We start from the raw sequence: 67,698 nt of genomic DNA, 5'->3' as shown, positions 1-67,698 counted from the left end.
ATTATTTTGGAATATTTTTTTTTATTTTTTTTACACATTTGGAAAATTTTTTTTTTACTTTTTTACTTTGTCCCAGGGGGGGACATCACAGATCAGTGATCTGACAGTTTGCACAGCACTCTGTCAGATCACTGATCTGACATGCAGCGCTGCAGGCTTCACAGTGCCTGCTCTGAGCAGGCTCTGTGAAGCCACCTCCCTCCCTGCAGGACCCGGATCCGCGGCCATCTTGGATCCGGGGCTGGAGGGAGCAGGGAGGGAGGTGAGACCCTCGCAGCAACGCGATCACATCGCGTTGCTACGGGGGTCTCAGGGAAGCCCGCAGGGAGCCCCCTCCCTGTGCGGGGCTTCCCTGCACCGCCGGCACATCGCGATCATCTTTGATCGCGGTGTGCCAGGGGTTAATGTGCCGGGGGCGGTCTGTGACCGCTCCTGGCACATAGTGCCGGATGTCAGCTGCGATAAGCAGCTGACACCCGGCCGCGATCGGCCGCGCTCCCCCCGTGAGCGCGGCCGATCGGCTATGACGTACTATCCCGTCCAGGGTCAGATAAGCCCAGGGCACCTCGACGGGATAGTACGTCTAAGGTCACAGAGGGGTTAATACAGCACAAAACGTCAGGGGTCAGCAACGCTCACCTGGCCATGTGTTAGCACTAGTGAACTCCGGATGCTGGGTTTTCTGCATCCTAGTGCACTAGTTCTGACACATGGGCAGGTGAGTAATGATATGAGGTGGATTAGCTCCACCATCTCTTCAGTCTGCATTAATATATAGAACTATAGAAATGCAGACTGAAGAGACGATGGAGCTAATCCAACGTCACCTACTGTAACAACTCTGCTGGCATCATGGCATAGCCTCTCATCTCTCACACTATCTTACCCACTGCTCCAGGTCATGATGTAGTTTCTGTTTCTTGCCAGCTCCATATTCTGTGCCTCTGCTCTCTGCATGCTTCCTGGCTGTGTGCATAAGGGGGCAGCGCCTGAACTCTCAGGTTTTTATACGAATCAGGTGCACCTGTTTAATCTGTTCTGACCAATTACCAAGAGGCCTCCAGTATTTAGTGCAGCTCCACCCAGTGGACTGGGTCTGTGCAATGTGCTCTGTTACTCCCTCTCTAGAGGCTTTTCTCAGTGTTCTTACCTGGATCTTGTTGTCCGCCCTCCAGGAGGCAGAATATCCTGGTCCCTGTCTTTATTCTTGTTCCATTACCTTGTCTGTACTTAGTCCTATCTGTCTCCTTGTCTGTGGCTTCCTTTCCTGCTGTGTCTTTCCTTGTGTTCTCAGTCTGCTTATGCTCCGCACTCTTGCGGCTCTGAACCCTTGTGACTTTGCCTGGGCTCCGCTCTCTTGCAGCTTTGCCTCTGCTCTGCACTCCTGCTCCGTTCTGCTCTGCTGCTGCAGAAACCTCTTGCTGCAGCTCCTCTCTGCATTCCTTGCGGTTCAGCTCTGCTTAACTTCTGTTGCTGCTCCATCTCCTGCTGCTCTATCATTCTTATCCACAGCCTTGCGGTTCTCTTCCTGTGTCAACAGGTCCCAACCTGTTCCTTCACACTCCATTCCTTCCTGCTTGTTTCCGTACCTGCATCTCCTGTATGAACAGGTCCCAACCTGTTCCTTCCCACTCCATTGCTTCCTGCTTGTTTCCATACCTGCATCTTCTGTGTGAACAGGCCCCTACGTGTTCCTTCATACACCACACCTTCATACACTGTACCTGCCAGCCCTGTGTCTCTGCCGTACCTGCCAGCCGTGTCTCTGCCCTACCTGCCAGTCCTGTGTCCCTGCTGTGCCAGCCTACTTGTCGGAGTTTCAGCCGTGCTCTTCTGTGTCATACCGGCCTCCTCTGATGCTGCGGCCGCTTCTCCTATCAGTCCCGCTCTCTCCATTTCTCCTCGCCGCTCTCAGTGTCGCGCCGGTTCCCCGCGTCCTCTTCCTGCTGCTCGGGGATTTCGTGGGGTACGCGCTCCTCTTCCCTCCCGTCCTGTACCTGCTCCACACATGCGCCTTAGGACGCGGGCGTGCACTTCTTCCTCCAGTTAACCATTTCGGACCCTCCCTGCTCCTGTCTCCTCCAATCAGGTACTTCTTTGGGCTATATCAGGCCTCGCCTCCATAATGGAGGTGCCTGATTGTTGTGTGCAGTTTGTACCTTCGTTTGGCCCTGTCTGGTTCAAATCCTTTTCTGCTCCGGTCTGGTCCATTTTCTCAGGCTCATTCTCCTCCTGTCTTCCCTCCATTTTCCCAGCCTGTCTCCCTTGGTTCGTCCCTTCTGTCCTTTCCAGAGCCGTCCCTCTTGGTGCCAGCTGTTGCGGTATTGTTCCCCTCGGGCCTGCTCCCCAACTATCCCTGTATAGGGGTTGTCATCGTGGGTTCGCTCGTCCCTGGGTGTATCAGTACCGTGACCCAGAGGGTCCACTCTCTGTCCGGTTCTTCCGTCCTCACGGTCTCTATTGGACTGCGCTCAGATTTCATCAGAGTGCAGTCAGATTGTCACAGTCTTCCGTTCTCACGGTCATTATAGGACTGCGCTCAGATTTCATCAGAGTGCAGTCAGATTGTCACAGTCTTCCGTTCTCATGGTCACTATAGGACTGCGCTCAGATTTCATCAGAGTGCAGTCAGATTGTCTCAGTCTTCCGTTCTCACGGTCACTATAGGACTGCACTCAGATTACATCAGAGTGCAGTCAGATCGTCACATTCTGCCAGTCTTGCCTGATGCCCGCACCTGTCCTCGTGTTCCTGTTCTCCAAGTGGGAACAGCAGCCACAGCCAGACACCTCCCTGGAGTAGCACCTGGCAGCTGCCTGCTGCACAAGCCTGACCTCACCATCAGAGACTCCAGCGAAAACCCAGGCAGCTGTCATAGTCACGCCCCTTCCAGGGTAGTCTGGTTTGTGGCACAATGGGGCCACAAACCCCCACGAGCTCACACCCACCAGTCAAGGCGTGAGCGTAACAGTTTGCACAGGCCCTGGCATCCGCTGTATCCCATGTCCTACCACTCGCAGAGCATGATGAACTTTCTCTCTACCTGTATGAGCAACCTGAAAAATTTGTTCCACCAAGGATGGTTCAGATTGAGGAGACTTCTGACCCAATTAAAGTGTCTAACGCTCTCTTCAAGCAACTTCAGGCCTTTAGGAGGAGCACGACCCAGCAGACCCGCCTAGGTTCTATGGGATCCAGAAGAATGCCCAAGCTTCCTGGAACAGTGCTTGCGCTACATCCTGCAGAATGCAGCTTGTTTCCCCTCTGACCGGTTTAAGGTGGGTTACATTATGTCCTACCTAGCAGGAGATGTTTTAGAATGGATTTGTCCCCTCTGGGAAGCAGGGGATCCTATCGTCATGAACATAGGGGCCTTCCTGGTGGCCTTCCGTAGAGTCTTTGACATACCTCGTCCTGCTGCTCCTGTAAAGTCTTCCCCGCCTAGATCCGAGAGGCGCTCCAGACGGGCGAAACCCGTGAAGAAACCTCTGTGCCAAACCTCGACCATCTGTGACCCTCCAGTTCCTCTACTCTTTAAAGCAGCTACCCAGGTAAAGCCTAAGAAGGTTGATGAGAGTGGGCGCTCAAAGCAGCAGCCCGAAATCAACTGTGAGAAGGGCATACGGTGTTGCTGCAGTCGTGAGGAACACCTGGACTGCCTCTGTCCAGGGGATCTAAAGCTCCAGAACCTTGGGCCAGTAGGAGAGACTGCCCTTGGTGAGAATAACTCCCTTCCACTAAAGTCTGTGTCCGTTCGGGTTCCTTGTGGGAGCTTCGGCCCTGCAGATGTATTCAAGCTGTTAACCAGATGGAGTCTAAGTGTGGTTCCTGTTCCACTACTCTAGAATCCTGTGAAGGTGTTTGGTGATAGCCGAGCCCTACTTATGAACAGTCCAGTGTTGAAGGGACATCTACAGCTGCAAATCGGAGCATTATATGTGAAGAAATTTGTTTTCCACTTATTGACCAGTCTGCCCGTCGGTCGTTCTGAACCTTATACTCTGCTGCCCGTTCCGGTCCGAAGACCCAGCGTGGTTCTGCGTTTGGAACTGTCAAGTCTCCAGAGTTTTCTTGTTCCTAAACTTCAAGGTCAATCTACAGTGTTAACATCCTCTCCACCTGATCTGCTGGCTATTGAATCATGGTGTGCTGACCTTACTGAAGTAAAGGAAGCAGTGGCACCCTCTCCGCACACCTCCAGTGACCAGTTCCCAGGTACATCCCTGTCGCTTAAATTTTTTTTCTGAACTATGGGCAGAAGATTCTTCCTCTAAAGATGCCTTTGGATTCCATGTGGCAGGTGGATGGAGAAGTTGAAGCTCTTGTATCTCTGTTCTTCACTAATCCAGAAGAGGAGGTCCGGTTTTTTCAGGGTACCAGGCTGAAGATGCTTCCTAAATGTTTGTCTTCTGCTTCCAAGTGGCTACTTAGTGATAATACCAAGACAAAGACTTACTCATCCTCTAATCCAGAAGAGGAGGTCCAGTTTTCTCAGGGTACTAGGCTGAAGATGTTTCCTGTACGTATGCCTCCAGCTTCCAAGTGGCCATTGGATGAAGATCCCAAGACAGAAGTGTTCCCATCTCTGCTTTCCACCAGTCTAAAGGAGGAGGTTCAATTTTCTTGTGATGATGGGCTTAAATTGGATCCAGAGAAGGTGTCTTCAGTTTCCAAAGAATCAGATTATGTTGAGGTCAAATCAGAAGCTTCCAAGTCCCTGCTTTCAGTCAACCAGGTGAAAGAAGTCCTGGCCCTTGTATCTTCAGTGTGGGAAGCTGATCTTGCTGGACTCAAAGAGACTGGGCAATCTGAGATCTCTAATGTCTCACCTACCTCATTCTACCAGTGGAATGTTGTGATGGCTCTGACTGTGTGTGCTCCTATCCTTCTTCTACAAGTTATTCTGGTGGGCTTGAAGAAGAGGGGCCGTAAAGGGGGAGTACTGTAACAACTCTGCTGGCATCATGGCATGGCCTCTCATCCCTCACACTATCTTACCCATTGCTCCAGGTCATGATGTGGTTTCTGTTTCTTGCCAGCTCCATATTCTTTTCCTCTGCTCTCTGCATGCTTCCTGGCTGTGTGCATAGGGGGGTGGCACCTGAACTCTCTGGTTTTTATACGAATCAGGTGCACCTGTCTAATCTGTTCCTGACCAATTACCAAGAGGCTTCCAGTATTTAGTGCAGCTCCACCCAGTGGACTGGGCCTGTGCAATGTGTTTTTCTCAGTCTTCTTGCCTTGATCTTATTGTCCGCCCTCCAGGAGGCAGAATATCCTCGTCCCTGTCTTTATTCTTGTTCCTTGCCTTGTTCCATTACCTTGTCTGTACTTAGTCCTATCTCGGTCTCATTGTCTGTGGCTTCCTTCCCTGCTGTGTCTTTCCTTGTGTTCTCAGTCTGCTTATGCTCCGCTCTCTTGCAGCTTTGCCTCTGCGCCGCACTCCTGCAGTTCTGCTCCGTTCTGCTCTGCTGCTGCAGAGACCTCTTACAGCAGCTCCTCTCCGCATTCCTTGCAGTTCCGCTCTGCTTAGCTTTTGCTGCTGCAGAAACCTCTTGCTGCAGCTCCTCTCCGCATTCCTTGTGGTTCTGCTCTGCTTAACTTCTGTTGCTGCTCCATCTCCTGCTGCTCTACCAGTCCTATCCGCAGCCTTGCAGTTCTCTTCCTGTGTGAACAGGTCCCAACCTGTTCCTTCCCACTCCATTCCTTCCTGCTTGCTTCCGTGCCTGCATCTCCTGTATGAACAGGTCGCAACCTGTTCCTTCCCACTCCATTCCTTCCTGCTTGTTTCCGTACCTGCATCTCCTGTATGAACAGGTCCCTACCTGTTCCTTTATACACCACACCTTCATACACCGTACCTGCCAGCCCCGTGTCTGCGCCGTACCTGCCAGCCCTGTGTCCCTGCCGTGCCAGCCTACTTGTCTGAGTTTCAGCCGTGCTCTTCTGACAGTCCTGCCTGAGGCCCGTCCCTGTCCTAGTGTTCCTTTTCTCCAAGTGGGATCAGCAGTCACAGCCAGACACCACCCTGGAGTAGCACCTGGCAGCTGCCTGCTGCACAAGCCTGACCTCACCATCAGAGGCTCCAGCAAAAACCCAGGCAGCTGTCATAGTCACGCCCCTTCCAGGGTAGTCTGGGTTGTGGCACAGTGGGGTCACAAACCCCCCCGAGCTCATGCCCACCAGTCAGTGCGTGAGCGTAACACCTACCATAGCACTGACCTAGAGAGTAGAGGTGTAGTGTAAAGCATGGGTTACATAACCCAATTTGGTTATAATCCAATCCCTGTCTAATGCAATCTGCATGATACAGTGAGTGGATTTTATAAAAACTGTAGTTGTGAACCAGTGATCACCTTATTAAATTAATTGTAATTTAAATTATTGTAATATAGAGGGCACTTGGAACAGGAGTTTAACTAGAGGTGTTTTCTTTTCAGCAAACATTAAAGGTAGATTTTAATAATTACAGGTACATGAGATTACAAGAACACTAAACCATTTCATCTTGCCAGGACACACGTCCACTCTCAGAAACAACAAATGTATCCCTCATTTGGGACATTTCAATTGTTGTCCTGAGAGGTTGATGCTGGTAATCTGGCAATGGGTTACAAACAGGTTCATCAAGTTCAATGTTGGGTTGCTCTTTAGCCGTTATGTAGTTGTGCAGAACCACACATGCCTTGACAACCTCATCGACTGTTTGAATTTTCAGATTAATGGCTGTCCCTAAAATGCGCCATTTCGAGACAAGGATACCAAAGGCACACTTCTTCGTGCCCTGGTCATTCGGTAATTAAAAATCCTTTTTGTGTGTGTCAAGTCCCGACAGGAGAATGGTTTAAGGAGGTTTCCAAATATCTGAAAGGCCTAATCCCCAACCACAACAAATGGCATTGGTGGGCCTTCAGGGTTGGGAAGAGGTCGTGGCAGGGGAAAATTAAAATGATTCCCATAAACTACAGTCTGCAGCTGCAATGAGCACTATGGAAAAATATTTTTTATAATTAAATTACTCGGATCCAGTTCCAGCTGGTTTGGTAATTCTAATATGTTTTCTGTTATGGCTGGCAATCAGGCAACACAGCGTGCAGTAATCAGCGCACATACAGAGATCTGGCAATAACCAAAAACAATAGGACGAGCTCTGAGACGTGGAATCTCTGTAGACTGCAGTACCTGATCTATCCTCACACAACTATAAGCAGCAGTGGATTGCGCCTATCACTACCTATGCAACTCGGCACTGCCTGAGGAGCTGACTAGCCTGAAGCTAGAAATACAAGCCTGACTTACCTCAGAGAAATACCCCAAAGGAATAGGCAGCCCCCACATATAATGACTGTTAACAAGATGAAAAGACAAACGTAGGAATGAAATAGATTCAGCAAAGTGAGGCCCGATATTCTAGACAGAGCGAGGATAGCAAAGAGAACTATGCAGTCTACAAAAAACCCTAAAACGAAAACCACGCAAAGGGGCAAAAAGACCCACCGTGCCGAACTAACAGCACGGCGGTGCACCCCTTTGCTTCTCAGAGCTTCCAGCAAAAGACAATAGCAAGCTGGACAGAAAAAAAACAGAAAACAAACTAGAAGCACTTATCTAGCAGAGCAGCAGGCCCAAGGAAAGATGCAGTAGCTCAGATCCAACACTGGAACATTGACAAGGAGCAAGGAAGACAGACTCAGGTGGAGCTAAATAGCAAGGCAGCCAACGAGCTCACCAAAACACCTGAGGGAGGAAGCCCAGAGACTGCAATACCACTTGTGACCACAGAAGTGAACTCAGCCACAGAATTCACAACAGTACCCCCCCCTTGAGGAGGGGTCACCGAACCCTCACCAGAACCCCCAGGCCGACCAGGATGAGCCACATGAAAGGCACGAACAAGATCTGGGGCATGGACATCAGAGGCAAAAACCCAGGAATTATCTTCCTGAGCATAACCCTTCCATTTGACCAGATACTGGAGTTTCCGTCTAGAGACACGAGAATCCAAAATCTTCTCCACAATATACTCCAATTCCCCCTCCACCAAAACAGGGGCAGGAGGCTCCACAGATGGAACCATAGGTGCCACGTATCTCCTCAACAACGACCTATGGAATACATTATGTATGGAAAAGGAGTCTGGGAGGGTCAGACGAAAAGACACCGGATTGAGAATCTCAGAAATCCTATACGGACCAATAAAACGAGGTTTAAATTTAGGAGAGGAAACCTTCATAGGAATATGACGAGAAGATAACCAAACCAAATCCCCAACACGAAGTCGGGGTCCCACACGGCGTCTGCGATTAGCGAAAAGCTGAGCTTTCTCCTGGGACAAGATCAAATTGTCCACTACCTGAGTCCAGATCTGCTGCAACCTATCCACCACAGAATCCACACCAGGACAGTCCGAAGACTCAACCTGTCCTGAAGAGAAACGAGGATGGAACCCAGAATTGCAGAAAAATGGAGAGACCAAGGTAGCCGAGCTGGCCCGATTATTAAGGGCGAACTCAGCCAACGGCAAAAATGACACCCAATCATCCTGGTCAGCGGAAACAAAACATCTCAGATATGTTTCCAAGGTCTGATTGGTTCGTTCGGTCTGGCCATTAGTCTGAGGATGGAAGGCCGAGGAGAAAGATAGGTCAATGCCCATCCTACCACAAAAGGCTCGCCAGAACCTCGAGACAAACTGGGAACCTCTGTCAGAAACAATATTCTCAGGAATGCCATGTAAACGAACCACATGCTGGAAGAACAAAGGCACCAAATCAGAGGAGGAAGGCAATTTAACCAAGGGCACCAGATGGACCATTTTAGAAAAGCGATCACAGACCACCCAAATAACCGACATTTTTTGAGAAACGGGAAGGTCAGAAATGAAATCCATCGAAATATGTGTCCAAGGCCTCTTCGGGACCGGCAAGGGCAAAAGCAACCCACTGGCACGTGAACAGCAGGGCTTAGCCCTAGCACAAATTCCACAGGACTGCACAAAAGCACGCACATCCCGTGACAGAGATGGCCACCAGAAGGATCTAGCAACCAACTCCCTGGTACCAAAGATTCCTGGATGACCGGCCAGCACCGAACAATGAAGTTCAGAGATAACTTTACTAGTCCACCTATCAGGGACGAACAGTTTCTCGGCCGGACAACGATCAGGTTTATTAGCCTGAAATTTCTGCAACACTCTCCGCAAATCAGGGGAGATGGCAGACACAATGACTCCTTCCTTGAGGATACTCGCCGGCTCAGATAACCCCGGAGAGTCGGGCACAAAACTCCTAGACAGAGCATCCGCCTTCACATTTTTAGAGCCCGGAAGGTATGAAATCACAAAATCAAAACGAGCAAAAAATAACGACCAACGGGCCTGTCTAGGATTCAAGCGCTTGGCAGACTCAAGATAAGTAAGGTTCTTATGATCAGTCAATACCACCACGCGATGCTTAGCACCCTCAAGCCAATGACGCCACTCCTCGAATGCCCACTTCATGGCCAGCAACTCTCGGTTGCCCACATCATAATTACGCTCAGCAGCAGAAAATTTCCTGGAAAAGAAAGCACATGGTTTGAACACTGAGCAACCAGAACCTCTCTGTGACAAAACCGCCTCTGCACCAATCTCAGAAGCATCAACCTCGACCTGGAACGGAAGAGAAACATCAGGTTGACACAACACAGGGGCACAGCAAAAACGACGCTTCAACTCCTGAAAAGCTTCCACGGCAGCAGAAGACCAATTAACCAAATCAGCACCCTTCTTGGTCAAATCGGTCAATGGTCTGGCAATGCTAGAAAAATTACAGATGAAGCGACGATAAAAATTAGCAAAGCCCAGGAATTTCTGCAGACTTTTTAGAGATGTCGGCTGAGTCCAATCCTGGATGGCCTGAACCTTAACCGGATCCATCTCGATAGTAGAAGGGGAAAAGATGAACCCCAAAAATGAAACTTTCTGCACACCGAAGAGACACTTTGATCCCTTCACGAACAAGGAATTAGCACGCAGTACCTGGAAAACCATTCTGACTTGCTTCACATGAGACTCCCAATCATCTGAGAAGATCAAAATGTCATCCAAGTAAACAATCAAGAATTTATCCAGATACTCACGGAAAATGTCATGCATAAAAGACTGAAAAACAGATGGAGCATTGGCAAGTCCGAACGGCATCACCAGATACTCAAAATGACCCTCGGGCGTATTAAATGCCGTTTTCCATTCATCTCCCTGCCTGATTCTCACCAGATTATACGCACCACGAAGATCAATCTTAGTAAACCAACTAGCCCCCTTAATCCGAGCAAACAAGTCAGAAATCAATGGCAAGGGATACTGAAACTTAACAGTGATCTTATTAAGAAGGCGGTAATCAATACACGGTCTTAGCGAACCATCCTTCTTGGCTACAAAAAAGAACCCTGCTCCCAATGGTGACGACGATGGGCGAATATGTCCCTTCTCCAGGGACTCCTTCACATAACTGCGCATAGCGGTGTGTTCAGGTACGGACAAATTAAATAAACGACCCTTAGGGAATTTACTACCAGGAATCAAATCGATAGCACAATCACAATTCCTATGCGGAGGTAGGGCATCAGACTTGGACTCTTCAAATACATCCTGAAAGTCCGACAAGAACTCTGGGATGTCAGAAGGAATGGATGACGAAATAGACAAAAATGGAACATCACCATGTACTCCCTGACAACCCCAGCTGGTTACCGACATAGAGTTCCAATCCAATACTGGATTATGGGTTTGTAGCCATGGCAACCCCAACACGACCACATCATGCAAATTATGCAGTACCAGAAAGCGAATAACTTCCTGATGTGCAGGAGCCATGCACATGGTCAGCTGGGCCCAGTACTGAGGCTTATTCTTGGCCAAAGGTGTAGCATCAATTCCTCTCAACGGAATAGGACACCGCAAAGGCTCCAAGAAAAATCCACAACGTTTAGCATAATCCAAATCCATCAGATTCAGGGCAGCGCCTGAATCCACAAACGCCATGACAGAATACGATGACAAAGAGCACATTAAGGTAATGGACAAAAGGAATTTGGACTGTACAGTACCAATAACGGCAGAGCTATCGAACCGCCTAGTGCGTTTAGGACAATTAGAAATAGCATGAGTAGAATCACCACAATAGAAACACAGTCTGTTCAGACGTCTGTGTTCTTGCCGTTCTACTTTAGTCATAGTCCTGTCGCACTGCATAGGCTCAGGTTTACTCTCAGACAATACTGCCAGATGGTGCACAGATTTACGCTCGCGCAAGCGACGACCGATCTGAATGGCCAAGGACATAGACTCATTCAAACCAGCAGGCATAGGAAATCCCACCATTACATCCTTAAGAGCTTCAGAGAGACCCTTTCTGAACAAAGCCGCTAGTGCAGATTCATTCCACAGAGTGAGTACTGACCACTTCCTAAATTTCTGACAATATACTTCTACATCATCCTGACCCTGGCATAAAGCCAGCAGATTTTTCTCAGCCTGATCCACTGAATTAGGCTCATCGTAAAGCAATCCCAGCGCCTGGAAAAATGCATCAACATTACTCAATGCAGAATCTCCTGGTGCAAGAGAAAACGCCCAGTCCTGTGGGTCGCCGCGCAAAAAAGAAATAATAATCAAAACCTGTTGAATAGGATTACCAGAAGAATGAGGTTTCAAGGCCAAAAATAGCTTACAATTATTTCTGAAGCTCAGGAACTTAGTTCTGTCACCAAAAAACAAATCAGGAATCGGAATTCTTGGTTCTAGCATCGATTTCTGATCAATAGTATCTTGAATCTTTTGTACATTTACAACGAGATTATCCATTGAGGAGCACAGAGCCTGAATATCCATGTCCACAGCTGTGTCCTGAAGCACTCTAATGTCTAGGGGAAAAAAAAGACTGAAGACAGAGCTAAGAAAAAAAAATGATGTCAGGATTTCTTTTTTCCCTCTATTGGGAATCATTGGTGTGGCTCCTTGTACTGTTATGGCTGGCAATCAGGCAACACAGCGTGCAGTAATCAGCGCACATACAGAGATCTGGCAATAACCAAAAACAATAGGACGAGCTCTGAGACGTGGAATCTCTGTAGACTGCAGTACCTGATCTATCCTCACACAACTATAAGCAGCAGTGGATTGCGCCTATCACTACCTATGCAACTCGGCACTGCCTGAGGAGCTGACTAGCCTGAAGATAGAAATACAAGCCTGACTTACCTCAGAGAAATACCCCAAAGGAATAGGCAGCCCCCACATATAATGACTGTTAACAAGATGAAAAGACAAACGTAGGAATGAAATAGATTCAGCAAAGTGAGGCCCGATATTCTAGACAGAGCGAGGATAGCAAAGAGAACTATGCAGTCTACAAAAAACCCTAAAACGAAAACCACGCAAAGGGGCAAAAAGACCCACCGTGCCGAACTAACAGCACGGCGGTGCACCCCTTTGCTTCTCAGAGCTTCCAGCAAAAGACAATAGCAAGCTGGACAGAAAAAAACAGAAAACAAACTAGAAGCACTTATCTAGCAGAGCAGCAGGCCCAAGGAAAGATGCAGTAGCTCAGATCCAACACTGGAACATTGACAAGGAGCAAGGAAGACAGACTCAGGTGGAGCTAAATAGCAAGGCAGCCAACGAGCTCACCAAAACACCTGAGGGAGGAAGCCCAGAGACTGCAATACCACTTGTGACCACAGAAGTGAACTCAGCCACAGAATTCACAACAGTTTTCCATCCACTGCTCCCGAACAGTTGGGGAAATTACAAATTTGTCAGTATTTATCGGCATTTTCCTGCCTGATTTCCGTGGTTGGTAGGGGGATAAATTCCTCACAGAGAACATCCCATAAAGCCCGGCAGGTGTCTGCGACAATCCCAGATAGTGTGGAAATTCCAATCCGGAACTGGAAATGGAGCGATGATAGTCTCTCTCCGGTAGCCAGGAATCTCTCTCCGGAAGCCAGGAATCTGCTGAACAGAGAAAGAAAAAAAATTCAGAACTATAATATTTATGACTGGGGTTTTGCAAAACAGAGAAAGTAAAAAAAAGAAAGAAAAAGACATGGGTTTTAGAACAATAATATATAGGACAGGTTTTTTGCAAAACAAAAAAAGGGAAAAATATTAAGTACATTGCAGAACAGTAAGATTGACAGGCGTTAATGTTTAAATATTACGTACCTTAGTGTCACCAGCAGACGTTCCTCAGCAAGAATCTCTACGGAACTGGGTGTCCTGCCTGCTGATGGCTCCTCGTACACGAACCAGCAAATCCATGAAGCTGTCATGAGACATCCTCGTGTACTCAAAATATGTAATAGTGTAATAGGCTCCATGGCTCTGTTGAAGTTCAAGAATCGGGTGCTGCCAAAAGTGCCAACGCCGTCTCCGTTTTTCTGTTCTTGCTCACAAGAAAATGCAAAGGCAAGAAACAAGTTGACATACAAATCCAGATTCCGACAGAAACTCTCCATGCGAAGATCCATCTTGACGCAGGACAGGAGAAAAATCTGAGAATTTCATCTGTACAAGGGTTTATATACAGAAATCACATGAGACACACCCATTTGGTGTGGCTTGTTTCAAGGAAATTCTCCTTGAAAAATGTTTTCCTATCAAACGCATGCGCCTAAAAAATGCTAACGCATGCAAAAACGCATGCAAAAATGCATGCAAACATGTTTTTTGTCATCATGCGTAAGCTGATGCGGATAAAAAACGCTGCGTTATCATGCGTTTTGCATGCGTTTGTGGACAATACGCTGCGGACTCAACGGCAAATGTGAACCTAGCCCAAGCATGGCTTAGTAAATAATACCTATCCATTACTAATCCTAAAGTTCGTAAAGGGTTAAATACACACACACAAGCAGAATAAAGTATTTTAATGAAATAAAAGAACTCACAGTTTTACCATCTTTATTTTTCTGCTAAATCCAAACGATACCCTCGATCTCATGTAAAAAATAAAAAAACAACAATATACCATACCTGTCCGCCGTTCAGTCAGTCCCACGGCGTAATCCATATCTGGGGGTAAATAGTTTCCAACCAGGTGCGGTGCTAATGCTACCGCCCCGGCTGTAAACCACTGAGGAATGAATGAGAAGCCGTGGCAAGAATAAATGTACAGTGGGTACGGAAACTGTTCAGACACCTTTAAATTTTTTACACTTTTTTTCATTGCAGCCATTTGGTAAATTCAAAAAAGTTCATTTTTTTTCTCATTAACATACACTCTGCACCCTATCTTGACTGAAAAAAAACCCAACAGAAATGTAGAAGTTAAGCAACACAGTCTTCAAGACAGAAAACATATTCCAAAATATCAAATCCCCTCTAATGTCATCATGAGGGCGCTAAATTTAGCCCAGAACACTCTCAGACAGCAATCAATACAAATGAACCAAAAAGGAGAGTACAATATTCTGAATAAAAATAAGTTTATTATATAGCTACAAATAAGTAATGACATATACCAATACAAACAGTCACATTTAAGACAAAGTGAAAAAAAGCCTGACTTCACAGGTGTAGCGCCCAGGATCAACATATATAAATGGATGGGAAAGGAATATAAGCATATAAGGCTCAGAGAGCAGATATTGCTATCCACACAATCATGTTACAACCAGTTTAAATAATTTGACTAGCAAGAAGAACCTACAAAAGTGCCAATGTGCAAAAGAGTAATAATAATACAAGAACATCTAGTCAGTCATAGACTGGGCAATTAAGGTAAAAGACCTAATCGTAGTAAAATATTAAGAATCTTATAAATGGCCACGCTATAATCCTCACCCATAAGTCTCCACTGTTAGAGCCTGAGCGATGTAGCCCCCGGGACTAAATGTTCTTGTATTATTAGTACTCTTTTGCACATTGGCACTTTTGTAGGTTCTTCTTGCTAGTCAAATTATTTAAACTGGTTGTAACTAGTGTTGAGCGACCTTGACCTTTTTAGAGTCGAGTCGTGTTTCGCGAAACCCGACTATCTTAGAAGTCGAGTCGAGTGGAATCGGCCGATTATGGCGAAAAGTCGGGTATCGCCCGAAACACGAAACCCAATGCAAGTCAATGGGGGAGCATAGTCGGCAGTGAGTGGAGGCCAGGAAAACACCTACACTGCCCATTTTAATGGCAAAAACATCCATTCTTGTTACAGAAGCTTGTCAATCGTAATTTAGCTTATAATAATTGGAAGGCATTTGAAATTGGGGGTCATTTGGCTAAACTTGTGGGGGGTAGGGCTGGTTCAAGTAATTAGTGGGCCCAGTAAATCTGGACCACGTCACGGCAGTGGAGCAGGGAGAGGTAAGTATTTCAACTTTGCAAGTGCTGTGATCCTGAGCAAGCAGGGGGGGCCCACTCGTTGGCATTGGCACTGGCACAGGGCCCCTCAAAGTACAGCGGTGTGTTTGCACGGCGTGGGCGCCTCCCACCGGCAGCAACACTTTTGCATACTATGAGAGGCCCTGTGCCAGTGACGTCGCCAACTAGTATTCCTCCCCCCACCTGATGAAGGAACCTGCACTTTCATCTGCACCTTCCTCTTTGTCCCCGTGTAAGGTGGTATGGTATGCGGGAAGAGGAACCTGACTTTCAGCAGGGTCACAATCTTGCTGTATAGCGTGCACGGGGAATTTTGCGTTATGGGTCAATGCACCAGCAGACTCATCTATCACTGGCTGGGCAATGGGCAGGATGAGGAGGAAACACAGATATAGGCCCAAAGAATAAAGTTGGCTAAATGCAGTTCAAAATTGGTAACACAGGACTAACCAGGGGGCATTGCAGTGGAGGACAACTGGAATGAGAGGCTGACACAGAGAGTAGGCCCAAATTAGTAAGTAGTCGAAATGCAGTTCAAAATTGGCAACCGTAGTAAACAGGCGGCACAGCTTTGTTCAGTGGAGGAGAACAGCAAGGAGTGGCAGACACCGATAGTAGGCCCCAACCCAACTAGTAGGCCAAATGCAGTCTAACATTAACAACTACTTAACGAGAGCCTGAAAATGGAATTTCAGGACAGGAAACCAGGAGAACAGCAAGGAGTGGCAGACACCGATAGTAGGCCCCAAACCAACTAGTACGCCAAATGCAGTTGTTCCATTTAACCACAATTTAATGAGAGCCTGAAGATAAAAGTTCAGGAAAGGCAACCTGGAGAACACCTTGGAGTGGAACACACCATCTCTCTACACCCCATACCCAATTTGTAGGCCTAATGCAGCGTAGTTTCCAACAACTACTAAACGAGAGCCGGAAGATCGAAGCAATGGAGAGGAAACCTGGGGAACACCTTGGAGTGGAACACACCATCTCTCTACACCCCATACCCAATATTAGGCCTAATGCAGCGTAGTTTCCAACAACTACTAAACGAGAGCCAGAAGATCGAAGCTCAGGAATGGCAACCTGGAGAACACCTTGGAGTGGAACACACCATCTCTCTACACCCCATACCCAATTTGTAGGCCTAATGCAGCGTTGTTTCCAACAACTACTAAACGAGAGCATGAAGATCGAAGCAATGGAGAGGAAACCTGGGGAACACCTTGGAGTGGAACACACCATCTCTCTACACCCCATACCCAATTTGTAGGCCTAATGCAGCGTAGTTTCCAACAACTACTAAACGAGAGCCAGAAGATCGAAGCTCAGGAAAGGCAACCTGGAGAACACCTTGGAGTGGAACACACCATCTCTCTACACCCCATACCCAATTTGTAGGCCTAATGCAGCGTAGTTTCCAACAACTACTAAACGAGAGCCAGAAGATCGAAGCAATGGAGAGGAAACCTGGGGAACACCTTGGAGTGGAACACACCATCTCTCTACACCCCATACCCAATTTGTAGGCCTAATGCAGTGTAGTTTCCAACAACTACTAAACGAGAGCATGAAGATCGAAGCAATGGACAGGAAACCTGGGGAACACCTTGGAGTGGAACACACCATCTCTCTACACCCCATACCCAATTTGTAGGCCTAATGCAGCGTAGTTTCCAACAACTACTAAACGAGAGCATTAAGATCGAAGCAATGGCGAGGAAACCTGGGGCACACCTTGGGGAGGCAGACACCGTTAGTAGGCCCTACCAAAGTTGACCCCCAATGCAGTTTTAAAATTCCTAGAGGCTGAAAACAAGACTATTGACGCTCAGCTTTTTTCAAAGGAACACAGCTGAATTGAGTGGTGCAGACAGACACAGGTAGTAGGACTTAAACCAAAAATGTGGCTCACTGCAGCTTAAAAAAGTTACAGGGGTACACAAGCAGCAGTGCTCTGGGCAGTGGAGGACAATTTCAATAGTGGACCGCAGACAGACTTTGTATGCCTACTATTAAAAAAAGGATGCTCTATGCAATTAAAAATAGGTTCCAGGGGTCCACGGGCATCAGTGGTGTGGTCAGTGGACGAGTATTGGAAGGAGGGACCGCAGACAGGCGTAGTAGGCCTAACATAACAAAATTAGGCTGTAGACATTGTAAAATTGGTTCCAGGGGTACACGGGCAGCAGTGGTGTGGTCAGCGGAGGAAAATTGGAATTAGGGACTTCAGACAGACCTTGTAGGCTGTCCCCTGTGGACCATGCATCCAACACATTAACCCAGTGCGCCGTAATGGACACGTAACTTTTTGTGGACATGCCTACCTGTCCATGCGTCTCTTGTCAGGTGCACCTTTCTACTGTTTGATTGCCTGAGTGCTATGACAATGCAGACTTTTTCATGCCGGTGGAGGGCTGGGATGGCTTTTCTCGCAAAAGAAATGTCGACTGGGTAGCTTGAACCGTTGCACAGCGTAGTTCATCTGGGCTTTCTAAATATAAAACAAAGAAAAAAAGGAGCCTACATGCACTTTCAGCTGGGTTCCAGGGGTACACGGCCAGCATTGGTCTGGTCAGTGGAGAACTATTGGAAGGAAGGACCGCAGACAGGCATCGAAGGCCTAACATAATAACAGATGTCTGTAGGCAATTTTAAATTGGTTCCAGGGGTACACGGGCAGCAGTGGTGTGGTCAGTGGAGGCCTAGTGGAAGGAGTGACCGCAGACAGGCATCGAAGGCCTAACATAATAACACATGGCTGTAGGCAATTTTAAATTGGTTCCGTGGGTACACGGGCAGCAGTGGTGTGGTCAGTGGAGGCCTAGTGGAAGGAGGGACCGCAGACAGGCTTCGAAGGCCTAACATAAAAAAATAGGGCTGTTGGCAATTTAAAATTGGTTCCAGTGGTACAAGGGCAGCAGTACAATGGTCAGTGGAGGCCTAGTGGAAGGAGGGACCGCAGACAGGCTTCGAAGGCCTAACATAAAAAAATAGGGCTGTTGGCAATTTAAAATTGGTTCCAGGGGTACACGGGCAGCAGTACAATGGTCAGTGGAGGCCTAGTGGAAGGAGGGACCGCAGACAGGCTTCGAAGGCCTAACATAACAAAAATGTCAATACAATGGTATTGTCAGTGCCAGGCATTGAAGGATGTCAGCGCATAGACTAAACATTGGTGGAGCTGTGAGAGATAATTTTGCAAGTGGTAGAGCACTGTTTGAGCTGGGGGGGGGGGGGGAACTGTCTTGTGGCCGGCGGTACAGGCCCAGGGCCCCTCATATTACAACGGTGTGTCTGACGTTGGGTGCGCACCACCACCGCCAGAGACACTTTATTGTACTATGAGGGACCCAGTGGCAGTGCCGTCGACCAAAAGCGGGCACACCCACCTCTTCAGACAAACAGCACTCTCACGGGTGCTGGCGCCAAGTGGCGATACCACGGCCCCGTGTGGGGAGTTTGGCCATTTAGTGAGGTGTAAACATGTCGTATGCTGGACAATCAGGTGCAGGAAATTACGATATTGGAAAAGTCATTCAGAATAGTCCACAGGCAAGACCTTTTCATAGGAAAGCTAGGTGTCAGCCGGGCAAGGTGGGCCAAAAGATTTCGAAATCCAGTTGTGGTTCATTTTAATGAAGGTTAGATCATCTACATTTTGGGTAGCCAGACGAGTCCTTTTTTCTGTTAGTATTGAACCTGCAGCACTGAATACTCTTTCTGATAGGACACTAGCTGCCGGGCAAGCAAGCTCCTGCAATGCATATTCTGCCAATTCTGGCCAGGTGTCTAATTTGGATGCCCAGTAATCAAATGGGAATGACGGTTGAGGGAGAACGTCGATAAGGGATGAAAAATAGTTTGTAACCATACTGGACAAATGTTGTCTCCTGTCACTTTGAATTGATGCTGCAGTACCTGTCCTGTCTGCGGTCATAGCAAAATCACTCCACAACCTGGTCAGAAAACCCCTCTGGCCAATGCCACTTCTGATTTCTGCCCCTCTAACACCTCTGGTCTGCTGGCCCCTGCAGCTCGTGTGAGAACGATCACGGGCGCTGTGTGCAGGGAATGCCAGAAGCAAACGGTCAACAAGAGTTGATTGTTTGGTTGCTAATATTAGTTCCAAGTTCTCATGTGGCATTATATTTTGCAATTTGCCTTTATAGCGAGGATCAAGGAGGCAGGCCAACCAGTAATCGTCATCGTTCATCATTTTAGTAATGCGTGTGTCCCTTTTGAGGATACGTAAGGCATAATCCGCCATGTGGGCCAAAGTTCCAGTTCTCAAATCTGCGGTTGTGCTTGGTTGAGGGGCAGTTTCGGGCAAATCCACTTCACTTGTGTCCCTCAAAAAACCAGAACCCGGCATTGCCGCGCCAACAATTTCCAGTGGCCCCGGAAAAGCTTCCTCATTAAAAATATAATCATCCCCATCATCCTCCTCGTCCTCCTCCTCCTCTTCGCCCGCTACCTCGTCCTGTACACTGCCCTGGCCAGACAATGGCTGACTGTCATCAAGGCTTTCCTCTTCCTCAGCTGCAGACGCCTGATCCTTTATGTGCGTCAAACTTTGCATCAGCAGACGCATTAGGGGGATGCTCATGCTTATTATGGCATTGTCTGCACTAACCAGCCGTGTGCATTCCTCAAAACACTGAAGGACTTGACACATGTCTTGAATCTTCGACCACTGCACACCTGACAACTCCATGTCTGCCATCCTACTGCCTGCCCGTGTATGTGTATCCTCCCACAAAAACATAACAGCCCGCCTCTGTTCGCACAGTCTCTGAAGCATGTGCAGTGTTGAGTTCCACCTTGTTGCAACGTCTATGATTAGGCGATGCTGGGGAAGGTTCAAAGAACGTTGATAGGTCTGCATACGGCTGGAGTGTACGGGCGAACGGCGGATATGTGAGCAAAGTCCACGCACTTTGAGGAGCAGGTCGGATAACCCCGGATAACTTTTCAGGAAGCACTGCACCACCAGGTTTAAGGTGTGAGCCAGGCAAGGAATGTGTTTCAGTTGGGAAAGGGAGATGGCAGCCATGAAATTCCTTCCGTTATCACTCACTACCTTGCCTGCCTCAAGATCTACAGTGCCCAGCCACGACTGCGTTTCTTTCTGCAAGAACTCGGACAGAACTTCCGTGGTGTGTCTGTTGTCGCCCAAACACTTCATAGCCAATACAGCCTGCTGACGTTTGCCAGTAGCTGCCCCATAATGGGAGACCTGGTGTGCAACAGTGGCAGCTGCGGATGGAGTAGTTGTGCGACTGCGGTCTGTGGACGAGCTCTCGCTTCTGCAGGAGGACGAGGAGGAGGAGGAGAGGGTGCGAACGGCTACAGCCAACTGGTTCCTACACCGTGGGCTAGGCAGAACTGTCCCAAACTTGCTGTCCCCTGTGGACCCTGCATCCACAACATTCACCCAGTGTGCCGTGATGGACACGTAACGTCCCTGGACGTGCCTACTGGTCCATGCATCTGTTGTCAGGTGCACCTTTGTGCTCACAGATTGCCTGAGTGCATGGACGATGCGCTCTTTAACATGCTGGTGGAGGGCTGGGATGGCTTTTCTGGAAAAAAAGTGTCGACTGGGTAGCTCGTAGCGTGGTACAGCGTAGTCCATCAGGGCTTTGAAAGCTTCGCTTTCAACTAACCGGTAGGGCATCATCTCTAACGAGATTAGTCTAGCTATGTGGGCGTTCAAACCCTGTGTACGCGGATGCGAGGCTAAGTACTTCCTTTTTCTAACCATAGTCTCATGTAGGGTGAGCTGGACTGGAGAGCTGGAGATCGTGGAACTAGCGGGGGTGCGGGTGGACATGGCAGACTGAGAGACGGTGGGAGATGCTATTGTTGCCGCCGGTGCCCTAGATGCAGTGTTTCCTACTACGAAACTGGTGATTCCCTGACCCTGACTGCTTTGGCCTGGCAAAGAAACCTGCACAGATACTGCAGGTGGTGCGGAAAATGGTGGCCCTACACTGCCGGAAGGGATGTTGCGTTGATGACTAGCTTCATTGGCCGAGGGTGCTACAACCTTAAGGGACGTTTGGTAGTTAGTCCAAGCTTGCAAATGCATGGTGGTTAAATGTCTATGCATGCAACTTGTATTGAGACTATGGTTACCGCTTCTTCAGGGGCCCCCTGAAGAAGCGGTAACCATAGGACGCGAAACGCGCGTTGGGGAACGTCACCCAGGACCCAGGCAGGACCCCTTAAGCACACATGGGTAATTTAACCATTTGATTCTTTTGTGTGACTGTTTGTACGCTTGAAGCATGTGGTGTTCCATGTAATGTGGCCACTGTGAATATACTCTTTTTCATTAGGATCACCACATGCTTTAGGCCATATAGCCCTTATGTGAGCAGTACCTTAATGTTGATATCCATTATTCAATATATTATTGTTCTATACTCGTGTGGGCCCTGTCCTGTATAATTGGGTGACTTGGATGTACCCTTAGATTAAGTTGCTATGCACTTTATAGTTCTTTTTTTGATTACTATATACTTGTAAGTTTGAATATTTAATAAAAACTACTTTTTGTGATATATTGTGGCCAGTTTTGACTCTTGTGTCTCCTAATTTTTGATAGTCTCATCAGGGTCTGATTCTTGATCATTACCCTGCGAGGGCAATGTTGTGGTCTGAGTCAAAGGACCAGCATAGTAGTCTGGCTGTGGCTGTGCATCAGTGCACTCCATGTCAGATTCAACTTGTAATGGGCATGGACTGTTAACTGCTTCACTTTCTAAGCCAGGGACGGTATGTGTAAAGAGCTCCATGGAGTAACCCGTTGTGTCGCCTGCTGCATTCTTCTCTGTTGTTGTTTTTGTTGAAGAGGACAAGGAAGCGACTTGTCCCTGACCGTGAACATCCACTAACGACGCGCTGCTTTTACATTTACCAGTTTCACGAGAGGAGGCAAAAGAGCTAGAGGCTGAGTCAGCAAGATAAGCCAAAACTTGCTCTTGCTGCTCCGGCTTTAAAAGCGGTTTTCCTACTCCCAGAAAAGGGAGCGTTCGAGGCCTTGTGTAGCCAGACGACGAACCTGGCTCCACAGCTCCAGACTTAGGTGCAATATTTTTTTTCCCACGACCACCTGATGCTCCACCACTACCACTACCCTCATTACCAGCTGACAATGAACGCCCCCGGCCACGACCTCTTCCACCAGACTTCCTCATTGTTTTAAAAACGTAACCAAACTAACGGTATTTGTTGCTGTCACACAACTTACACGGTGAGCTATAACTTCAGTATGATTTAGCTACCCCTTTACAGGTGGGTGACACCGCAAGGAAAATCAGGCACAATGTTACACACTCTGTTTTTGGTGGCAACAAATGAGAGAGATGCCACACACGCAGGACTGTCACTGAAGCACAAATGTAAATATTTATCTCCCACTGATTGATTTAGTGATTTTTTCAGGTAGATTTTGGAACCCAAATCAAGCAAAAAAAATAATAGGCTTTCTATGGCCCACAATTGGAGAGAGAGAGAGAGAGATGGCACACCCAGGAGTCAAGACTGGCACACAAGCAGAAAGGGCAATATTAATCTCCCACTGATTTGATTTTTTTTTTTTTTCAGGGAGACTTTAGAAAAAAAAATAATAAAAAAAAATGATTTTTTCAGGAAGAATTTAGAAACCAAATAAAATAAAATGATTTTTTCAGGGAGAATTTAGAAAACAAAACAAAAAATAGGCTTTCTATGGCCCACTGAGTGAGAGATGACGCACACAGGAGTCAGGAGTGGCACACAAGCCCAGAGGCCAATATTTATCTCCCACTGATTGATTTAGTGATTTTTTTCAGGTAGATTTTGGAACCCAAATCAAGCAAAAAAAATAATAGGCTTTCTATGGCCCACAATTGGAGAGAGAGAGAGAGAGATGGCACACCCAGGAGTCAAGACTGGCACACAAGCAGAAAGGGCAATATTAATCTCCCACTGATTTGATTTTTTTTTTTTTTCAGGGAGACTTTAGAAAAAAAAATAATAAAAAAAAATGATTTTTTCAGGAAGAATTTAGAAACCAAATAAAATAAAATGATTTTTTCAGGGAGAATTTAGAAAACAAATAAAACAAAAAATAGGCTTTCTATGGCCCACTGAGTGAGAGATGACGCACACAGGAGTCAGGAGTGGCACACAAGCCCAGAGGCCAATATTTATCTCCCACTGATTGATTTAGTGATTTTTTCAGGTAGATTTTGGAACCCAAATCAAGCAAAAAAAATAATAGGCTTTCTATGGCCCACAATTGGAGAGAGAGAGAGAGAGAGAGAGATGGCACACCCAGGAGTCAAGACTGGCACACAAGCAAAAAGGGCAATATTAACCCCTTTCTGACATCGGACGTACTATCCCGTCCATGTGGGGTGGGCCCCTATGACCATGGACGGGATAGTACGTCCAGCGCGATCGGCGGCGCTCACGGGGGGAGCGCCGCCGATCGCGGCCGGGTGTCAGCTGCCTATCGCAGCTGACATCCGGCACTATGTGCCAGGAGCGGTTACGGACCGCCCCCGGCACATTAACCACTGGCACACCACGATCAAAGATGATCGCGATGTGCCGGCGGTGCAGGGAAGCACCGCGCAGGGAGGGGGCTCCCTGCGTGCTTCCCTGAGCCCCCCGCAGCAACGCGATGTGATCGCGTTGCTGCGAGGGTCTTACCTCCCTCCCTCCCTGCTCGAGCCCCGGATCCAAGATGGCCGCGGATCCGGGTCCTGCAGGGAGGGAGGTGGCTTCACAGAGCCTGCTCAGAGCAGGCACTGTGAAGGCTGCAGCGCTGCTAGTCAGATCAGTGATCTGACAGAGTGCTGTGCACACTGTCAGATCACTGATCTGTGATGTCCCCCCCTGGGACAAAGTAAAAAAGTAAAAAAAAAATTTTTCAAATGTGTAAAAAAAAATAAAAAAAATATTCCAAAATAATGAAAAAAAATATATATATTATTCCCATAAATACATTTCTTTATCTAAATAAAAAAAACAAACAATAAAAGTACACATATTTAGTATCGCCGCGTCCGTAACGGCCCGACCTATAAAACTGGCCCACTAGTTAACCCCTTCAGTAAACACGTAAGAGAAAAAAAAAAAAAACGAGGCAAAAACCAACGCTTTATTTTCATACCGCCGAACAAAAAGTGGAATAACACCCGATCAAAAAGACAGATATAAATAACCATGGTACCGCTGAAAACGTCATCTTGTCCCGCAAAAAACGAGCCACCATACAGCATCATCAGCAAAAAAATAAAAAAGTTATAGTCCTGAGAATAAAGCGATGCCAAAATAATTATTTTTTCTATAAAATAGTTTTTATCGTATAAAAGCGCCAAAACATAAAAAAATGATATAAATGAGGTGTCGCTGTAATCGTACTGACCAGAAGAATAAAACTGCTTTATCAATTTTACCAAACGCGGAACGGTATAAACGCCTCCCCCAAAAGAAATTCATGAATAGCTGGTTTTTGGTCATTCTGCCTCACAAAAATCGGAATAAAAAGCGATCAAAAAATGTCACGTGCCCGAAAATGTTACCAATAAAAATGTCAACTCGTCCCGCAAAAAACAAGACCTCACATGACTCTGTGGACTAAAATATAGAAAAATTATAGCTCTCAAAATGTGGTAACGCAAAAAATATTTTTTGCAATAAAAAGCGTCTTTCAGTGTGTGACGGCTGCCAATCATAAAAATCCGCTAAAAAACCCGCTATAAAAGTAAATCAAACCCCCCTTCATCACCCCCTTAGTTAGGGAAAAATTAAAAAAATGTATTTATTTCCATTTTCCCATTAGGGCTAGGGTTAGAGTTAGGGCTAGGGTTAGGGCTAGGGTTAGGGCTAGGGTTAGGGCTAGGGTTAGGGTTAGGGTTAGGGCTAGGGTTAGGGCTAGGGTTAGGGTTAGGGCTAGGGTTAGGGCTAGGGTTAGGGTTAGGGCTAGGGTTAGGGCTAGGGTTAGGGTTAGGGCTAGGGTTAGGGCTAGGGTTAGGGCTAGGGTTAGGGCTAGAGTTAGGGCTAGGGCTACAGTTTGGGTTGGGGCTAAAGTTACAGTTAGGGTTTAGATTACATTTACGGTTGGGAATAGGGTTGGGATTAGGGTTAGGGGTGTGTCTGGGTTAGAGGTGTGGTTAGGGTTACTGTTGGAATTAGGGTTAGGAGTGTGTTTGGATTAGGGTTTCAGTTATAATTGGGGGGTTTCCACTGTTTAGGCACATCAGGGGCTCTCCAAACGCGACATGGCGTCCGATCTCAATTCCAGCCAATTCTGCGTTGAAAAAGTAAAACAGTGCTTCTTCCCTTCCGAGCTCTCCCGTGTGCCCAAACAGGGGTTTACCCCAACATATGGGGTATCAGCGTACTCAGGACAAATAGGACAACAACTTTTGGGGTCCAATTTCTCCTGTTACCCTTGGGAAAATACAAAACTCGGGGCTAAAACATATTTTTTGTGGGAAAAAAAAAGATTTTTTATTTTCACGGCTCTGCATTATAAACTGTAGTGAAACACTTGGGGGTTCAAAGTTCTCACAACACATCTAGATTAGTTCCCTGGGGGGTCTAGTTTCCAATATGGGGTCACTTATGGGGGGTTTCTACTGTTTAGGTACATTAGGGGTTCTGCAAACGCAATGTGACGTCTGCAGACCATTCCATCTAAGTCTGCATTCCAAATGGCGCTCCTTCCCTTCCGAGCTCTGCCATGCGCTCAAACGGTGGTTTCCCCCAACATACGGGGTATCAGCGTACTCAGGACAAATTGGACAACAACTTTTGGGGTCGAATTTCTCCTCTTACCCTAGGGAAAATACAAAACTGGGGGCTAAAAAATAATTTTGGGGGGAAAGATTTTTTTTTTTAATTTTCACGGCTCTGCGTTACAAACTGTAGTGAAACACTTGGGGGTTCAAAGCTATCACAACACATCTAGATGAGTTCCTTAGGGGGTCTAGTTTCCAAAATGGTGTCACTTGTGGGAGGTTTCTACTGTTTAGGTACATTAGGGGCTCTGCAAATGCAATGTGACACCTGCAGACCATTCCATCTAAGTCTGCATTCCAAATGGAGCTCCTTCCCTTCCGAGCCCTCCCATGCGCCCAAACAGTGGTTCCCCCCCACATATGGGGTATCAGCGCACTCAGGACAAATTGGACAACAAATTGTGGGGTCAAATTTCTCCTGTTACCCTCGGGAAAATACAAAACTGGGGGCTAAAAAATAATTTTTGTGGGAAAAAATTTTTGTTTTATTTTTACGGCTCTCCATTATAAACTTCTGTGAAGCCCTTGGTGGGTCAAAGCGCTCAGCACACATCTAGATAAGTTCCTAAGGGGGTCTACTTTCCAAAATGGTGTCACTTGTGGGGGGTTTCTACTGTTTAGGTACATTAGGGGCTCTGCAAACGCAATGTGACACCTGCAGACCATTCCATCTAAGTCTGCATTCAAATGGTACTCCTTCCCTTCTGAGCCCTCCCATGTGCCCAAACAGTGGTTCCCCCCACATATGGTGTATCATCGCACTCAGGACAAATTGGGCAACAAATTTTGGGGTCCAATTTCTCCTGTTACCCTCAGGAAAATACAAAACTGGGGGCTAAAAAAATAATTTTTGTGGGAAAAAAATTTTGTTTTATTTTTACGGCTCTGCATTATAAACTTCTGTGAAGCACTTGGTGGGTCAAAGTGCTCACCACACCTCTAGATAAGTTCCTTAGGGGGTCTACTTTCCAAAATGGTGTCATTTGTGGGGGGTTTCAATGTTTAGGCACATCAGTGGCTCTTCAAACGCAACATGGCGTTCTATCTCAATTCCTGTCAATTTTGCTTTGAAAAGTCAAACGGCGCTCCTTCCCTTCCGAGCTCTCCCATCCGCCCAAACAGTGGTTTACCCCCACATATGGGCTATCAGCGTACTCAGGACAAATTGTACAACAACTATTGGGGTCCAATTTCTTCTCTTACCCTTGGGAAAATAAAAAATTGGGGGCGAAAAAATAATTTTTGTGAAAAAATATGATTTTTTATTTTTACGGTTCTACATTATAAACTTCTGTGAAGCACTTGGTGGGTCAAAGTGCTAACCACACCTCTAGATAAGTTCCTTAGGGGGTCTACTTTCCAAAATGGTGTCACTTGTGGGGGGTTTCAATGTTTAGCCACATCAGGGGCTTTCCAAACGAAACATGGCGTCCCATCTCAATTCCAGTCAATTTTGCATTGAAAAGTCAAATGGCACTCCTTCGCTTCCGAGCTCTGCCATGCGCCCAAACAGTGGTTTACCCCCACATGTGGGGTATTGGCATACTCAGGACAAATTGTACAACAATGTTTGGGGTCCATTTTCTCCTGTTACCCTTGGTAAAATAAAACAAATTGGAGCTGAATTAAATTTTTTGTGAAAAAAAGTTAAATGTTCATTTTTATTTAAACATTCAAAAAATTCCTGTGAAGCACCAGAAGGGTTAATAAACTTCTTGAATATGGTTTTGAGCACCTTGAGGGGTGTAGTTTTTAGAATGGTGTCACACTTGGGTATTTTCTATCATATAGACCCCTTAAAATGACTTCAAATGAGATGTGGTCCCTAAAATAAAATGGTGTTGTAGAAATGAGAAATTGCTGGTCAACTTTTAACCCTTATAACTCCCTAACAAAAAAAAATTTTGGTTCCAAAATTGTGCTGATGTAAAGTAGACATGTGGGAAATGTTACTTATTAAGTATTTTGTGTGACATATCTCTGTGATATAATTGCATAAAAATTCAAAGTTGGAAAATTGCGAAATTTTCATAATTTTCGCCAAATTTCCGTTTTTTTCACAAATAAACGCAGGTACTATCAAAGAATTTTTACCATTGTCATGAAGTACAATATGTCACGAGAAAACAATGTCAGAATCACCAGGATCCATTGAAGCGTTCCAGAGTTATAACCTCATAAAGGGACAGTGGTCAGAATTGTAAAAATTGGCCCGGTCATTAACGTGCAAACCACCCTTGGGGGTAAAGGGGTTAATCTCCCACTGATTTGATTTTTTTTTTTTTTTTCAGGGAGACTTTAGAAAAAAAAAATAATAAAAAAAAATGATTTTTTCAGGAAGAATTTAGAAACCAAATAAAATAAAATGATTTTTTCAGGGAGAATTTAGAAAACAAATAAAACAAAAAATAGGCTTTCTATGGCCCACTGAGTGAGAGATGACGCACACAGGAGTCAGGAGTGGCACACAAGCCCAGAGGCCAATATTTATCTCCCACTGATGGATTTATTGATTTTTTCAGGTAGAATTTAGAACCCAAATCAACCCAAAAAATAAATAGGCTTTCTATGGCCCACTATTTGTGAGAGAGATGGCACGCTCAGGACTGGCACACAAGCCCAGAGGCCAATATTAATCTCCCACTTTTTTTTTTTTTTTCAGGGAAAATTTATAAACCCAATTAAAAAAATAATAAATAGGCTTTCTATGGCCCACTATCTGAGAGAGAGAGATGGCACGCTTAGGACTGGCACACAAGCCCAAAGGCCAATATTAATCTCCCTTTTTTTTTTCAGGGAGAATTTATAAAACCAAAAAAAAAATAAATAAATAGGCTTTCTATGGCCCACTATTTGTGAGAGAGATGGCACGCTCAGGATTGGCACACAAGCCCAGAGGCCAATATTAATCTCCCACTTTTTTTTTTTTTTTTTTCAGGGAAAATTTATAAGCCCAATAAAAAAAATAATAAATAGGCTTTCTATGGCCCACTATCTGAGAGAGAGAGATGGCACGCTTAGGACTGGCACACAAGCCCAAAGGCCAATATTAATCTCCCACTGATTGATTTATTGATTTTTTCAGGTAGAATTTAGATCCCAAATAAAGCAAAAAAAAAAAAAAAGGCTTTCTATGGCCCACTGAGTGAGTGATGATGCACACAGGAGTCAGGAGTGGCACACAAGCCCTGAGGCCAATATTTTTCTCCCACTGATTGATGTAGTGATTTTTTCAGGTAGATTTTGGAACCCAAATCAAGCAAAAAAATAAATAGGCTTTCTATGGCCCACTGACTGAGAGATGGCACACACAGGAGTCAGGAGTGGCACACAAGCCCTGAGGCCAATATTTTTCTCCCACTGATTGATGTAGTGATTTTTTCAGGTAGATTTTAGAACCCAAATCAAGCAAAAAAATAAATAGGCTTTCTATGGCCCACTGAGTGAGAGATGGCACACACAGGAGTAAGGAGTGGCACACAAGCCCTGAGGCCAATATTTTTCTCCCACTGATTGATGTAGTGATTTTTTCAGGTAGATTTTAGAACCCAAATCAAGCAAAAAAATAAATAGGCTTTCTATGGCCCACTGAGTGAGAGATGGCACAGACAGGGATGGCACTCTAGCAGAAATGCCAATCTTAATCTCCCACAAAAAAAAAAAAAAAAAAGGAACTGTCCTTCAATTACTATCTCCCTGCAGTAATCTCAGCCAGGTATGGCAGGCAGCAATAAGGAGTGGACTGATGCACAAATTAAATAAAAAGTGTGGACAAACAAACAAGATAGCTGTGCAGAAAGGAAGGAACAAGAGGATTTGTGCTTTGAAAAAAGCAGTTGGTTTGCACAGCGGCGTACACACAGCAATGCAGCTATCAGGGAGCCTTCTAGGGCAGCCCAATGAGCTACAGCGCTGAGAAAAAAAAAAAAAATGTAGCTTCCACTGTCCCTGCACACCGAAGGTGGTGTTGGACAGTGCAAATCGCTAAAGCACAAGCGGTTTGGTGGTTAATGGACCCTGCCTAACGCTATCCCTGCTTCTGACGAAGCGGCAGCAACCTCTCCCTAAGCTCAGATCAGCAGCAGTAACATGGCGGTCGGCGGGAACGCCCCTTTATAGCCCCTGTGACACCGCAGACAGCAAGCCAATCACTGCAATGCCCTTCTCTAAGATGGTGGGGACCAGGACCTATGTCATCACGCTGCCCACACTCTGCGTTCACCTTCATTGGCTGAGAAATGGCGCTTTTCGCGTCATTGAAACGCGACTTTGGCGCGAAAGTCGCGTACCGCATGGCCGACCACGCACAGGGGTCGGGTCGGGTTTCATGAAACCCGACTTTGCCAAAAATCGGCGACTTTTGAAAATGAACGACCCGTTTCGCTCAACCCTAGTTGTAACATGTAGTAAAAAAGAAGAATATGTGGCACTCACCCAGAAAAGCTGCTGAATTAAAGTCCTTTATTCATGATGCGATAAAACGGAACACTTTTGGAGAGGCGGCTGGGATCGGGAGATGGTGCTAGGAGGAGGAGAGGTGGACGACGATCGTTTCGCGCAGATGCGCTTCAACGGGTCGGGTCCTAGTTGTAACATGATTGAGTGGATAGCAATATCTGCTCTCTGAGCCTTATATGCTTATATTCCTTTCCCATCCACTTATATATGTTAATCCTGGGCGCTACACTTGTGAAGTCAGGCTTTTTTTCACTTTGTCTTAAATGTGACTGTTCGTATTGGTATATGTCATTACTTATTTGTAGCTATATAATAAACTTATTTTTATTCAGAATATTGTACTCTCCTTTTTGTTCATTTGTATTGAGAAATGTAGAAGTTTTTGCAAATTTATTAAAAAGGAAAACTGAAATATCACATAGTCATAAGTATTCAGACCCTTTGCTCAGACACTAAGCCACGTGCTGTCCATTTTCTTGTGATCCTCTTTGAGGCCTGTCCCACACGTCAAGATAATTCCGGTACCGGAAAAATCGGTACCGGAATTATCCGTGTTCGTGTGCTTACGTAGCACATCAGTGTGGCACATGTGCGGCAGCCGTGTGCCGCCCATGTACCGACTGAGGACCACACTGACCGTGCAGGAGACAGCGCTACAGTTAAGCGCTGTCCCCTGCGTGCGGTGCTGAAGCCGGTATTCATCCCTTCTTCCCAGCAGCGTTCGCTGGAAAGAAGGAATGAATAATTTTTTTTTCTTCTTTCCCCTTAAAAATAAAGTTTGGGCGTCCCCTCCCGCCTCCAGTCCCCTGTGCGCCCCCCCCCCCCCCCCCGCTTGCCAGGAAATACTCACCGACACACAGCTCCAGCGATGTCTCCTCTCAGCGGCTGCAGCCTGTGCTGTGTGAGGGGTCACGTGGTCCCGCTCATTACAGTGAGGAATGTGCACATATTCCTCACTGTAATGAGCGGGACCACGTGACCGCTCACACAGGGCCTGCAGCCGGCGCTGAGAGGAGACATCGCTGGAGCTGGATGTCGGTGAGTATTTCCTGGCAAGCGGGGGGGGGGGGGGTTCACAGGGGATTGGAGGCAGGAGGGGACGCACAAACTTTATTTTTAAGGGGAAGGAAAAATAAAAAGATTACTCATTCCTTCTTTCCAGCGAACGCTGCTGGGAAGAAGGGATGAATTCCGGCTTTAGCACCACATGCGGGGGGGCCAGCGCTTACAGTAGCACTGTCTCCTGCATGGCACACAGACTGCACACGGACAGCATCCGTGTGCGGTATGTGTTTTACACGGACCCATTGACTTTAATGGGTCCGTGTGACCCGTGCGCTCCCACGAACACTGACATGTCTCCGTGTTTTCCAAACGGACACACGGTCCGTGAAAACATGCTGACATGTGCAGAGACACATTGATTTTAATGTGTCTACGTGAGTCAGTGTCTCCGGTACGTGAGGAATCTGTCACCTCACGTACCGGAGCCACTGACGTGTGAAACCGGCCTGAGATGGTTCGACTGCTTCATTGGAGCCCAGCTGTGCTTAATTAACCCCCGGAGCTTTTTTCGTGTTTGTGTTTTTGTTTCCTTTCTTCCCAGAGCCATAACTTTTTTATTTTTCTGTTAATATGGCCATGTGAGGGCTTGTTTTTTTTTTGCAGGATGAGTTGTACTTTTGAATGACACCATTGGTTTTACCATGTCGTGTACTAGAAAACAGGAAAAAATTCCAAGTGAGGTGAAATTGGAAAAAAAAGTGCAATCTGAAACTTGTTATTTGATTGGCTTTTTTGCTAGGTTCACTAAATGCTGAAACTGACCTGCGATTATGATTCTCTAGGTCATTACGAGTTCATAGACACCAAAAATGTCTAGGTTATTTTTTATCTAAGTGGTAAAAAAAACTCCAAACTTTGTTAAAAAACAATAAAATAAAAAATTTGAGCAATTTTCTGTTACCCGTAGTGTCTCCATTTTCCGTGATCTGGGGTTGGGTGAGGGCTTAGATTTTGTGCGTCGAGCTGACGTTTAATACCATGTTGGTGGAGATACGATCTTTTGATCGCCCATTATTGCATTATCATGCAATGTCGTGGCGACCAAAAAAACGTAATTCTGGCGTTTTTACTCTTTTTTTTATTTTTGTTTTATTTTGAATGGGGCGAAAGGGAGGTAATTTGAACTTTTTTAAAAATATAAAAAAAATCTAAACTTTTGTTTTACTTTTGGCATGCTTCAATAGTCTCCATGGGAGACTAGAAGCTGCCACAACCCGATCGGCCCTGCTACATCGAGGCGATGTTCAGATTGCCTCTATAAGGCTGGAGTCACACTACAGCGAGATACGGCTGAGTTTCGCAGGTTAAAAACAAGCTCTGGCTCCAGAGCGGAGCGTGCGGCCGCATAGCAATACATGGAGCCGCATGCTCCGCTCCGGAGTGCCGGAGCTTGTTTTTAACCTGCGAGACTCGGCCGTATCTCGCTGTAGTGTGACTCCAGCCTAAAGTAGATTTACCCACTTGCTATGATCGCCGACCTCTGGGTTGTGCTCACAGGAAGCCAGCAATGACAGCCATAGAGGTCTCCAGCAGACCTCAGGTTGTCATGCCAACACACTGGTGACCCACAATCAAGTGACGGGGTCATGGGTGTGCGTATTTCCTTCGCGAATGCTAGAAGAGAAATTTAAAGGGAATTTGTTGCCTCATTTCGCCGCTATTAGATGCGGCCACCGCCTTTCGGGGCTTATCTACAGCATTACAGAATGCTGTATATAAGCCCCCGGTACAACCTGAAGGAGAAGAAAAACAAGTTTTATTATATTCACCTTGGGGCAGGTCCGATGGGCATCACAGATCCGTGTCCGGCGCCTCCCATCTTCATGCAATGATGTCCTCTTCCTTGCTTCGTGTCGCGCTCCTGCGCAGGCGTATTTCTCTGCCCTGTTGAGGGCAGAAGCAAAGTCCTGTAGTGCATAGGTGATGGGCCTCTCTGACCTTTCCCAGTGCCTGCGCACTGCAGGACTTTGCTTCTACCCTTAACAGGGCAGAGAAGTACGCCTGCGCAGGAGCGCGACACGAAGCAAGCAGGATGATGACATCACATGAAGATGAGAGGCGCCGGACCTGCTACACCCATAGGACAGGACCGCATCGGAGCGCCCCCCAAGTAAGTATAATGAAGCTTGTTTTTCTTCTCTTTCAGGTTGTACCTGGGGCTTATATACAGTATTCGGTAATGCTGTAGATAAGCCTCAAAAGGCGGTGGCCGAATCTTATAGTGGCAAAACGAGGTTACAGATTCCCTTTAAATGCCACTGTCAGAGTTGGACAGCGGCATTTAACTGGTTAGCAGTCGCAGGTAGATCTCGAATCCACCCGCGGCTATTGGTGGCACATGTCAGCATTTCAAAGCAGCTGCCATGTCCCCGGAAAGATGGGGGCTCATCACCGAAACCCACTTCAAAGGGAGTCTGACATCAGCGTACTATTACGCCCGATGTCGGTAAGGGGTTAAACTGATAGGATTTGATTTGGAAAGGCACACACCTGTTTATATAAGACCTCACAGCTCACAGTGCATGTCAGACCAAATGAGAATCGGGTCAAAGGAACTAGCCAAGGAGCTCAGAGACAGAATTGTGGCAAGGCACAGATCTGGCTAACGTTACAAAAGAATTTCTGCAGTACTCAAGGTTCCTTAACCCCTTCATGACCTGGGGTATTTTCGTTTTTTCATTTTTCGCTCCCCTCCTTCCCAGAGCCTTAACTTTTTTATTATTCCGTCAATATGGCCATGTGCAGGCTTATTTTTTGCAAGACAAGTTGTACTTTTGAACGACATCATTGGTTTTAGCATGCCATGTACTAGAAAACAGGAAAAAAAATTCTAAGTGAGGTGAAATTGCAAAAAAAGAGCAATGTCACACTGGTTTTTTGTTTGGCTTTTTTGCTAGGTCCACTAAATGCTAAAACTGACCTGCCATTATGATTCTCCAGGTCATTACGAGTTCATAGACAGCAAACATGTCTAGGTTATTTTTTATCTAAGTGGTGAAAAAAAAATTCCAAACTTTGCTATATAAAAAAAAAATTGGGCAATTTTCTGATACCCGTAGCGTCTCCATTTTTCATGATCTGGGGTCGGGTGAGTGCTTATTTTTTGCGTGCCGAGCTGTCATTTTTGGTCTTGGTGCAGATACGTTCTTTTGATCGCTTGTTATTGCATTTTAATACAATGTCGTGGCAACCAAAAAAAAATGTAATTCTGGCGTTTCTAATTTTTTTATCGCTAAGCTGCTTAGCAATCAGGTTAATCCTTTTTTTTATTGATAGATTGGGCGATTCTGAAAGCGGCGATACTAAATATGTGTATATTTGATTTTTTATTGTTTTATTTTGAATGGGGCGAAAAGGGGGTGATTTAAACGTATTTTTTTCATTTTATTTTTTTTTTGTAACATTTTTTTTTTACTTTTGCCATGCTTCAATAGCCTCCATGGGAGGCTGTTGTGAATTCTGTGGCTGAATTCACTCTTGTGGTCACAAGTGGTACTGCAGCTTCTGAGCTTCCTCCCTCAGGTGTTCTGGTGAGCTCGTTAACTGCTTCATTACTTAACTCCGCCTGATGCTGCTATCCTTGCTCCTTGTCAATGTTTCAGTGTTGGATCTGAGATTCTCCTGATTGTTCCTGTGACCTGCTGCTCTGTATAGCTAAGTGCTTTTTGCTTTTTTGTTGCTTTTTTTCTGTCCAGCTTGTCTTTTGTTTTGCTGGAAGCTCTGAGACGCAAAGGGTGTACCGCCGTGCCGTTAGTTCGGCACGGTGGTTTTTTTTTGCCCCCTTTGCGTGGTTTTGCTTTAGGGTTTTTTGTAGACTGCAAAGTTCGCTTTACTGTCCTCGCTCTGTCCTAGAATATCGGGCCCCACTTTGCTGAATCTATTTCATCCCTACGTTTTGTCTTTTCATCTTACTCACAGTCATTATATGTGGGGGGCTGCCTTTTCCTTTGGGGAATTTCTCTGGGGCAAGTCAGGCCTATTTTTCTATCTTCAGGCTAGCTAGTTTCTTAGGCTGTGCCGAGTTGCCTAGGTAGTTGTTAGGCGCAATCCACAGCCGCTTTTAGTTGTGTTTAGGATAGGATCAGGTGTGCAGTCTACAGAGTTTCCACGTCTCAGAGCTCGTTCTTGTATTTTTGGGTATTTGTCAGATCACTGTGTGCGCTCTGATCGCTAAGCACACTGTGTTTCTGGATTGCCTTCATAACACCTGTCATTAGCAAACATAACAGTACAAGGAGCCAAACTAATGATTCTCAATAGAGGGAAAGAAAAAGTTCTGACATCTTTTTTTTTTTTTTTTTCTGCTCTGTGTTCACTTTTTTTTTTTCCCCTAGACATTTGGGTGATTCTGGACACAGGTGTGGACATGGATATTCAGGGTCTGTGCTCTTCAATGGATAATCTCGTTATAAATGTACAAAAAATTCAAGATACTATTGATCAGAAATCTATTTTAGAACCAAGAATTCCTATTCCTGATTTGTTTTTTGGAGATAGAACTAAGTTTCTAAGTTTCAAAAATAATTGTAAGCTATTTCTGGCCTTGAAACCTCATTCTTCTGGTAATCCTATTCAACAGGTTTTGATTATTATTTCTTTTTTGCGCGGCGACCCTCAAGACTGGGCATTTTCTCTTGCGCCAGGAGACCCTGCATTGAGTAGTGTCGATGCGTTTTTCCTGGCGCTCGGATTGCTGTACGATGAGCCTAATTCAGTGGATCAGGCTGAGAAAAATTTGCTGGCTTTGTGCTAGGGTCAGGATGATATAGAAGTATATTGTCAGAAATTTAGGAAATGGTCAGTACTCACTCAGTGGAATGAATCTGCGCTGGCAGCTTTGTTCAGAAAGGGTCTCTCTGAGGCTCTTAAGGATGTCATGGTGGGATTTCCTATGCCTGCTGGTTTGAATGAGTCTTTGTCTTTGGCCATTCAGATCGGTCGACGCTTGCGCGAGCGTAAATCTGTGCACCATTTGGCGGTACTGCCTGAGGTTAAACCTGAGCCTATGCAGTGCGATAGGACTATGACTAGAGTTGAACGGCAGGAATACAGACGTCTGAATGGTCTGTGTTTCTACTGTGGTGATTCCACTCATGCTATTTCTGATTGTCCTAAGCGCACTAAGCGGTCCGCTAGGTCTGCCGTCATTGGTACTGTACAGTCCAAATTCCTTCTGTCCATTACCTTGATATGCTCTTTGTCGTCGTTTTCTGTCATGGCGTTTGTGGATTCAGGCGCTGCCCTGAATCTGATGGATTTGGATTATGCTAAACGTTGTGGGTTTTTCTTGGAGCCTTTGCGGTGTCCTATTCCATTGAGAGGAATTGATGCTACACCTTTGGCCAAGAATAAACCTCAATACTGGGCCCAGCTGACCATGTGCATGGCTCCTGCACATCAGGAAGTTATTCGCTTTCTGGTGTTGCATAATCTGCATGATGTGGTCGTGTTGGGGTTGCCATGGCTACAAACCCATAATCCATTATTGGATTGGAATTCCATGTCGGTATCCAGCTGGGGTTGTCAGGGGGTACATGGTGATGTTCCATTTTTGTCGATTTCGTCATCCACCCCTTCTGAGGTCCCAGAGTTCTTGTCTGATTATCAGGATGTATTTGAAGAGCCCAAGTCCGATGCTCTACCTCCGCATAGGGATTGTGATTGTGCTATCAATTTGATTCCTGGTAGTAAATTCCCTAAAGGTCGATTATTTAATTTATCCGTGCCCGAACACGCCGCTATGCGCAGTTATGTGAAGGAATCCCTGGAGAAGGGACATATTCGCCCATCGTCATCACCACTGGGAGCAGGGTTCTTCTTTGTAGCCAAGAAGGATGGTTCGCTGAGACCGTGTATTGATTACCGCCTTCTTAATAAGATCACTGTTAAATTTCAGTATCCCTTGCCATTGTTATCTGACTTGTTTGCTCGGATTAAGGGGGCTAGTTGGTTCACTAAGATAGATCTTCGTGGTGCGTATAATCTGGTGAGAATCAGGCAAGGGGATGAATGGAAAACTGCATTCAATACGCCCGAGGGTCATTTTGAGTATCTAGTGATGCCGTTCGGACTTGCCAATGCTCCATCTGTGTTTCAGTCTTTTATGCATGACATCTTCCGTGAGTATCTGGATAAATTCCTGATTGTTTACTTGGATGACATTTTGATCTTCTCAGATGATTGGGAGTCTCATGTGAAGCAGGTCAGAATGGTTTTTCAGGTCCTGCGTGCTAACTCTTTGTTTGTGAAGGGATCAAAGTGTCTCTTCGGTGTGCAGAAAGTTTCATTTTTGGGGTTCATCTTTACCCCTTCTACTATCGAGATGGATCCAGTTAAGGTCCAAGCCATCCAGGATTGGATTCAGCCGACATCTCTGAAAAGTCTGCAAAAGTTCCTGAGCTTTGCTAATTTTTATCGTCGCTTCATCTGTAATTTTTCTAGCATTGCCAAACCATTGACCGATTTGACCAAGAAGGGTGCTGATTTGGTTAATTGGTCTTCTGCTGCTGTGGAAGCTTTTCAGGAGTTGAAGCGTCGTTTTTGTTCTGCCCCTGTGTTGTGTCAGCCAGATGTTTCTCTTCCGTTCTAGGTCGAGGTTGATGCTTCTGAGATTGGAGCAGGGGCGGTTTTGTCACAGAGAGGTTCTGATTGCTCAGTGATGAAACCATGTGCTTTCTTTTCCAGGAAGTTTTCGCCCGCTGAGCGTAATTATGATGTGGGCAATCGAGAGTTGCTGGCCATGAAGTGGGCATTCGAGGAGTGGCGTCATTGGCTTGAAGGAGCTAAGCATCGCGTGGTGGTATTGACTGATCATAAGAACTTGACTTATCTCGAGTCTGCCAAGCGCTTGAATCCTAGACAGGCCCGTTGGTCGTTATTTTTTGCCCGCTTCGACTTTGTGATTTCGTACCTTCCGGGCTCTAAAAATGTGAAGGCAGATGCTCTGTCTAGGAGTTTTGTGCCCGACTCTCCGGGTTTATCTGAGCCAGCGGGTATCCTCAAGGAAGGAGTCATTGTGTCTGCCATCTCCCCTGATTTGCGGCGGGTGCTGCAAAAATTTCAGGCGAATAAACCTGATCGTTGTCCAGCAGAGAAACTGTTCGTCCCTGATAGGTGGACTAATAAACTTATCTCTGAACTTCATTGTTCGGTGTTGGCTGGTCATCCTGGAATCTTTGGTACCAGAGAGTTAGTGGCTAGATCCTTCTGGTGGCCATCTCTGTCACGGGATGTACGTACTTTTGTGCAGTCCTGTGGGATTTGTGCTAGGGCTAAGCCCTGCTGTTCTCGTGCCAGTGGGTTGCTTTTGCCCTTGCCGGTCCCAAAGAGGCCTTGGACACATATTTCGATGGATTTCATTTCTGACCTTCCCGTTTCTCAAAAGATGTCAGTCATTTGGGTGGTCTGTGATCGCTTTTCTAAAATGGTCCATCTGGTGCCCTTGGCTAAATTGCCTTCCTCCTCTGATTTGGTACCTTTGTTCTTTCAGCATGTGGTTCGGTTGCATGGCATTCCTGAGAATATTGTTTCTGACAGAGGTTCCCAGTTTGTTTCAAGGTTTTGGCGAGCCTTTTGTGGTAGGATGGGCATTGACCTATCCTTTTCCTCGGCTTTCCATCCTCAGACTAATGGCCAGACCGAACGAACCAATCAGACCTTGGAAACATATCTGAGATGTTTTGTTTCTGCAGACCAGGATGATTGGGTGTCCTTTTTGCCGTTGGCTGAGTTCGCCCTTAATAATCGGGCCAGCTCGGCTACCTTGGTTTCTCCATTTTTTTGCAATTCTGGGTTCCATCCTCGTTTCTCTTCAGGACAGGTTGAGTCTTCGGACTGTCCTGGTGTGGATTCTGTGGTGGATAGGTTGCAGCAGATCTGGACTCAAGTAGTGGACAATTTGATCTTGTCCCAGGAGAAAGCTCAACTTTTCGCTAATCGCAGACGCCGTGTGGGTCCCCGACTTCGTGTTGGGGATCTGGTTTGGTTATCTTCTCGTCATATTCCTATGAAGGTTTCCTCTCCTAAATTTAAACCTCGTTTTATTGGTCCGTATAGGATTTCTGAGGTTCTCAATCCTGTGTCTTTTCGTTTGACCCTCCCAGACTCCTTTTCCATACATAATGTATTCCATAGGTCGTTGTTGCGGAGATACGTGGCACCTATGGTTCCATCTGTTGAGCCTCCTGCCCCGGTTTTGGTGGAGGGGGAATTGGAGTATATTGTGGAGAAGATTTTGGATTCTCGTGTTTCTAGACGGAAACTCCAGTATCTGGTTAAATGGAAGGGTTATGCTCAGGAAGATAATTCCTGGGTTTTTGCCTCTGATGTTCATGCTTCCGATCTTGTTCGTGCCTTTCATGCGGCTCGTCCTGGTCGGCCTGGGGGCTCTGGTGAGGGTTCGGTGACCCCTCCTCAAGGGGGGGGTACTGTTGTGAATTCTGTGGCTGAATTCACTCCTGTGGTCACAAGTGGTACTGCAGCTTCTGAGCTTCCTCCCTCAGGTGTTCTGGTGAGCTCGTTAACTGCTTCATTACTTAACTCCGCCTGATGCTGCTATCCTTGCTCCTTGTCAATGTTTCAGTGTTGGATCTGAGATTCTCCTGATTGTTCCTGTGACCTGCTGCTCTGTATAGCTAAGTGCTTTTTGCTTTTTTGTTGCTTTTTTTCTGTCCAGCTTGTCTTTTGTTTTGCTGGAAGCTCTGAGACGCAAAGGGTGTACCGCCGTGCCGTTAGTTCGGCACGGTGGTTTTTTTTTGCCCCCTTTGCGTGGTTTTGCTTTAGGGTTTTTTGTAGACTGCAAAGTTCGCTTTACTGTCCTCGCTCTGTCCTAGAATATCGGGCCCCACTTTGCTGAATCTATTTCATCCCTACGTTTTGTCTTTTCATCTTACTCACAGTCATTATATGTGGGGGGCTGCCTTTTCCTTTGGGGAATTTCTCTGGGGCAAGTCAGGCCTATTTTTCTATCTTCAGGCTAGCTAGTTTCTTAGGCTGTGCCGAGTTGCCTAGGTAGTTGTTAGGCGCAATCCACAGCCGCTTTTAGTTGTGTTTAGGATAGGATCAGGTGTGCAGTCTACAGAGTTTCCACGTCTCAGAGCTCGTTCTTGTATTTTTGGGTATTTGTCAGATCACTGTGTGCGCTCTGATCGCTAAGCACACTGTGTTTCTGGATTGCCTTCATAACACCTGTCATTAGCAAACATAACAGGAGGCTCGAAGCTGGCACAACTCAACAGCTTTTGCTACATTGGAGTGAAGCTCAGATCGCTCCTATGTGGTAGAATTGTTGCATTGCCATGAGCGCCGACCACAGGGTGACACTCACAGCAATCCGGCATCAACAACCATAGAGGTCTTCAGGAGACCTCTGGTTGTCATGCCGATGCATTGCTGACCCCAGATCACGTGACGGGGGTCAGCGATGAGTGCATTTCTGGCCGGGATGGCCGGAAGCGCTAGTTAAATGCCGCTGTCAGAGTTTGACAGCGGCATTTAACTAGTTAATAGCGGCCGGTGAATCGTGAATCCACCCGCCGCTATTGCGGGCACATGTCAGCTGTTTAAAACAGCTGACATGTCCTGGCTTTGATGCGGGCTCCGGCGGTTAGCCCGCATCAAAGCCAGGACATGTCAGCAGGGGATCTGACTTCGGACGCACTTTCCTGTCCGAGGTCAGAAAGGGGTTAAGAGCACAGTGGCCTCCATAATCCTTAAATGGAAGAGGCTTGGGACCACCAAAAGTCTTCCTTGACCTGGCTGTCCAGCCAAACTGAGCAATCATGGGAGAAGAGCCTTGGTAAGAGAGGTAAAGAAGAGCCCAAAGATCACTGTGGCTGAGCTCCAGAGATGCAGTAGGGAGATGGGAGAAAGTTCCATTGCAACCCTCCGCCAGTCGGGCCTTTATGGCAGAGTGGCCTGACGGAAGCCTCTCCTCAGTGCAAGACATATAAAAGCCGGCACAGAGTTTGCTAAAAACACATGAAGGACTCCCAGACTACGAGCAATAAGATTCTCTGGTCTGATGAGACGAAGATAGACCTTTTAGGTGATAATTCTAAGTGGTATGTGTGGAGAAAACCAGGCACTGCTCATCACCTGCCCAATACAATCCCAACAGTGAAGCATGGTGGTGGCTAGGGTTGAGCGAAACGGGTCGGTAATATTCAGAAGTCGCCGACTTTTGGCAAGGTCGGGTTTCATGAAACCCGACCCCAGTGTGGGGTCGGCCATGAAGTCGGCGATCTTCTGAATCTGGAATCGGAATTCCGATACAGATTCCCAATATGTTTAAGATATCGGGAATTGGTATCGGAATTCAGATTTAAGTGTAAAATAAAGAATTAAAATAAAAAATATCGCTATACTTACCCTCTGTCACGCCCTGGTACTAACCGGGAACCTTCCTCCTTCGAATCAGCGCTTCCAGGACCTTGCGGTGACGTCGCGGTTTGTGATTGGTCGCGCGACCGCCCATGTGACCGCTCGCGCGACCAATCAGAAGCCGTGACGTCACCGAAGGTCCTTCAAGCGCTGATTCTTAGGAAGGAAGGCTGTCAGAAAGAAGCAGGGCGCGTCCGAGGGTGAGTATATACCTAATAGGCGTCACCGCAAGGTCCTGGAAGCGCTGATTCGAAGGAGGAAGGTTCCCGGTTAGTACCAGGGCGCGTCAGAGGGTAAGTATAGCGATATTTTTTATTTTAATTCTTTATTTTACACTAAAATATGGATCACAGGGCCTGAAGGAGAGTTTCCTCTCCTTCAGACCCTGGGAACCATGGAAACCCAATGCACTGCATTGGGTTTTGGGTTTCGGCCGACCCCGACCCCGACTTTTTTATAGGATCGGCCGATTTCACTCGACCCGACTTTTGAAAAAGTTGGGTTTCGTGAAACCCGACCCTATAAAAGTAAAGGTCGCTCAACCCTAGTGGTGGCAGCATCATGTTATGGGGTGTTTTTCAGCTGCAGGAACAGGACGACTGGTTGTCATTGAAGGAAACATGAATGTGGCCAAGTACCGAGATATCCTGGATGAAAACCTCTTCCAGTGTGCTCTGGACCTCAGACTTTGCCAAAGGTTCACCTTCCAAGAAGACAATGACCCTAAGCACACAAATAAAATAACAAAGAAGTGGCTTCAGGACAATTCTGTGACCATTCTTGACTGGCCCAGCCAGAGCCCTGACCTAAACCCAATTGAGCATCTCTGGAGAGACCCGAAAATGGCTGTCCACCAACACTCCCCATCCAACCTGACGGAACTGGAGAGGATCTGCAAGGAACAATGGCTGAGGATCCCCAAATCCAGGTGTGAAAAACGTGTTGCATCATTCCCAAGAAGACTCATGGCTGTATTCGCTCAAAAGGGTCAATCCTGAGCAAAGGGTCTGAATACTTCAGTTTTTCTTTAATAAATTTGCAAAAATTACTACATTTGTTTTTTTTCAGTCAAGATGGGGTGCAGGGTGTATATTAATGAGAAAAATGAACTTTTTTGAATTTACCAAATGGCTGCAATGAATCAAAGTGAAAAATGTAAAGTGGTCTGAATACTTTCCGTACCCGCTGTATATTACAGCCATCACAATCCTGTATGAAGTTAGTCGGTTTTATAAGAAATTGAAAATAATAGGATGAACATCCATAGACATAATATCAGGAAAGGTGTAATCTGTCTGTTTAGGCATTTCGTTTAGAATATGAACGAGATCTCACCAGTTTAAGACTCATCATATTAGAACAAATATCAGAACATGTGTCTAATAGGTCCCAAAGACTTGGGAATAGAGAATCCTATTGGATTTTTAAACTTTCCACACTTAAACCGGAGGATTTTCCATGTACATATATTTTTCTTTATATGTATTTTATTGTGCATCCAATATGCATTTTACATCTATTTGTATGGTTTTGTATATGAAGAAAGGTCTCTATACAAAAAACTGCACCATAGGTGCGGTTTAATTAACGAATTAAGCAACTGGATCAGTGATGCCGTTCTGGAGGATATAAAACATCCACAATGTATCATTTGTATATGCCTGAGGAAGGAGCTAGTTCACATCGGAAATGAGCAGAATATTAAAATGAAAAGTTTGTTTGATTTTTTTTACGTTCATTTGTTTTGATACCCAACTTTATGGCTCAGCACTTGGCAGCGCTTTTCAAAGCCCTGATTTTTTCCTTCTTCCCACATCAGGGATTGTAGAAGCCAACAGCATCATTACCCTCCGTTTTCTCATCATAATATTTTTCTAACTTGTCAGCACATTCTACGTACGCTGTCATTTGGCTTTGTAATTTACAGATCTGGGCAGGTAACGGCCAGAGTCTTTTAATCTCAGGGGTAGTTGGATCTTCCAGGTTGTAAGTTCTATAGAAAAGGACTTTCAATGCCCAAAGTCACTTGGACAGTTTTGGGTGGAGAAGAATGTTGTGGTCTAGAGACAAAATGTTGATCACACGATTGTGATACGGCCGGACTACACCACCGATAAAGCAGCCACAGCCGGCGACTGAGAAGAATCTGTGACTTCTCTGCATTTAGTGGTTACTACTCACCTGGGTAGTCATATGTGTGAATCTCCTCTTTACACCGCTCATCACCCATCACATAGGTCTCTAGTATTAATATGGGTCAGATCTTCAACCTGAAACAAATATTGTAAAAGTCACAGACAGATGGAGAAGTCACATCTATGATCAGCTCTAATCCTGCCATCTCCACCGTCCTCATTACACAAGTATAAAACATATAATACTGGTGGATAAAGCAACACTGAACACAAGACCTTCATAGCCATCTACACATTGTGACAGAGTCAGTGGTAAGGTGATAGAGGGGAGATATGTGTCACTGCGCTTAACAGTTTCAGGGATGTGAAACCAGAGCATTTTTCTCCAGCACACTACGTGTTGTGAGGGTTAAGTTGCATAAACAGGGCTGGTTTTATGCGGACCTTCACAGAGCGGGTGGGAGAAGGTCCACTTTATCTCCCCTGGCAGACCTGCCAGGACCTGCATGAGGTCATGATCATGTGATCAATCACATGATGGGGAAGTTACAGGCTTGGGTTGAAATAACCGAGCTCTACAGGCAGTCTGGGTTCAGCTAGCCCAGAGAGAGGATTCTGCAGAGGCTTTGTGGCTCGTCGACTACAGACTGAACCTGTCCTGCTCCAGAGCGGGGGGCCACCCACAACATACGGACTGTGCTGCTCCAGAGCGGGGTGCCACCCACAACATACGGACTGTGCTGCTCCAGAGCGGGGTGCCACCTGCAACATACGGACTGTGCTGCTGCATTTTGTTTTCTTTTGTTCCTGTTTTAGCCAAAAAGGCTGAGTTTGTTTTCCCCACAAGTTGGTTTATGCTGCCTTACATTAAAGAGACGGTGTTCCCATTTTTCCTACCTCTGTGTGCCGCCACGTGAGTAAACTACCACAACATCATAAAGCCTCTTTCACACTTGTCTCTGGTACGTGAGGTGACAGTTTTCACACGTACTGTAGACACGTACACATGTAGACCCATTCAAATGAATGGGTCTGTGCACATGTCAGTGTGTTTCCTTGGACCGTGTGTCCCACACGTAGACACGTCTGTTTTTTTTTACTATTAGAGAACACGGCACTCAATAGATGTAGGGATTGGAGGTGCTCAAGTAGGGTGTCCACCCCGTGGAATACAGATGAATAAAACTTGGCACTCAATATGAGAAGAAAAGCTTCTTAATTTATTGATGCATCCAGACAAACAAAACTGCTAAACGTTTTCGGTCCACAACGGACCTTCCTCACAGCGTTTCTTTGACATTGACTATGAATATATAAATAAATATAGTATCACATGATGCAAAAATACATGTCATATAATGCAAAACAAGAGAGATATATACTAGTGAATTTAGCACAAATATATACGTGATGCTCCATCTGGTTAAAGGAACATGTGTCGGAGAGATGAATCTATCCAGAAAACAGGTGCTCCGTGTGTGGTGGAGATCTAGTCCGTGCTGAGTCGCTGGATAAGGGAAGTAACAATGGTGCTGGAGATGGAAGAGCGCTGATGAATGTGTGACAAGAGGCAAATAAGTCTCTCCTTGGCCTTCGGGGTTTGGGTCTTCGCTCCCCAAGCTCCTTTATGCCTCCAAAAAATAGTCCACCAATTGAGACTTTCATCTCTCTGGTGGAAAGGGACATTGATGTTTTCCATCGAGATTTACACCTTGGCAAATTTCATTTTCACACTAACTTATCACCATCCGAGAAACTGGCCCTAGATCAGCTGTCTGCTGATAAAACACTTGTGGTTAAACCAGCTGATAAATGTGGGGCAATAGTGATTATGGATAGGACAGATTATATGGAAGAGGCTTACAGACAGTTGAATGACTCTGACTCTGAGTCACTTCACAAAACCCTCTCAACAGCATTGCCCAGAAAATTAAGACCCTACTTGAATTCCATGAACAGGAGGGCACTATAGATAACAAGCTCAGGACCTTTCTTACTAAAACTGATCCTATAACTCCAATATTCTATCTTTTGCCCAAAATTCATAAACAACTGTTTAAACCACCTGGGCGCCCTGTAGTGTCCCTCACTGACTCCATTCTATCCCCTCCAGCTATAGTATTGGAGAAAATCCTTACACCTCTGGTCAAAGCTACCAGCTCCTTTATTCTAGACACTAATGATTTCCTTGGACTCATTAGGGCACTTGACACTATCCCCTCCTCTTCACTGCCAGTTACCTGGGATGTGAGCAGCCTATACACGTCCATAACACATGAGAAAGGTATACTAGCTGTAGACAGACTCCTTAATGAAGCAGGCACTCATATAAAGATACGTCGCTTTTGCACGGACCTCTTAAACCTGGTCCTCAGGGATAACTACTTTATGTTTGAGGATACCTTCTATATTCAACAACAGGGCACCGTTATGGGCTCGCACGTAGCGCCCCCGTATGCTATCGCCTGTATGTCATCCTTCGAGAAAAACTTTGTGTACACCCATCCTCTATTCCAAACCCACTCGCGCATATGGCGCCGCTACATAGATGACATATTTTGCATTTGGGACGGCCCTATAGATTCACTCATTTCTTTTGACAAACACCTTAATGTGTGGCCAGAATTAAAATTCACTTTGCAGTATAACATGGACCGGATAAGTTTTCTGGACATCCTGATCTGTAAAAAGGACGGTGGTGAGTTACCTATTGACTTATTTTTGAAACCCACTGACAGAAACAGTCTCCTGCATTACAATAGTTGCCACCCTCCTTCTATTAAAAATGCCATCCCCAAATCACAGTTTCAACGGATAAACAGGATAGTCTCGGATGAAACCACCAAAAACACCAGACTAAATGAGATGCAACAGAAATTCTCGAATAGGGGTTACCCACAAAAGACACTACTACAAGCTAAACATACTAGTGTTTCTAACAAGGCTAACGACAATAATAAACGCATTCCCTTTGTTAGCACCTTTACATAGTTACATAGTTATTAAGGTTGAAGGAAGACTATATGTCCATCTAGTTCAACCCATAGCCTAACCTAACATGCCCTAACATGAAGAGTAAGCTCCACATTGGGGAAAAAAATTCCTTCCCGACTCCACATACGGCAATCAGACTAGTTCCCTGGATCAACGCCCTATCAAGGAATTTAGTGTATATACCCTGTAACATTATACTTTTCCAGAAAGGTATCCAGTCCCCTCTTAAATTTAAGTAATGAATCACTCATTACAACATCATACGGCAGAGAGTTCCATAGTCTCACTGCTCTTACAGTAAAGAATCCGCGTCTGTTATTATGCTTAAACCTTTTTTCCTCCAAACGCAGAGGATGCCCCCTTGTCCCTGTTTCAGGTCTATGATTAAAAAGATCATCAGAAAGGTCTTTGTACTGTCCCCTCATATATTTATACATTAAAATAAGATCACCCCTTAGTCTTCGTTTTTCCAAACTAAATAGCCCCAAGTGTAATAACCTATCTTGGTATTGCAGACCCCCCAGTCCTCTAATAACCTTGGTCGCTCTTCTCTGCACCCGCTCCAGTTCAGCTATGTCTTTCTTAAACACCGGAGACCAGAACTGTGCACAGTATTCTAAGTGTGGTCGAACTAGTGACTTGTATAGAGGTAAAATTATATTCTCCTCATGAGCATCTATGCCTCTTTTAATGCATCCCATTATTTTATTTGCCTTTGTAGCAGCTGCCTGACACTGGCCCCTGAATATGAGTTTGTCATCCACCCATACACCCAGGTCTTTTTCATTGACGGTTTTGCCCAGAGTTTTAGAATTAAGCACATAATTATACATCTTATTACTTCTACCCAAGTGCATGACCTTACATTTATCCCCATTAAAGCTCATTTGCCATTTATCAGCCCAAGCTTCTAGTTTACATAAATCATCCTGTAATATAAAATTGTCCTCCTCTGTATTGATTACCCTGCAGAGTTTAGTGTCATCTGCAAATATTGAAATTCTACTCTGAATGCCCCCTACAAGGTCATTAATAAATATGTTAAAAAGAAGAGGGCCCAATACTGACCCCTGTGGTACCCCACTGCTAACCACTACCCAGTCCGAGTGTGCTCCATTAATAACCACCCTTTGTTTCCTATCCCTGAGCCAGCTCTCAACCCACTTGCACATATTTTCCCCTATCCCCATTATTCTCATTTTATGTATCAACCTTTTGTGTGGCACCGTATCAAAAGCTTTTGAAAAGTCCATATACACTACATCCACTGGGTTCCCTTGGTCCAATCCGGAACTTACCTCTTCATAGAAACTGATCAAATTAGTCTGACATGAACGGTCCCTAGTAAACCCGTGCTGATACTGGGTCATTTGGTTATTCCTCTTCAGATACTCCAGTATAGCATCCCTTAGAATGCCCTCCAGGATTTTACCCACAGTAGAGGTTAAGCTTACTGGCCTATAATTTCCGAGTTCAGTTTTTGTTCCCTTTTTGAATATTGGCACCACATTTGCTATACGCCAGTCCTGTGGCACAGACCCTGTTATTATGGAGTCTTTAAAGATTAAAAATAATGGTCTATCAATGACTGTACTTAATTCCTGCAGTACTCGAGGGTGTATCCTATCCGGGCCCGGAGATTTGTCAATTTTAGTGATTTTTAGACGCCGCCGCACTTCCTGCTGGGTTAAGCAGGTGACATTTAATTGGGAATTTTTATCACTAGACATTTTGTCTGCCATGGGATTTTCTTGTGTAAATACTGATGAAAAAAAGTCATTCAGCATATTGGCTTTTTCCTCATCCTCATCCACCATCTCACCCAGACTATTTTTAAGGGGGCCAACACTATCATTTTTTAGTTTCTTACTATTTATGTAGTTAAAGAATATTTTAGGATTATTTTTACTCTCTCTGGCAATGAGTCTCTCTGTCTCAATCTTTGCTGCCTTGATTTGCTTTTTACAGAATTTATTTAATTTTCTGTATTTATTTAATGCCTCCTCACTACCTACTTCCTTTAATTCTCTAAATGCTTTCTTTTTGTCACTTATTGCGCCCCTTACAGCTCTATTTAGCCATATTGGTTTCCTCCTATTTCTAGTATGTTTATTCCCATACGGTATATACTGTGCACAGGTCCTATCCAGGATGCTAATAAACGTCTCCCATTTTCTTTGTGTATTTTTGTGTCTCAGGATATCGTCCCAGTTAATTGCACCAAGATCCTCTCTCATCCGTTGGAAATTTGCCCTCCTGAAGTTTAGTGTCCTTGTAACCCCCCTACTACACATCTTTTTAAAGGATACATGAAAACTTATTATTTTGTGATCGCTATTTCCCAAGTGACCACCAACCCTTATATTTGATATGCGGTCTGGCCTGTTGGTTAATATTAGGTCTAGCAGTGCCCCCTTTCTTGTTGGGTCCTGAACCAGTTGTGAAAGGTAATTGTCTCTCATAGTTGTCAAAAACCGATTACCTTTGCTGGAACTGCAGGTTTCTGTTCCCCAATCTATTTCAGGGTAGTTGAAGTCCCCCATAATAATGACTTCTCCTTGAGTCGCAGCTTCATCTATTTGCTTTACGAGGATATTCTCCATTGCTTCCATTATTTTTGGAGATTTATAACAAACCACTATCAGTAATTTATTATTTTTTCCCCCTCCCCTTATCTCCACCCACAGGGATTCTACATTTTCATTAAATTCACCTATATTATCGCGCAGGATGGGTTTTAAGGACGATTTTACATATAGACACACCCCTCCCCCTCGCTTATCTGTACGGTCATTTCTGAACAGGCTATAGCCCTGCAAGTTAACAGCCCAGTCATGGCTCTCATCCAGCCACGTTTCAGATATCCCCACCATGTCATAATTATGATCCAACAACATTAGTTCTAATTCGTCCATTTTGTTGGCGAGGCTTCTGGCATTAGTATACATGCACTTTATGTTCCTCTCTGTACTTCTACTTCTTAAATTATTAACTGTTCTGACCCCACCCCCCATGCCACCGCCACCCCCAACTTCCTTATTTGTGCCCAGGTCTATGTCTGCACTATCTTCCCCTCCTATAAAATGAATACCCTCCCCCCCAATTCCTAGTTTAAACACTCCTCCAACCTTCTAGCCATTCTCTCCCCCAGCACAGCTGCACCCTCCCCATTGAGGTGCAGCCCGTCCCTAGCGTAGAGCCTGTAGCCAACTGAGAAGTCGGCCCAGTTCTGCAGGAACCCAAACCCCTCTTTCCTACACCAATTCTTGAGCCACTTATTAACCTCCCTAATCTCCCGTTGCCTCTCTGGCGTGGCACGTGGTACCGGCAGTATTTCAGAAAATACCACGTTGGAGGTCCTTGCTTTCAGCTTGCAGCCTAATTCCCTGAAATCATCTTTAAGGACCTTCCACATACCTCTAACTTTGTCATTAGTGCCAATGTGCACCATGACCGCTGGGTCCTCACCAGCCCCTCCCAATAATCTGTCCACCCGATCAGCGATGTGTCGGACTCGAGCGCCAGGTAGGCAGCACACCGTTCGACGATCCCTGTCTTTGTGACAGATTGCCCTATCTGTTCCCCTAATAATTGAGTCGCCCACTACCAGCACCTGTCTGGCCTGCCCTGCTCTCCTATTTCCCTCCTTACTGGAGCAGTCACTCCTCCGGCTTTCAGAGGACATGCCTGGCTGCAGCAGTGCTACCCCTGTACTGGCACCCCCCTCATCTGCCAACTTAGCAAACTTATTGGGGTGTGCCAGGTCAGGACTAGCCTCCCTGGCACTCTTCCCTCTACCCCGCTTCCTAACTGTCACCCAGCTAGCTACTTCATTGTCCTGCAGCTCCATCCCACCATCCCCCCCCTCATCTGTCCCATTGAGCGTCTGCTCCGTGCTCCATATTGTCTATGAATCTCACTGTTGCCAGCTGCACATTTAGAGTCAGAATCTGGGTTTCCAAATGCACAACGTGCTCACATCTCACACAGCAGTATGCACCCTCGATCGGCTGCTCAAGGATTGCATACATGTGGCAAGACTTGCACTGGATGGCATTAACAAGAGTGGAGCACATATCCTAATGGGGATTGCACCAGACAGAACAGTTCAATAAAAAAAATAAAAAATAAATACAAAGTATTAATAAAAATCAGAAAGCAATTCAGTAATTCCTCCCTTGGAAACTCCCTGACTCCAAAGTCACTGAATCACAAGTCACACTTACCGCCATCCACACTTACACTCAGGCCACACTCAGCTCGCTCACACTCGCTATGCTGAAGATTTAAAGATTTTTATTTTTTTTTCTCTCCCTTAACAGCAATCCACCTTGCTGTCCAAATGCACTTCCTTTTCCAATGTAGTACAATCGACCATCAGACGCCATTGGGGTCTATTACAAAAAAGTTATCCGACCATTCCCGAGTTTAAATTACCCTTTTTATCACGTTTTCGCAGGGCTAAAAATTTACGGGACAGACTAGTGAAGGCGGATGTGGGTTCCAGGAGCACTATATCTAGACAAACTTTTTTACAGACACAAAAACAGGGCACCTTCCCCTGTCTTGGTTGCCTCCAGTGTAATAATGTCCAAAAAGGTTCCAAAGTGTTTCATCCTCATACGGGCCAGGGTATCCCGATCAAGGGTTATTATACATGTGATTCCTCATACGTAGTATATCTAATTAAATGTCCATGTGGCCTTGCCTATGTTGGGGAAACCACCCAACCCATTAGGGATAGGGTTTCACAGCATAAATCAACCATTCGCTGCAAAAGAAATCATCTGCCCCTTCCATACCACTTCAACGAAAAGAACCACAATATTTTGCAACTGAGGTTCCAGGTTCTGGAACAAATTGAACCCAACAGGAGAGGTCTCAATAGGATTAAAATCCTCAAGAAAAGGGATATATCTTGGTACCGTGTTAGCCAGTGGATAGAAAAATATTTAGAATTGAGAGTCCTCAGTGGTTGATACCTTTTAATGGCTAACTGAAAAGATGGTAACAAATTGCAAGCTTTCGAGACTACACAGGTCTCTTCATCAGGCAAAGACTAAAACAAATTCTGAAGAATCACATATTTATGCACAACATAGTATAGGAAAAAAAAAAAAAAAAAAAAACCATGGATAAGCCAGGTGACATGAAGCAGAATTACCATGGGTGATAAACAGTTACGTCCATAAATATTGGGCCAATTCTTAGATAAGGATTGTTTTATTGTCCTGTGATTAGCCTTTTAATGGCTAACTGAAAAGATGGTAACAAATTGCAAGCTTTCGAGACTACACAGGTCTCTTCATCAGGCAAAGACTAAAACAAATTCTGAAGAATCACATATTTATGCACAACATAGTATACACAGGACAATAAAACAATCCTTATCTAAGAATTGGCCCAATATTTATGGACGTAACTGTTTATCACCCATGGTAATTCTGCTTCATGTCACCTGGCTTATCCATGGTTTTTTTTTTTTTCCTATACTATGTTGTGCATAAATATGTGATTCTTCAGAATTTGTTTTAGTCTTTGCCTGATGAAGAGACCTGTGTAGTCTCGAAAGCTTGCAATTTGTTACCATCTTTTCAGTTAGCCATTAAAAGGTATCAACCACTGAGGACTCTCAATTCTAAATATTTTTCAAGAAAAGGGAGGCTTTTTGGATTTTTACCCTCCAGACCCTAGAGCCAAAAGGTCTCAATAGGGAATATGATGTATCGGCCCTATTGTAATTTATTGTAAATTATTGTACATTATGTCTTTATATGTTTTGGTCCTATATACTAATTTGTTCTTTTCTTTTTCCTTTAGAACCGCTAGATTTCACCATGTTCACTACACTGGGCGCCGTTTATAGTCTGTACGGTACGATATCACTACCCTCCCCCCTGTAGTATGGGTCCTCTCTCCTCCTCTGTTCCTATATCTTTTTCTCAGCACTTATGTTCTGTGCTTCTTCCTTTTTTTCCCCCTCCCCTAACCTATACAGCTCATTACATTACACACATGCAGCGCTGTCATGCATCTTGCCTGCGGTCACATGACCGCTTCTTGCATCCTGGTCAGCAGGGATTCTGTTCCCTGTTCTGTCCTCCCCTTTCCGCCAGTGCTCTCTGCGCATGCGCCATCTTCCTGTGGTCACATGACCACGATTGCATTATCAGTCACCGGAAATTTATACCCGGAAGTGCCGCCCCTCACTCAGCATCTCTCTTTGCTGCTCGGCACATCGCTCTTCTAGGATCCGGACCTCCAGGTACGCCGGTGCTTTCCGCGGCCCTGCCCCCCTCTTTGTTTGCGGTACCTGTCTCCATTGTACTCACTTACCCGGACACATTTTTCTCTACAGCGCCGTTATCCCCACTAGGCTGTGCTCCTTACCGTGGCGCTTCATATACTAGTGTGCTCCGATTCTCCAGGTACATGTATTCTCTGCTTTTACATTCTACTACTGCTTAGCACCTGTGTCCTTTTTTAACCCTTTCCTTCATGTTTGGTCTCTTGAAGCATACACTTGCTGCAGTATTTCTCCTTCTCTCTGACACTCATCTATGCAGTTTAGCTTCCATATCCAGGTAGTTTCTGTTTGACATACCTTGCCTTCCTGCTGTGTGCACCTACCCACTTCTCCCTGCTCCCTTATTTACCTTTAGGTACTACATACGTGACTCTCTCCTTATCTCTACTCTCTCAGGACCCATACCGCCCATGCTCTTTTTTACCACTACTTGTGTACTCCTAGTGTGCCCAGTTATGTACATATGCACGTTCTCACTCATTCCTTCTTTTTAGGTCTTCACGTTAGATCTACCACTAAGAAACTTTATAGATCTTCACCGGAGGCGCTTATTGTGTCTCACTTCTGGCTTTCAACCATTTGAGTAGTGCATATTTGCTATGTATCCTTTTTTGTTTCCCTCACTGAGCTAGGCACTTATTTGCCTCTGGTCACACATTCATCAACGCTCTTCCATCTCCAGCACCATTGTTACTTTCCTTATCCAGCGACTCAGCACGGACTAGATCTCCACCACACACGGAGCACCTGTTTTCTGGATAGATTCATCTCTCCGACACATGTTCCTTTAACCAGATGGAGCATCACGTATATATTTGTGCTAAATTCACTAGTATATATCTCTCTTGTTTTGCATTATATGACATGTATTTCTGCATTATGTGATACTATATTTATATATTCATAGTCAATGTCAAAGAAATGCTCTGAGGAAGGTCCGGTGTGGCCCGAAAACATTTAGCAGTTTTGTTTGTCTGGATGCATCAATAAATTAAGAAGCTTTTCTTCTCACATTGAGTGCCAAGTTTTATTCATCTGTTTTTTTTTACTGTCAGCATGGACGGCAAAATGTACTGCACACGTGCACATGGCGAACATACATTGATATCCTCCGTGTGACCCGCATCAGCACCGGAGAAGAAGCGATACAGTAACCGCTGTTCCACGGCGGCAGGTGCTGAAGACGGCTCTCATCATTCTCTCCTGCTCTGCTGGCGGTAGGCGCGAGCAGAGGAGAATGATGAGAGTTATATTAAAGTCCAAACGATAAAAGCAGGTGGGGGCTTTTGGGACCATTACTCCCATCATCTGACTCCTGCTGTCGCTAATAACAGTGACAGCAGGAACGGATGTTAGGGGTATTCCTCACCCACCGCCTGCAATATATTGAAATAAATGAATGAAAAACCTGATGTGGGTTCCCCCTATTTTCTTGAACCAACCAGGAAAACCTCACAGCTGGGGGCTGCAACCCCCAACTGTCAGCTTCAGCAAGGTTGGCTATCAAGAATAGAGTGGTACCCATGCTATTTTTTTAAATTATTTAAATAATTTTAAAAAATGGTGTGGGGTCCCCCCATTTTTGACAACCAGCCTTGCTAAAGCTCACAGCTGGGGGCTGGTATTCTCAAGCTGGTAAAGGGACATGGATATTGACCCCCCCCCCCCCCCCCAGCCTAAACACAGCAGCCTGCAGATGCCCAGATAAGGCAAACCAATTATATGCAACAATTTTGGCGCTTTGCCTGACTCTTCCCACTTGTCCTGTAGCGGTGGCAAGAGGGGTTAATATTTGTGGGGTTGATTTCAAGGGAGTGTATAAAACTAATAATGTACCCAACTAATGACGTGATCAACAGGGTGGGAATATAAGGGTGCCGTCATATCTCATGAAAAAACACATTACCAGGTATGTAATACCCATGTTTTTCCATCATACATGACGGCACCACGAGAGAGTTACAGAGATTTGTATTCTCTTTTAGGGAGGGATCACTGCTTGTAACACTCTTCTCCCAAATGTGAGATCAGAGGTAGCAGATAGGTCTAGCCTATAATGTTTAAAAAATGTAGACGAAGAGGACCAAGTGGCCACCTTACAGATTTGGTCAATGGTAGCATCTGCTCTCTCCGCCCACGACGTCGCCATGTGTTATGACCTGGTGGTTAGGACAATAATGGACCTGGTGGTTAAGGGCACACAAAATGACCTGATAGTTACTAATAACATAGGATGAGCTCTGAGACGTGGGAACTCTGCTGACCGCAATCCCTAATCCTATCAAACACACTAGAAGCAGCCGTGGATTGCTCCTAACGCTCCCTATGCAACTCGACACAGCCTGAGAAACTAGCTAGCCCTAAAGAAAGAAATAAAAAGCCTACCTTGCCTCAGAGAAATTCCCCAAAGGAAAAGGCAGCCCCCCACATATAATGACTGTGAGTAAAGATGAAATCACAAACTCAGAGATGAAATAGATTTAGCAAAGTGAGGCCCGACTTACTGAACAGACTGAGGATAGGAAAGGTAACTTTGCGATCAGCACAAAATACTACAAAAAGACCACGCAGAGGGCGCAAAAAGACCCTCCGCACCGACTCACGGTGCGGAGGCGCTCCCTCTGCATCCCAGAGCTTCCAGCAAGCAAGAAAAATCAAAATAGCAAGCTGGACAGAAAAATAGCAAACAAAAGAAACACAAGCAGAACTTAGCATATGCAGGGAAGACAGGTCACAAGAACGATCCAGGAGAGAGCAAGACCAATACTGGAACATAGACTGGTGGCCTGGAGCAAAGATCTAAGTGGAATTAAATAGAGCAACCACCTAACGAATTAACCTCGTCACCTGTGGAAGGAAACTCAGAAGCCGCAGCCCCACTCACATCCATCAGAGGAAGCCCATGGACAGAACCAGCCGAAGTACCATTCATGACCACAGGAGGGAGCATGACAACAGAATTCACAACAGTACCCCCCCCTTGAGGAGGGGTCACCGAACCCTCACCAGAGCCCCCAGGCCGACCAGGACGAGCCAAATGAAAGGCACGAACCAGATCAGCAGCATGAACATCGGAGGCAAAGACCCAGGAATTATCTTCCTGACCATAACCCTTCCACTTAATCAGGTACTGGAGTTTCCGTCTCGAAATACGAGAATCCAAAATCTTCTCTACCACATACTCCAACTCCCCCTCAACCAACACCGGGGCAGGAGGATCAACGGATGGAACCACAGGTGCCACGTATCTCCGCAACAATGACCTGTGGAATACATTATGGATGGAAAAAGAAGCTGGAAGGGTCAAACGAAACGACACAGGATTAAGAACCTCAGAAATCTTATACGGACCAATGAAACGAGGCTTAAACTTGGGAGAGGAAACCTTCATAGGAATATAACGAGACGACAACCAAACCAAATCCCCAACACGAAGTCGGGGACCCACACAGCGCCGGTGGTTAGCGAAACGTTGAGCCTTCTCCTGGGACAATGTCAAATTGTCCACCACATGAGTCCAAATCTGCTGCAACCTATCCACCACAGTATCTACACCAGGACAGTCCGAAGACTCAACCTGCCCTGAAGAGAAACGACGATGGAAACCAGAATTGCAGAAAAACGGCGAAACCAAAGTAGCCAAGCTGGCCCGATTATTAGGGGCGAACTCAGCCAAAGGTAAAAAGGACACCCAATCATCCTGATCAGCAGAAACAAAGCATCTCAGATATGTTTCCAAAGTCTGATTAGTTCGTTCGGTTTGGCCATTTGTCTGAGGATGGAAAGCCGAGGAAAAAGACAAATCAATGGCCATCCTAGCACAAAAGGCTCGCCAAAACCTCGAAACAAACTGGGAACCTCTGTCCGAAACGATGTTCTCCGGAATGCCATGTAAACGAACCACATGCTGGAAAAACAATGGCACCAAATCAGAGGAGGAAGGCAATTTAGACAAGGGTACCAAATGGACCATCTTAGAGAAGCGATCACAAACCACCCAAATGACCGACATCTTTTGAGAGACAGGGAGATCCGAAATAAAATCCATAGAGATATGCGTCCAGGGCCTCTTCGGGACTGGCAAGGGCAAAAGCAACCCACTGGCACGAGAACAGCAGGGCTTAGCCCGAGCACAAGTCCCACAGGACTGCACAAAAGAACGCACATCCCGCGACAAAGACGGCCACCAAAAGGATCTAGCCACCAAATCTCTGGTACCAAAGATTCCCGGATGACCAGCCAACACCGAACAATGAACCTCAGAGATAACTCTACTAGTCCATTTATCAGGGACAAACAGTTTCTCTGCTGGGCAACGGTCAGGTCTATCAGCCTGAAATTTTTGCAGCCCCCGCCGCAAATCAGGGGAGATGGCAGACAAAATTACCCCCTCTTTGAGAGTACCCGCCGGCTCAGGAACACCCGGAGAGTCGGGCACAAAACTCCTTGACAGGGCATCAGCCTTCACATTCTTAGAGCCTGGAAGGTACGAAACCACAAAATCAAAACGGGAGAAAAATAGCGACCAACGAGCCTGTCTAGGATTCAACCATTTGGCAGACTCGAGATAAGTCAAATTCTTGTGATCAGTCAAGACCACCACGCGATGCTTGGCTCCTTCAAGCCAATGACGCCACTCCTCAAATGCCCACTTCATGGCCAACAACTCTCGATTGCCAACATCATAATTGCGCTCAGCAGGCGAAAACTTTCTAGAAAAGAAGGCACATGGTTTCATCACCGAGCCATCAGAACTTCTTTGCGACAAAACAGCCCCTGCTTCAATCTCAGAAGCATCAACCTCGACCTGAAACGGAAGCGAAACATCTGGCTGGCACAACACAGGGGCAGAAGAAAAACGACGCTTCAACTCCTGAAAAGCTTCCACAGCCGCAGACGACCAATTGACCACATCAGCACCCTTCTTGGTCAAATCAGTCAACGGTTTAGCAACACTAGAAAAATTACTGATGAAGCGACGATAAAAATTAGCAAAGCCCAGGAACTTTTGCAGACTCTTCACAGATGTCAGCTGAGTCCAATCATAAATGGCCTGGACTTTAACAGGGTCCATCTCGATAGTAGAAGGGGAAAAAATGAAACCCAAAAATGAAACCTTCTGAACTCCAAAGAGACACTTTGACCCCTTCACAAACAAAGAATTCGCACGAAGGACCTGGAACACCATTCTGACCTGCTTCACGTGAGACTCCCAATCATCCGAGAAGACCAAAATATCATCCAAATATACAATCAGGAATTTATCCAGGTACTCTCGGAAGATGTCATGCATAAAGGACTGAAATACTGATGGAGCATTGGAAAGCCCGAATGGCATAACCAGGTACTCAAAATGGCCCTCGGGCGTATTAAATGCTGTTTTCCATTCATCGCCCTGTTTAATACGCACAAGATTATACGCACCACGAAGATCTATCTTGGTGAACCAACTAGCCCCCTTAATCCGAGCAAATAAATCAGACAGCAGCGGCAAAGGGTACTGAAATTTGACTGTGATCTTATTAAGAAGGCGGTAATCAATACAAGGTCTCAAAGAACCATCCTTCTTGGCCACAAAAAAAAAACCCTGCTCCCAATGGTGACGACGACGGGCGAATATGACCCTTCTCCAAGGATTCCTTTACATAACTCCGCATAGCGGCATGCTCTGGCACAGATAAATTGAACAGTCAGCCCTTAGGAAACTTACTACCAGGAATCAAATCGATAGAACAATCGCAATCCCTATGAGAAGGTAGGGCACTGGATTTGGGCTCATCAAATACATCTCGGTAATCCGACAAAAACTCCGGGACTTCAGAAGGGGTGGATGAAGAAATAGACAAAAATGGAACATCACCATGTACTCCCTGACAACCCCAGCTGGACACAGACATAGATTTCCAATCCAATACTGGATTATGGACCTGTAGCCATGGCAACCCCAAAACGACCACATCATGCAGATTATGCAACACCAAAATGCGAATATCCTCCTGATGTGCAGGAGCCATGCACATGGTCAATTGGGTCCAGTACTGAGGCTTATTCTTGGCCAAAGGCGTAGCATCAATTCCTCTCAATGGAATAGGATACTGCAAGGGCTCCAAGAAAAAACCACAGCGCCTAGCAAACTCCAAGTCCATCAAATTCAGGGCAGCACCTGAATCCACAAATGCCATAACAAAATAGGATGACAAAGAGCAGATCAAAGTAACGGACAAAAGAAATTTCGACTGTACCGTACCAATGGTGGCAGACCTAGCGAAACGCTTAGTACGCTTAGGACAATCGGAGATAGCATGAGTGGAATCACCACAGTAAAAACACAGCCCATTCCGACGTCTGTGTTCTTGCCGTTTAGCTCTGGTCAAAGTCCTATCACATTGCATAGGCTCTGGTCTATGCTCAGATAATACCGCCAAATGGTGCACAGCTTTACGCTCACGTAAGCGTCGATCGATCTGAATGGCCAAAGACATAGACTCATTCAGACCAGCAGGCATGGGAAATCCCACCATGACATCCTTAAGGGCTTCAGAGAGACCCTTTCTGAAAATTGCTGCCAGAGCGCATTCATTCCACTGAGTGAGCACAGACCACTTCCTAAACTTCTGACAATATATCTCTACCTCATCCTGACCCTGACACAGAGCCAGCAAGATTTTCTCTGCCTGATCCACTGAATTTGGTTCATCATAAAGCAATCTGAGCGCCAGAAAAAATGCATCAACATCACGCAATGCAGGATCTCCTGGCGCAAGGGAAAATGCCCAGTCTTGAGGGTCACCACGCAACAAGGAAATAATGATTTTTACTTGTTGAACTGGGTCACCAGAGGAGCGTGGTTTCAAAGCTAGAAACAGTTTACAATTATTTTTGAAATTCAGAAACTTAGCTCTATCTCCAGAAAATAAATCAGGAATAGGATTTCTAGGTTCTAACATAGGATTCTGAACCACAAAATCTTGAATGTTTTGTACTCTTGCAGTGAGATGATCCACACAAGAGGACAGACCTTGAATGTCCATCACTACACCTGTGTCCTGAACCACCCAAATGTCTAGGGGAAAAGAAAGACAAAACACAGTGCAAAGAAAAAAAAATGGTCTCAGAACTTCTCTTTTCCCTCTATTGAGAAGCATTAGTACTTTGGGCCACCAGTACTGTTATGACCTGGTGGTTAGGACAATAATGGACCTGGTGGTTAAGGGCACACAAAATTACCTGATAGTTACTAATAACATAGGACGAGCTCTGAGACGTGGGAACTCTGCTGACCGCAATCCATAATCCTATCAAACACACTAGAAATAGCCGTGGAGCGCTCCTGACGCTCCCTAGGCGCCTCGTCACAGCCTAAAGAACTAGCTAGCCCTAAAGAGAGAAAAATAAAGCCTACCTTGCCTCAGAGAAATTCCCCAAAGGAAAAGGCAGCCCCCCACATATAATGACTGTGAGTAAAGATGAAAATTACAAACACAGAGATGAAATAGATTTAGCAAAGTGAGGCCCGACTTACTGAACAGACAGAGGATAGGAAAGGTAGCTTTGCGGTCAGCACAAAAAACTACAAAAAGACCACGCAGAGGACGCAAAAAGACCCTCCGCACCGACTCACGGTGCGGAGGCGCTCCCTCTGCGTCCCAGAGCTTCCAGCAAGCAAGACAACAATCAAAATAGCAAGCTGGACAGAAAAATAGCAAACCAGAGAAAAACAAGCAGGAACTTAGCTTCTGCTGGGAAGACAGGTCACAAGAACGATCCAGGAGTGAACTAGACCAATACTGGAACATTGACAGGTGGCATAGAGCAATGATCTAGGTGGAGTTAAATAGAGCAGCCAGCTAACGAATTAACCTCGTCACCTGTGGAAGGAACCTCAGAAGCCGCAGCCCCACTCACCACCACCAGAGGAAGCCCATGGACAGAACCAGCCGAAGTACCATTCATGACCACAGGAGGGAGCTTGACAACAGAATTCACAACACTTAACGCTTTAATGTCTTCCTTGGTCTACCAGTATGTTTGCCTTTAACAACCTTCCCATGTTGTTTGTGTTTGGTCCAGATTTTAGACACAGCTGACTGATGATTTACCCTTGTTTAAGAGTTTGATAATCCTCTCCTTTGTTTCAATTGACATCTCTCGTGTTGGAGCCATGATTCATGTCAGTCCACTTGGTGCAACAGTTCTCCAAAGTGTGATCACTCCTTTTTAGATGCAGACTGACAAATTAGAATTTGATGCATGTGTTATTTTTGAGTATGAAAATTTACAGAGTGATTCCATAATTTTTTCCTCAGAAATGAGTGAGTCCATAATTTTTCTCTTATGCTTGGTTAAAAAAAGCAACCATTACCGACTACCACATTTTCTGTTCTTGATTTCTTTCAGAGTTTCTTAAAGCCAGAAAGTTGCCATTTGAAATTACTTTAGATTTGTGCCATATCTGTGATCTGTTTTTTTTCTACTAAATTAAACAACTGAATGAACATCCTCCAAGGCTGTTGATTCCATAATTTTCACATCCGCACAGCTGCGCATGTGTCCTGCGTACCTATCTTTAACATTGGGTATGCAGGGACATGCATTTGTCTGAGGATGTTTCCACATGCGTCGTTTTGACGTGCCGCCGAACGCAACATGTTACGTTCCCGTGCAGTTGGCAGGCACGTCAAAATGATGCATGCTGATGTATCTGCAGACAAACACATGTTCCTGAGTATTCAATGTTAAAGATAGGCATGCAGGACGCATGCGCAGCTGTGCGGATATGAAGGGAAAAAGTTTGCAGCCCTATGCAGGGCTGTCGAACTCAAATGTGTACTTAGCCTTAGTGCATCAATGCGGCGTGGCATGGAGGCAATCATCCTCTGACACGGCTGAGGTGTTATGGAAGCCCAGGTTGCTTTGATAGCAGCCTTCAGCTCGTCTACATTGTTGGGTCTGGTTTCTTCCATCTTCCTCTTAACAATACCCCATAGATGCTCTATAGGGTTAAGGTCAGGCGCCTTTGCTGGCCAATCAAGCACAGTGACACTGTTGTTTTTAAGCCAGGTATCGGTACTTTTGGCAATGTTGACGGGTGCCAAGTCCTGCTGTAGAATGAAATTTCCATCTCCAAAAAGCTTGTTGGCAGAGGGAAGCATGAAGTGCTCTAAAATTTCCTGGTAGATGGCTGCGCTTACTTTGGTCTTGATAAAACACAGTGGACCTGCACCAGCAGTTGACATGGCTCCCCAAACCATCACTGATTGTGGAAACTTCACACCAGACTTCAAGCATCTTGGATTGTGTGCCTTTCCACTCTTCCTCCAGACTCTGGGACCTTGATTTCCAAATAAAATGCAAAATGTACTTTCATCTTAAAACAACACCTTGGACCACTGAGCAACAGTCCAGTTCTTTTTCTCCTTGGCCCAGGTAAGATGCTTCTGGCATTGTCTATTGGTAATGAGTGGCTTGATACAAAGAATGCGACACTTGTAGCCCATGTCCTGGAAACATCTGTGTGTGGTGGCTCTTGAAGCAATGACTCCAGCAGCAGTCCACTCCTTGTAAACCTCCCCAAATTTTTGAATGGCCTTTTCTTAACAAACCTTTCAAGGCTGTGGTTATTTCCTTCCACTCAACTTTCCATAAATATGCGTGGATTCAGCAATCTGTGAACAGCCAGCTTCTTTAGCAATGACCTTTTGTGGCTTATCCTCCTTGTGGAGTGTGTCAGTGACTGCCTTCTGGACATCTGTCAAGTCAGCAATCTTCCCCATGATTGTGGAGCCTACTGAAACAGACTAAAGGACCTTTATAAACCATTAGGAAGCCTTTGCAGATGTTTTTTGTTAATTATTCTATTTACTGAGTTAATGACTTTTGGGTTTTCATTGGCTGTAAGTTATAATCATCAACACTAACAGAAAAACCACTTGAAAGAGACCACTCTGTTTGTAATGACTCTATATAATATATGAGTTTCACTTTATACTTTAATACTATTGTATTGAAGAACTGAAATAAATTAACTTTTTGCTGATATTCTAATTTAGTGAGAAGGATATATATATATATATCTACTATATAATTGTCTAAGGGGTACTTCCGTCTTTCTGTCCTTCTGTCTTTCTGTCACGGATATTCATTGGTCGCGGCCTCTGTCATGGAAATCCAAGTCGCTGATTGGTCGTGGCAAAAAGCCCACGACCATTGCCACGACCAATCAGCGACGGGCACAGTCCGGTGGCAAAATGGCCGCTCCTTTCTCACCGCAGTCAGTGCCCGCTCCATACTCCCCTCCAGTCAGCCCTCACACAGGGTTAATGGCAGCGTTAATGGACCGCGTTATACCGTGGTGTAACGCACTCCATTAGCGCAGCTATTAACCCTGTGTGACCAACTTTTTACTATTGATGATGCGTATGCAGCATCAATAGTAAAAAGATCTGTTACAAATAATAATAATAATAATAATAATAAAAAAACAAAAAACATTATTCTCACCCTATGACGTGCCCGGTGTCCTCGGCAGTGCAAGCGGCAGGCTCCGGTGCCAAGGATGCTAGGTGATAAGGACCTTCCATGACGTCACGATCATGTGACCGCGACATCATCACAGGTCCTGCGCTCATACCAACCCTGGGACTGGAAGCTGCCGCGTGCACTGCACACAGGCGCCAGGACTACAACGTAAGTATGTTTATTTTTTATTTTAAGTATTTTTTAACCTGTTACATACGTGTCTGGGCAATATACTACGTGACTGGCCAATATACTGCGTGTCTGTGCTGTATACTACGTGGCTCTGTGCTGTATACTACGTCGATGTGCAATATACTACGTGGCTGGGCAATATACTACGTGACTGGGCAATATACTATGTGTCTGGGCAATATACTACATGGACATGCATATTCTAGAATACCCAATGCGTTAGAATCGGGCCACCATCTAGTGTATATATATATATATATATATATATATATATATATATATACACACACACACACACACAGTACAGTGCAGACCAAAAGTTTGGACACACCTTCTCATTTAAAGATTTTTCTGTATTTTCAGGACTATGAAAATTGTAAATTCACACTGGAGGCATCAAAACTATGAATTAACACATGTGGAATTATATACAGTACTTAAAAAAGAGTGAAACAACTGGAAATATGTCTTATATTCTAGGTTCTTCAAAGTAGCCACCTTTAGCTTTGATGACTGCTTTGCACACTCTTGGCATTCTCTTGATGAGATTCAAAAGGTAGTCACCAGAAATGGTTTTCACTTCACAGGTGTGCCCTGTCAGGTTTAATAAATGGGATTTCTTGCCTTATAAATGGGGTTGGGACCATCACTTTCAGAGTTTTCCCAATTTTTCGGCCTGACTGACTTTCTTAAAGTAATGATGACCACTCGTTTTTCTTTCCTTAGCTGCTTTTTTCTTGCCATAATACAAATTCTAACAGTCTATTCAGTAGGACTATCAGCTGTGTATCCACCAGACTTCTGCACAGCACAACTGATGGTCCCAACCCCATTTATAAGGCAAGAAATCCCATTTATTAAACCTTTATTATCAACTATACAATTGGTCTGGTTTTGGATTAGCTGGCAGCGCGGATCATAACCCACAAATCCTCCTATTCTGCGATTTAACTACGGTCGCATGCCGACCAGTGGATCTGCGGCAGCCAACAATTTATGCTTGTGAATATTCTATCAGGTGAGCAGTTAACTTTACAGGTAAATCCTCTATAATTTGTGAGATAAAACACTATCTGCGCTCCTTGTTCCTACAAGTTATTTTACTAGTCCTAATTTTTGGCAGCTCTTGCACTTAGTGTTTAGGCTTTATGAGGAGGCTATATTATTGTAGGGCAAGCTGCTGGATAAGGGATAGTTTAGCATTAGAGGCATATAGGCAGGTTTATTGCCTTACAGTCCTTGCTGCTGCAAGTTAAAACCAAAAGTCCTTTTTTCGGGTAATATCTGTTCTTTTCCATGTTAATACTGCAGTTACCTGCACTGATTATAGGGAGGGTTGCTCTAGAAGGGATAGTATAGTATTAGAGGCATATAGGAAGGGTTTATGGGCTTGCACTCCTTTCATAGGTCTACTGCTGAGGCAAGCTTAGAACAAAAGTACCTTTCAAGAGTACATATTTTATTTTACCAAATAATACTGTAAAGTTTGCAGGTATTTATCTAACGACTTTAAAATGTGGAAGGCGTGAGGTAAGGGAAGGGGAAATGGCTGTAGGCCGTGCCTGCAGGCCAGGATAAACTGTGCTTGCTGGAGGAGAGCACTCTCTTTAAAACTGTCAAAAAAATTATTCTAAGGCCCTCCTCTACATCTTTTCCAGGGTATATTGCAGTCCCTCTCTCTATTTTTTGGCAGCCCTTGTACACAGTTCATAGGCTTTAGCAGTCTAGGAGTCCCACTGTTTTGTAACTTCTTTCTTTCATTCAAGTTAAGTTCTTGCTTTTTCCCATCTTGTTCTATTTCTCGTTGTCTCATGTCAGTATCATCTAATGGAAATGAGTTTTCCTTCTGGTCACATAAATCTCCTCCACAGTCATGACAGCTGTTTCCATGAATTCTTGGACAAATGTAGGCTGTTTGTGGTCATCTGCAGACAGATATTCACAATGCAGCAAAATGTAACGTGGCCCAAGGAGGCAGTCATGGGAGAGGGCTCCATCACAATCATTATAAAATTGTCAAAAAAATTATCCCAACGTCATCCTCCAAGTGTCTTTGTAAAGGATCTCACAAGGGAAGGGGGCGGGTCGACTTTGCAGACCTCGGGGGAGGGGAGAGAAGGACCCAGCAGGGATCGGTTCTCTGGCGCCACCTGCCTCAGGTCAGTAAGGGAACTGGCAAATAGTCGCTGGAAAGGCTTACATTATAGATACGAGTTAGTGGGGCGCTCCCAGTGAGGGGGAAAATATATCACCAGTCCAGGCTGGGGATATATATCTAAACCTCCAGGACGTCGCTGCCAGAGATCCTCACTAAAACAGTATGGTATTCTGCCACTAGTTCCTCATTTGAAATAAGCCCCCTCTGACAGCAGGCTTATATCAGGCCAACTGAGTGTGGGGATTCGTGGATAGAGATAAAAGAGCAGCCCAAGATTAATTTTATATTTAATCGCTGAGGAGGAGCACTAGAAACTACAGTTATATATACAAGAACAAATATATACAGTCAGGAGTATAGTACAAAGATAGGGTATAGATAGGTTGCAATTACCGTGACCACAAGAAGGCGCTGATGGATCACATGTCCAAATCTTAGTAACAAGCTTTCCGGGCTACGTCAGCTAATGTATCCTCCGGCCATCAAAAAACTAAGTCCAAAATGAGGGGCTGCTGTTGTGAATTCCGCTCTTGGGCTCCCTCCGGTGGTTGTAAGTGGCACTTTTGTGAGTTCTGCTCTTGGGCTTCCTCCGGTGGTTTTAAGTGGAATGGCTGCTCCTTGGATTTAGCAGTCTGCAGCTGCTTCCACTGATTGTCTTTCTGCTCGGCTATTTATGCCTGGCTCTTCCCTTCAGCCAGTGCCACTTGTCAATGGTTCCTGGTTGGATTCACATCTCTGCTTGGATTTCCCTGATATCCTGACCAGTTCAGCAAAGATAAGTCCTTGCTTTGCTCTTTTCTGTCCACATGTTGTGGACTTAATTGTTCAGTACATTCTATGTTTTGCCCAGCTTGTCAGAATGGATTAATTCAGTTAAGCTGGAAGCTCTGGGAAGCAGATTTACCCTCCACACCTTTAGTCAGGTGTGGAGGTTTTTGTAAACTCTGTGTGGATTTTTCTAGTTTTTTATACTGACCGCACAGTATTCTGTCCTGTCCTATCTATCTAGCTAGACGGGCCTCCTTTGCTACATCCTGGTTTCATTCTATGTATGTCTTTTCCCTCTCCACTCACAGTCATTACTCGTGGGGGGCTATCTATCCTTTGGGGATTTTCTCTGAGGCAAGATAGCCTTCCTGTTTCTATCTTTAGGGGTAGTTAGCTCCTAGGCTGTGACGAGGTGTCTAGGGAGTGACAGGAACATCCCACGGCTACTTCTAGTGTTGTGTTGAGCTTAGGGACTGCGGTCAGTACAGGTACCACCTCCTTCAGAGCTCGTCCCATGTTGCCCCTAAACCACCAGTTCATAACAGGCTGCCTTATTTCTCCTA

At 45.4% G+C, this 67,698-nt stretch overlaps 1 long non-coding RNA gene across 1 annotated transcript; it reads left to right on the top strand.

The window, feature by feature from the left end:
• Nucleotides 1-44,747: 44,747 nt before the first annotated feature.
• On the top strand, nt 44,748-54,510 carry LOC138663444 (uncharacterized). Its single transcript, XR_011318188.1, has 4 exons — nt 44,748-45,111; nt 53,013-53,066; nt 53,994-54,100; nt 54,215-54,510. It is a non-coding gene; the product is annotated as an uncharacterized lncRNA (long non-coding RNA).
• Nucleotides 54,511-67,698: the final 13,188 nt, after the last annotated feature.

The sequence above is a fragment of the Ranitomeya imitator genome, chromosome 2, assembly GCF_032444005.1.
Source record: "Ranitomeya imitator isolate aRanImi1 chromosome 2, aRanImi1.pri, whole genome shotgun sequence".
In the NCBI taxonomy this organism is placed as follows: Eukaryota; Metazoa; Chordata; class Amphibia; order Anura; family Dendrobatidae; genus Ranitomeya; species Ranitomeya imitator.
This window is presented reverse-complemented; position numbering and strand designations above follow the sequence as displayed.